A 56,807-nucleotide genomic window follows, 5' to 3' on the forward strand; every position below is an offset into this window, starting at 1 on the left:
CAATGTCAACTGGTGGCTCTAATTGTATCGAGTGGGAGTTTCCTGGGGGCCTCGGATTGGAGAGGGTATAACTCCAAGATCCATATTGCAATCTTGACCAAACTTGGGTGCTGGCTGGAGAACAGCCTGCTAAACACTCCCTGTGAATATGGGCTCTCTAAGTGCAACAGGGGCCATTCCAACACCCACAAACCACAAACCGGTTCGGCAACAGGAAATGTTCATTACGGTTCGTTTGTTCGGGTTTGTCGGTGGCACTGAACCACAAACCGCAGGTTCGCTAATTTTTTTTGGTTCGAGCCCATACCTAGACATAGTAGAGAGTCACTCAACTAGCTCAGCATGGGCCATGAAACTACTGGTCCATCTTTAGTAACAGCACTAGGAATAGCCCTTTTCATTTTTAAAAGATTTTGTATGCTGTCATGATCACCATTTTTCAGTCCACCTCACTTTTGTTGCTGTTGTTGATGATTCCTTTGTCCTTTTCTAGCACTTACTACCATTTAAGTGTAATTGATTTGCACATATAATATTGAAAGATGTGTATGTTTTTATGGGGAAGATTTGGTGCAAGAAAATGGTGTAAAAATCAAGAATCATGGGTTTGTTTTTCACAAGGACAGTGTTGTTTAGTGGTTACAGTGTCAGACTAGGATCTGAGAGACTCAGGTTTGCACCTCCCACTCTGCCATGGAAACTTGCTATGTAACCTTGGGCCAATCACCCACTTTCACCCTAACCTACTGCAAAGGGTTGTTATAAAGATAAACTAGAGGTGAGGAGAATGATATAAGGGGTTCTCACTGGGGGAAAAGACAAAGTATAAATGAAATAAACAAATTAATAAGATAAACAGAATCAAAATGGGAATATTCAAAAAAGAACTTGATAAATCAGGCAGGAGTTAATAGACTCAGATCTTAAATCAACAAGTCTATGTTGCAGGATAAGACAAATTAGATCTAGAAAAAGATTTCTAAACCATAGAAGCAATAAACCATTAACAATTATATATTGATTTTTACTAGATAAAAACAAACAAAAAGTGCCATTATGGAACATACTACTGTCCTTACATGGCAAAATGTTAAGAGAATGGGGAGTTCTCTCTGTTACATTATCACCAGACTGGAGATGTCATAGTACTATAGGATATTAATCTGTACATTATATGGAATACAGTTTTTTAATTGTGGCCCAGTAATTACTAACAAACAAGTAGATCTCATCAGCAGAAGGTGACAGCTTACACTATGGATGATTGCATTTGTACAATATTTCTGCCCTGGATGATTTTCATAAATATTTCATTACAAAAAGTACAGGATTGCAAATGAAGATCTCACTCGTTACAAATGTATAGGTTATTTTTTGCAAGGGCTATATTTCTGTATGATTGCAGCAGGAATAAAAAACCCCAAAACGAACTAATGAGTATGAACAAAATACAACGTGGTGGAACTGTCTCTGGCAGAAATGTCTCAAAATATGACAATAACACCTCGGTCCTGATTGAAATGTTTTTATATTCTGTGCCTCTGTAAATTGCAGAATAATTTTAAAAAATGGCTATGGGTGAATAATTTATTTATAGTACATTTTTGGCACAATATGTCTATAAATTGTCTTAAACATTTAATTATTAAAATACACTCAGGAATATCAGCATTCTGTGCAAAATCAGAAATCTTGAGTGCAAGAAGAGGTATTGTTTAATATTGGATGTACAAAATGGTAAAAAAGAATACCTACAATATTTCCTTACTGTACGATAACATCCTCAAGTTAAACAACAACATACATGAGAACCAAATATTTGTATTCAGAGCACCATTGCAGCATGTCCAAATTAGATCAGCAAGATGATGAGGCACATAATAAACTTATGCATTAATTAATTAAAATGCTAGGGAAAAAGGCAACTCTATTCACCATACAGAAATAGTAGATCTTTCCATGAAGTTAGTTCTCTGTACTAATTCTGAAACATGTAACGAAAACTGCTGGCATATATTGTAAGAAACAGTTTAAATTTTTAAAAAGAAATTTAGGATTAAACGTGTATTTAAAATATATAATTAATGCAATTTAAGAACCTTTAATCTAAACATGAGTTTGTGTGCAAGTACATAAATTAAAACTCAGCAACTTTGTATGTTAATATATCAAAGTACTTCAAATTTATGTAACATGAAAAAAATGGTTAGAGCACCTTTGTTCACTTTATTGTAGGAAACGCCCCCACAAAATAAAGTTGTTATATTACCAAGACAATGTTACAGTAACAAGTGCACCTTTTAATGATTTTTTCAGCAAAACTGTAAATACACAAACTTTGAAGGATTTAACACAAAATGAAATATATTTGAAGAAAGATTCACAACCCGTTCCAATCCCCACATTGTGGCTTGGATCCAAAAATCCTGCTACTAGTGCGAGGAGGAAGGTCACCAGTTCCCATCTCCATCTACCGACTCCCTCCTTCAAAAGCTAGTTTGGAGGGACTCTTGAGCCAATTTTAGGGCATGTGAGAGGGTGGCAGATATGGAAAAAACCCTATCTAGTGATCTTATCCAAATGTTTATCTGGAGATCAAACAAAACATCCAGGCTTTTAAAGAGTTGGGTCAGGGTTCCCTAAACCCAACTTGAGTTCTTCACAGCCACACAGCAGCTGTGGGGAATGGCTGTTAAAAAATAAATGAGATTTCAAATAGCATCAGAATGCCCCAATGGGGCAAGGAAGGGCTCCTTCCTCCCCTCTCAAGCAGTTTTTGCCACTCGATGTGGAGTATTCTGGGCACATAGAGCAGTAAAAACAGGGAGATACCCTCCTCTCATGCTTTTTAACAAAGGGAAATGGCTTGGGGCAGGGGGAAGCAGGAGGCCTTCCTTCTGCATGTGGCTGTGGGGAACTCGAGTTGGTCTGGGGAACCTGGATCCAACTCTTTAAAAAGCCTGTACACTTAGTCTGACTTTGTTACTACATGTGCTTTATGAGATTTCTTTAAGGTACAGTGGCTGGGATCCAGACTTGCACTGTAATTTTTGACATCTTCCTTTGAACAACAGTACATCAGTTTCAACAGTGGTTGCAATGTGGTAGTACCAAGCTGCCTTGAGCACATGGAACTAGTTGTGTGATTTTGGGGGAGGATCCATTTTAAATGTTAAGCTAGGCGGATTTAAATAAATAGGAACAGGTTATTAAATATTCCTTCTATGACAAAGCAAACTAAAATTTCATTTATCCTGGACTGCTATTACATCAGAACATAGTAATCAAATTTCAGCACTTTTCCACTTTATTTATATACAAAAAATACATCTCATTTAAAACAATGAACAAAAACATTCACTGGACAATTTTAAAGTGTTTTTAAGTGAAAGATACTGCAGGTATAGTATAAATTAGTAACTTATTTTAAATGGGCAATTGCTTGTAGAGAGCTTCTTAAATTATGGCTGAATTTAAGACCAGTCCCAACATTGCCTCTTTAATTAACAAATTCGATGTAATCTCATAATCTGATCCAAGGCTTAGAATGTGTAAAATTTACAGACTAATTCGATAGTTGATGAACTATATGTAATATTGATGAAATAAAATATTGTAGCCCCAGACAGACATCGAAATAAGATGCTGGTTGGGGCCCAAAGTGCTGTTCGGGGTGCTCCCAATGGCAAATGGGGGAGTTTTGGGTTTCCCTTTCATCATTGTCTCATGCCTCCTGAAAAGCCTGCCTGGTACAATGTACAAGGAGCTAGATCTGGAAGGGGGTGGACTCTTTTTTCAAGTATACATATAAATGCTTTGAAGAGTACGCATAGGACTCTCTGGTTCCAAGCTGGGACACACTGAAATTTACCTAACTGTATTAATGATAATTTTCAGAATATTGTCAAATCCTTCTAGAATATAGAACCAAGGGCTTTTTAAACAGCAGTATTTTTCAGATTTTTTATATAATAAAAACACTGGGAAACACATAACTTGCCTAAAAGCAAACCGAGGGTGAGGAGGACAGAAAGATGAATGCAAAGTTGAAAAGTAAAGTCTGAAAATATTACTGTTAAGAAATAGTATGATCAAGACTCATTTTGTGCACTAGTTAGTCTTGTTCCATGATTTCAAACTTGGACTCGTGCAACACAATAAAGTTTTGGTTTGTTACTCTGAAAAAAAACCCCACTGTGATTACAGGGTTGTATTAATCATCCTTTTCTACAATCACTTCACCATGAAGCACTTTTCTTCTCTGACGCAGCATGTGGAAGTACAATTGTGGAAACACTGTCAATGAAGAAAAATAAGGGACTATGTTAAAATATACCAAGCATTACAGTATAACAGGTAGGCATCCCTGGTCCCCCAGTGGGGGTGGGGAATCCCCTATTTCCACCCATCCCCCACCTCCACTCACATGGTGGATGGGGGGAAGGAATGGGAACAGGCCTCCTAGGCATGCTCCACGGACAGTGTGACAACTTCACTCCCAGGAGTGATGTCATTGCGCCACCCCAAGAACACTCCCATGCTTTGTAGTGGGCCAATTTGGAACCCAAACGGGCCAAATCAGGCCTATTTTGGGTCTAAATTGGCATGCTGCGAAGCATGCACACGCTCCCGCACCTGCGCAATGACATCACCAGAAATGACATTAACACGTAGGCTCAGGAGCGTGTAGGCATTTTGCATGTGCACAAGGTGCAAAGAGAAGGTGAATGCTAGGTCCCCCCCTCCTACCTGGAGGGTAGGGACCTCGCAAACTTACTAAAGGGTGGAACTAAGTCTACTGAGAAGGACAAAGATTTGGGGCCCTGGTCATTTTGGAGGGCTGGAGAGGCAAGCAGGGCACTGCTGGTATGCAGATAAACATACAGAAGCAATTTGCCAGTACTCTTACCCTCCCATCTTGATTTTTCTTCTTTTCCTACCACTGCTTCATGAACATTCACACTGAAGGAAGAGTGACTGAGCTGAGTTTTCCTTAGCCTGAGCTATCTTTAAACGAGCTTGTATGGTAATTACTGCTGCTTCAGGTAATGTCTCAAGCTAAATAACAGCAAGTCATGTCATTTGTTTTCATATGAGATTGGGGTTGGGTCTGGGTGTTAGGCCTGGCAATCAGTGGGAAACTGGAGCAGGGCATGGGGGTAGCCACCAGCAGCAGTGTGATGTCACTTCCGGGGAAAATCCAGTGATATCAAGCCTCTCTAGGAATTGCCAAAAATTCTACTGTAAAACCATAGTTTTTGGTGATTCCCAGAGAGCACTACTGCTTAGAGAGGCAGGTAATAGGAGCTGGGTGTGGGGGAATCTCTCACCCCAACTGGGGGACTTGAAACCATATTGAGTGCTCTGAGAAACAGCCCCAAGGGAATCTTTGTAAAGAGGAGTTCACGTGACTCTGAGCCAGTGCCCGATCTAGGGTCGCCCGCGCCCGGGGCAACCCTAGGCTGATCACCTCACGCGCGCAGCGCGTGCGTACGCTCCCCATGCTGCATTATGACGTTACTTAGGTGATGTCATCATGCAGGGCGGAACAGCGGAGGCAGCGTGCAGGGCTGGGAAGCCGCCCGTGCCATTCGCCTGCCCGCAGGCAAATGGCACGGGTGGCCTTGCAGCCCCCGTGCTTTCACCTGCCCCACAGGACAGGGGGTGGCCAGCTTGCTGTGCACCCCCTGCCCTGCAGGGCAGGCAAAAGGCAGCGTGGCCACCCGCGCCATTCGCCTGCCCCACAGGACAGAGGGCGGCTGGCTGCCCCCTGTCCTGCAAGGCAGGCGAATGGCGTGGGCGGCCCCGCAGCCCCCCACGCTGCCTTTTGCCTGCCCTGCAGGACAGGGGGTGTGTGGCAAGCCGGCCGCCCCCCGTCCTGCGGGGCAGGCAAAAGCAGCGCGGGGGGCTGAGAAGCTGCCCACACCCTCTGGCAGCTGCTACTGGCGCCCCCTCCCTGGTGGTACCGGGGGCAGACTACCCCCCCTGCCCCCTCAATCCAGCCCTGCTCTGAGCAGAAGGATAAGATGGCTAGAGTGAACCCATCTGAAAAAAATTAGATTTGTTTTAGATTATTATGCAATACTATTTGGCAAAATTATTCTTTGTGAACAAGCTGGAGTGAGAGCATTATCATCTTGATAACTGTTTAATGATTAAGTATGCCATTCTCAGCTTCTTGGAAGTAGTAGAGAATACAAATTGTGGTTCTTGCTATTACTAATAAACAAAATCTTACTACTTATTAAGATAGACAACACACAACTGAAAACAATATGTTTATATATGTATCTGCTGATTCGTACTTGGTACATAAGAAGCCATGACGATTAGCAGGAAGTAGTAATAGTCGAAAGAGACGTTATACTTGTTGGGAAGCCTCACTGAAAACATGCCCGATCTCTTCACATAAGGTAAGGCAGCATAAATAGTTAGAAGCTCACCAACAACTCCCACAGGATATAAAATGATGAAAAAATTGTACCTGGAAGAAACAAATAAATAGTTACATAGCTCCAAGAATTTTCTCTGAACAGCTCACTTTTCTGCTTCGGTTATTAAACAGCACACCAACAACACTTAGCTTTTACAGCGCAATCCTACACAAAGTTATATCCTTCTAAAGGTGTAACACTGCTTTGGATTGCACTGTCAGCAAGCAATTCACATAAATGACTGCAATGATTCTCACAGCAAACAGTATCACTATAGGCCAGTATTACTACAGTTAATACCATAGTGGCTGGGCCCCACACTAATCATGAAAGCAGTAAATCCAGGTCTCGTACTGGATATGATGTTGAGTTTGAGGGAATCTCCTAGCATATAGAAAAAATAGCACTATAAACTAACCAAGAACTCTACCCCCAGACTCACTCTGATGAGGCCTGAATATAGTCCAGGAGAACAGAAAGCTGACAGCCGTTGAATCAGGTAAAATAAAAAGCCAGAGAAGCCTGCTCAAGCTTCTGAGAGCTATCAGAATAGTAGAGCGGGGGATTTTAGGGGTTCAAAGGGGAAGGATTTCCAGTTGTTTCCCCAACATCACCATTTCTTGGTCCACAATTTATCATCCCATGCAGTTGGATGGTTGAAAAGGTGGCTTGCTTAAGATTATTTAGTATATTCTTGGTTTGGATGAGGTAAATTTTGAACTAGTGATTTCCCAGATCGCTATTAAATGCTACGCTAAATTTCTTATGAAGCAGGGAAAAAACAATGAAAGATACTGGTCTTGGCATATTTCAACTGCTTTGGGGAAATATATTGGTCATGAAGAGTTTTCATACAAGGTAAAGCACGCAATTGCAGACATTCATGAGAAATTAATCTCTTCAACTCATACTGGGAAAGGCAGTGAGAGTTCCCTTTCAGAGTCAGAAAGAAATGCGAATTCCATGACCAAAACAGGCGAGATTTAAAAATGGAAGTCACAGAACATGAAACCCTCATAGGGTCTGGGACAGCACACAGGTCAACAAGAATGCAGTAGATGGGATGCAAGAAGAAATGGAATAGATTAATGGCATATAAGGAGGAACCAAGAAAAGAACTCCACAATATGGTTTAGACACAATGGCAAAAAATCAATGCAAGAGCTGCACTTCTAAACTGAAGCAAAGCAATACATATTCCCATCAAACAAAGGCAGCCAAAGCTTTCCTGGCAACAAATACAGGCGATGATATCCAAACCTATTACACACAATCTGACATACTTTTATGCATCTGACAAAATGGGTGAAAGCTTACGCAAGATTAAAATTTTATGGACTGCAAGACTGTTTATTTTTGCGGCAACACACTAAAACTAGCTACTCCTCTGGAATACATTTATGACCACAAGGAGTATAAAAAGCACTTAAGGGGAAAGTACCACATTCATTCCTACATATCTTGAAATCTCATTTAAGAGAAATACAGAACAGAGACACAGCCTAGGATATTATAGGCTAATTTGTTTCATCATGTTTTCACAACCCATAAATCTCATATTGGAAAAGCGTTCTTGTTTTTTTCAACACAAAGACATGTATTCTTTTAATGATGATTTATGTGTTATTAGCTGTATTTCTATCCCATCCTTTCTCCTAAAGGAGGTCAGAAAGGCTTTGCAGTATTTAATCATCCCAGAATACAGATTAGGCTAACAGAGTGATCTTCACAGCATAGAGTGGACTTGAATTTCTGATGTTCAGTTCGAACACCCTAGACACTGCATCCGGGTCCAAAAATGAGAAGGGAGAAGAATGGCTCAACTTTTGGGGGCTTCGAAGCCAAGAGGTGCAAATTTTAGGTTACAAATCTAGTATCATGATATAGTCTATTTCATAACAATAACATAGTAACATTCGATTTATATACCGCCCTTCCGGACAACTTAATGCCCACTCAGAGTGGTTTACCAAGTATATTACCCCATAACAATCACCCTGTGAGGTGGGTAGGGTTAAGAGAGCTCCAAGAGAGCTGTGACTGACCCAAGGTCACCCAGATGGCTTCAAGCAGAGGAGTGGGGAATCAAACCTGGTTCTCCAGACTAAGAGTTCTGTTGCTCTTAACCACTACACAAAACTGCCTTCTTTCAGAAATAAAAGGTTCCCCCTCCCATTGTCTGTATGGGATAGGATAGTATGGGAGTGGTAGCCCATGTTACAGATTTGTATAGGTCCCAGAGAAGTGCTTTTAGGCCTTCTAGTGATTATATAATCTTAATTTACACAGTAATACTTAATCTACAAGCATACAACACTTCAGTGACATAGAATGGTTAATTTTTTTGTTTTACTCTTTAATCTAGCCAAACCTGAACAATATTCTGTATGCTCAGAATATTGTATTTGAATAATGTCTTATAAATATTAGCTACAAGGAATCAATGGAGGAATCAAATGTAGAGGAATCAAAACTACATTTAAAAAAACCTGTAAACTAGACCTCATCTGCCATCCTATGCAGAATTCCTCCAGTTGAAGCCCATTGATTTCAATGAACCAACTCTGCATAGGACTGCATTGTAATGGATCTAAAATGTTCTTTGTTTGAAGACACCAAACTGGGTTATAAACCACACACAGCTGTCATAGCTTTTCACCGCCATGCTAATTCTGCATGCATGAAATCAGCATGCACAGATCAATGAGAAACTAAACTGCAAAACATTCTCCACCTGGCCCATTTTATGAAGTATGGCAAGTGGTTGAGCATATTGAATGTGTAGAAGGAATATCGAGTGATCTCTGTCACAGTCCATACGACCAGAAAAAGAATAACACTCTCCTCATTCTGGATCTGCAAAAGTATAAGGAAGCAACATTTTCTGCATCTTTAGTTGCATAAAAAGTTGCAACAGATTCTCTCAAGACAATGTCCAAAAACCAGTATTTTGGAATGCATCCAACATTTAACATCATAGTGAAAAACTCCCTGCTGAAGGGGAAAAGCAAGTAGCAAATTCACATACTCCCAGCAACCATTTCAATTAGCATCTCAAATAGTTCATATTCTGCCTAATTGCAGTGGTACCATTTAAGTAACTGGCACAACTTTCTGTAGGGCGACTACTTATGTTTGCATATCTTCTCCACTTTCACACAAGACTTCTAATTGGCCACATTTCCATTCTGTCTTCTTCTAAATTGCACATTAGGATTTTGTTGGCTTTTCCTTTTTTCACACAGGTTTAGTTTTTGGTACATTTAGGCTGCGATTCTAAGTCCACTTACCTGAGAGCAATTCCCATATAATAAAATGGGACTTACTGATAGTTATCCTTTCTACCATTGCTTATGCTTGATACAAATGGTACCAACGCTTGTCTACTAGAAAGTACATGTTCAGTAGTGCTTGTTCCCAGGAAAAGGCACATAAAATTGCACCCATAGATGTGAACCAGGGCAGACCTCTCAATGAAGTACATATTGTGCTACAAAGAATGGGGAAATACAGTACACTTATCTGCAATGTGTTATATGTCTGAGTCATTAAACTGCCTCATCAGGTAGCATATATTTACCCACATCAAGACATCAGGTCGTCCCAAACAACAGATGTAATAAGCAACAGCAAATTAATTTCCAACTCTGTGAAGAAGGTGAGTGGGTATCTACTTATTACCTTCTGAGAAGAGGAATTACAGACAAGTAATTTTCTTTTCATTAAAATGGAAAGAATTTTGAAATAGACTTCCATGCCTGAAGACTAATAAAAGCTCCAGGGATTCTGTGAAATAAAATAGAGTGATACAGATTTTCGTTACAAGTACAGAAAAGGAGACTGTAATTGCTTCTTAACAAAGTGCAGCAGTGACAAAAGCTCAAAGATCACGTTTTCAGACACGCCAAGCATTTTCAAGTATCACATGAAGTCAGGGAGGAGCCCCAGGTGTTTATCACTGCTGCAATCAAGACCATTAGGCTGTTTTTCATTTGTTTTGTGGACAGGCATTTTACACAAGGCTGTCAATTCCTAGTCTCTTGTTAGCCACCTAAAATTCTCAAGGAAGGTTAACGTATATGTCTGTGAGGGAGATAATTTTTGAAACCCATGAGTGTTAGAGGCTGCATGTTTATACAAAACTTCCATCTCCAACATGGCATATGGATGAGCATTTGAGATTCTCTGTAACATCTAATTCATAGCCGGTAATAAAGAAGTGCCATTATATGGGGGTCCGCACTAAGCAAAATAGAATTGTTGGGTCATGGCTCATTTGTTTAAAGAAAAATCAGATTTATTTATATGATACCTAGTGAGGTACAGTGGCTAAAGCGATGGACTAGAATCTAGGACATCCAGGTTTGATTCCGTGTTCTGCCATGGAAACTTGCGTAAGCCAGAGCCAAACTTCAAGTGATGCCTGACACTAGTTGGATACTTGTCAGCTTCCCTCAAGTTTTGATGGGAAATGTAGGCAGCTTGGCGGAAAGTTGGACAAGTGACAGTTGAAAAGTCCATTGGACAGCAGTCAGAAAGCCAAGCTGCAAGACCAGGACACCTACATTTCCCATCAAAACTTGAGGGAAGCTGACAAGTGTCCCAACTAGTGTCAGGCGTCACTTGTAGTTTGGCTCCCAGTCTCACACACAGTTAGCCTAACCTGGGTGACCTTGGGCCGGTTACACATTCACAGCCATAATTTACCTCACAGGAAGAGGATTTGCCATTAAGATTACCAGGATGTGAGAATAAAATGAGGAGAGGAGGTAAGCCATGTTGGTCCACACTGGGGAGAAAGACAGGGTATAAATGAAGTAAAATAAAAAAAAAATATGGAACATTTTTACCCAGTTCTCCTTTACCATGCTGTTCAAGGTAGCTATCCTGTAAAATTCTATTTATTATGTTTCTGTCCTACCTTCCATCATGGAATCCAGAGCAACTTTCACTGGGTTCCCATAAGGTCTCCCATTAAGGCCTAGCTTCGACAAGGCCGTGACATCATGTATTTACTTACTGTACTGTATTTATATTCCGGCCTCCCCCACAATGTAACAATGATTCGGCTGATAATAATTCCATCCTCAATCCAGTTACTTGGATCTTTGTAAACAAAGCCCACATCTTATAGTATTGGACTAGGACAGGGGTCACCAATGAGGTACCCATGGGTGCCATAGCATCCACTGAATTTCTGCTGCCCAGGAAAGTGGAAAGGGCCAGGTGGGGTTCTTCCCTAGCGAGGCTTCTGATTGGCCAGTGGAGATCCAATTGGCTGTGGAGAATAAAATAACTTTAAGCGGCAGCTGCTATCATAGTGTTAGTGTTTTATTCTCTCTCACTCCTCTTTTCCAGTGTATTTTTTAAATTACCCCTCGTCTCCCCTGTACTTGGGCTTCCTCTGTGTGGTCAGCTTCCTCTTGTAGCAGCCATTTTGAGGTTGGCTCCGCTTCCTACAGCAGCCTTTTCTTGGCTGCACCTACCACCCCGTGTATGAATGGTTCCCACAGGTTCAAAATGATTGGGTATCCCTGGATAGCCCAGGTGAGCCTGATCTCATCAGATCTCAAAAGGCAAGCAGGGTTGGCCTTGGTTAGTAATTGGATGGGAGACCTCCAACGAAGACCAGGGTTGCAGAGGGAGGCAATGCCAAACCACCTCTGAACGTCTCTCATCATGAAAGCCCTGCTAGGGGTTGCCATTGTCAGCTATGATTTGAGGGCCCTCTTCACCACCATCCCTGGACTAGGATTTGGGAGATCCAGATTTAAATCCCAATTCCACCACAAACCTTGCTTGGTTTCAGTTGCGTGGCCATTGGTTTGTAGGAGCAAGATACTTTCGGTTCAAAATGAATGCAGTTAATGTGGGATAAGTTCAATGTTTGCCACTAATGTGGGTTGTAATCACAGACAAGATGTCCACGGTTATCGGTGGTAGCAGCAATGCCACAACTTGCCAATTGTAGCAACTAAGTTCACTGAAAACAGTGTCCACGGCAAGGGCAATGTCCACAGCGACGAGCTAAACCGGTCTCCTTCACTTTCACTCGTTTCAACCCACTTTCTTCTTCAGGCCGTTAGTTATCCAAATCTTTTCCCGCAATTTAAACCTCCAATATGAAAAGAGCAGTGATACAATGGGACCACCGATAACCGAGGACATCTTGTCTGTGATTACAACCCGCATTAGCGGCAAACATTGAACTTATCCCGCATTAACTGAATTCATTTTGAACCGAAATTTACACTGGATGTTGGTTCCGTATTCTACTAGTCTGTAATTTGGGCATTATGGTTCTGTAAGTTTGGTACTTTATGATACATATTTATTGGAATAACACTGTATAAATAGTGTGTGTTTGTGACTTCCTTGAGCCTGCGTGCTCCTTTAGTTCAGAGCATCTTAGGAAGTGGTTCCCTGTTGTTGTCGGTTGGAGCAAGATACTTGCCTGGGTCAGTTATTCTCTCTTAGCCTAACCTACCTCCACATGTTGTTACTGTGAGGATAAATGGAGGAGAGGAAAGCAGTGTTGTAAGACACTTTGGGTCCCCATTGGGGAGAGAAGCAAGGTATAAATATCTAAATCGATGTGCTTAACAGTTGATTACTCCAGCACAACTCAAAATATGGCACAATAGCAGCTAGCCCAAACACTTCTCTTATCAGCACAAACATCTGTGGGCTACACAGATGACTACAATCCAATGCAATTAATTTGGACAAGAAGTTCATCTGAATAACTGAGTTATGAATGAGGCTACATGCTTTTATTGCTTCTATATTTTTAATTATTAAGTGTGATTAGTACAGAAAATTATTCAACTATATTTATGATTACTAATTATTTTTGGTCCCTATTAAGGAAATGCTTGACTTTGGTGATTTTCAACTTTATATTTTGTGTGCACAATGTGTAATGACTTCAGAATATTTAGCACATTAACACTTTTAAGCAACGTAACACAAATGCCATGTATACACACCAGCACACAATAACAGCCAACTGCACAGCCAAACAAACAAAACAAGTGCAGAGGGAAATGCTTCTCATTTTCAATTTAAACTTAAAAGGTAAGCTTACATGTTAAAATGATTTTGCCATGGTGTAGTGGCTATTGTCGGACTAGGATCTCGAAGACCCAAGTTTGAATCCCTACTCTGCCACAGAAGTGTGCTGGTGAACTTGAGCTGCTCTTATTCTCTTATCCTAACCTACTTCACAAGGTCTTTGTGAGAATAAAATGGGGGAGAATGATGTAAGCCATTTTGGGTGCCCATTGGAAATAATGGCAAGTTATAAATGAAGTAAATAAAGAATGTAAATGAATTATGTGGCTCAGAGTTGATTCCTAAATTACACTGTACCAGAAGAATAATATATTCTTTTCCCACACTTTTTGCGTACCATATGAACCACAAGTTGTGCATTTCATCAACATTTCCACTTTGTGTAAAAGAAAAGTCTCTTGTTACCTGTTACTGCTGTATATTCTCCATCTGCATCTTTGTAAATCTCTCTAATACACAGGTGAAGAAGTCTGAACAACCTCTTCTCTGAGAGTAATATTTAAATCACAAATGAATCTCTGTGACACTACAGTGACTAGATTTTCCCCTTTAATGAAAATGGTGATTTTGACCAAGAAAAAAGCTGCAGGTTCTACTTCTATCACAACCCAGTGTTCATAAACACCTCTTTATAGTTTAAATTTTTTATTATTGTGATCACTAAACAATACAGTAGAGTCTTAATGTAACAATCAAGAACATACAGTAAACAAATGTAACATTTTAGAGAAGGAATCAATATAGCCAGTAAACCAGTTTAAGCGGTATCCCCTATTTTAGTTAAGAAGAGATTCCATACTGATTCAAGTTGAGATATACTTGCTCCTTTTTTAAAATAAGTTAATTTAATCATAAGGTAGATCCCTAATTTTTTTTCAATCCAGTCTTGAATACTTGGATTTGAATCTCTTCTCCAGAACCTGGCAGCAATCAAATGCAAAGCTACAGGTTACAGCCTTTGGGGAATACACCTCCAGTTATTTAATAAGAGAACATCCAGTGTAATTGGAATATCAGTGTGAGACCTATTTTTATTTTCCCACAGTATTATGCCAAAAAGTAGTTACACATGAGTACCTCCCTCACATCTCATAGCTGTAAGTGAACAAGGATATAACTAATTTTTTTACCGGGGCCTAAAATATTTTTACAAGGCTTTCGCAATGGACAAAGGAAAAATCCTAGTTGCTCCTGCCTCCGAACACTCCTCTTCCACAGGATTTGCTTTTCAGCCCATACTAAGAAGCCCAGAAAAATAATAATTACGTATGTATTTTGATATTTAAAACTTATGCATGGTGGGTGAATGCACATGAAGAAGTGGCGTGGGCTGAGGAGGTCATAGCATGAAGACTTTTTCCTGCAAGTCACTGTGCAGTGAAGTAGTCATAAGAACAGGCCTTAGGACTGATTCGCCAAAGTGAGATTTATACGGAAAGAATAACATTCCGCTTCATCTGCATGTCGCAGTCTCGCCATACAGAACAGAGTTCACAATCTTGGTAAGCCTGTGGGCACTTCTGAACTTCTCAGAACAGGGAGTGGGAAACAATGGAAAATGACTGCCCTGGGAGCTGGGGCCAATCATGGAAGTTTGGAAGGCTGTAAGGTAGAAGCAGCTGTTTTCGAAAGGGTACTCCCTGCAGACATGAAGATGATGCCTCATAGGTTCTTCTCAAGCATCTATTGCTCTAATGACATGGAGAGAAGTCAGGACTGACTTTTTAGTTTGGGGCAGAGATACTTTAGAGAAGAAGAAAATGGGCACTAGGAAACCATTAGTAAGCACCGTGCAGGGAATCTGACATAGAACCTATTCCTGATTCGGTCCTTTTTTCTCTATGACTGCTATGTTATGCAATATGAATGTAAAACCTAAATCTATATAGGCTACGGTGGTGTTTGGGAAAAACAACAACCACTTCCAATAAATGCAAACAGAATGTCAGCCACATTCATCGGTTTAGCATATTGTGTGTGTGTGTGGGGGGGGGGGGGAAACGACCTGTCCTTTTATTCAAGCATGCTACAAAGACAGAACACAGAAGACAATAAGATATACAAGACAGTCCAAGAATACTGACCAGTGAGCAAGAATGAAGGAGTAAGGCAGTTTCCTTTTATTCCACATAAGCCAGTAGGCTTCTGCCACCTGCTGGTGAGACAGTTTAATGGCTCAGCTCTTAAAAGAAACAAGTAGGAACACTGATCTAAAGCTTGCATATAATCAGGCAGTAAACATCAAAAACTTCCAAATGATGATTTTGCTAGGAGATAAATTATATGAGATATTGTATGGCATTTGCTGAAAAGTGCTGTGAAACACCTAGCAAAGTTAAGTACTTGTAGATTTCCAACAGGAGATAAACAGGTTGTGAATTAATGTTCCTGAATTAATTAAAATTCAATAGGACCATTTTTTTTTACTTTTAACTTAACTCCTGCAAACACTAGAATTCTGCAGATATTAGTGCATCAAGTCAAATCAGCAACTGATGGGAATTGCTTCTGAAGAAACATAAAGAGAATGCATAGTTATATTACTTCCAATGCCCAGTAGCTAGAAGCTCAGGGATACCCCAAGTATGGCATTGCCTTCTGACCAATCTTCATCCAACAACCTGTGACCGGTCTGATGGTCTATGGATTTTTCTGTTATTCCTGTTCAGGAACTTGGTTATACTCATGCCCTACATTTCTGATCTGTTATCTAGCTGTTGTTCCTTGAAACAGTTTTCCCCTAAGTTCATACATAGAATTTGGGAGGAATTTTTAAAAGTCCTGAATATATTCACTGTGTTGGACTCCCTGTAGTCCAACACAGTGCATATATAAATAAATTAACAACTTTAGTTAAGATTACGCAAAAGTTTAGTATTCAGGAGTATCTCACAAGCCTTTTAATATATATATTTTAAATCTGTTACTCGAGCTATCTTCCTGAAGACTGCTAGACTGTCATTATGGCTCAATACATGCCAAAATTAGCATCTCTCATCAATACAACCAAATGCAAAAATTGATTTTATTACCCACAAGGAATTCTGTTTCTACATTTCTTTCTGTAGGAAGATCAAAGATTAAAATTACTTGAATGCTTATTTAGGCCTAGAGGTTTCTAAGTAGGGTATGCACTGAGAAAATTTTCATTATAACTCTGGATCTAGGCTTCAAGGTGGAAATTTTTCTGTGATTGCTTATTTCAAAGTATTACTGGTTTGGATTCAAAGCTCTGTGCATTTTTGGGGTTCTGGAGGTCCAGGACCATTATTTTCAATGGGGAACGTATACAAGAGAGGCAGCTGATCTTAAAGATAATGGCACCAAATTTGCAGTCCTCCCTTTAATCTGGACACCCCCTCAGTTTCAAGCAGATTGAACAAAGGAGATCAATTTTACAGACCACCCCCCCAGTAGTTCTCTCAACTAATTCCTAAAATGGCCATCAAGCAGCAGCCAGCAGGAGAGCTCCAGCCAGCCACCAGTATTTAAAGCCATATCTGCACTCATTTCATTACCTTACTCTCACAGTGACTGACAATTCTGTTTTACTTTTCCACTGAAAACGGCATTTGCCATTTTTCGTTGTTATAATTTATTTGCTTTCTTTCATAAAGTGAGGAAGGCTTCTGTTGCAGCTCCTTTCATTTTTCCCTATGGGGAACTTTTGGGGGGGAGGGGTGCTGGAGTCACTGTTTTTCAACTACATGACACCAAAATTGCAGCAGAGCTTCTTCTGCCTGTCTACCAAAGAACTTTCAATTTTCAAGCAAATTGGACAAAGGGGGTCAATTTTACAGACTGCAACATTAGGTCCCTCTCTGCACAGCCACACTGTTCTCTCTACTGGTTCATAAAATGGTTGTCAAGCAGCAGTCATTGGGAGAGCTCCAGATGGCCACTAGCATAAAAAACCCTGTTGTATTAATTTCATTTTTCTACTTTTACAGTGACTGACAATGTTATTTTTCTACCTTTCTGCTGAAAACTCTGCATTTGCCATCCTTCCCTGTTGTGATCTTCCATTTGTTTTCTTTCACACAGTGGGGGAGGCCACCTTTGCAGACACTCCCCCTGCATCAGTTTGCCATTATTCTTTATGGGGGACTATGTGGGAGAGGAGTTGCTGTTTTTCAGTCAAATGTTATCAAAATTGCAGCAGAGCTTCTTATGTCTGTCCACCAAAGAACCCCCAAGTTTCAAGCAAATTGGACAAAAGGTTTAAATTCTATGGGGTCCTGAAGCCATCGTAATTGCACATCCATTATTCCCTATGGAGGACACGGGGGGAGTGCGGTTTTTCTTTTAACCAAATATCACCAAAATTTCAGTTGTGCTTCTTCTGCCTATCCAGCAAAAAGACGCCAAGTTTCAAGCAAATTGGACAAAGGGTTAGGATGCTATAGGCCCTGAAACAAGCCTGACTTTCTACTTTTAGAGAAGGAAAAAACTCTCTTTCCACCCCACAAAAGACAGGGGAAGGAGGATGGCTGCCCTCTACAGCTTGGGATCACCTAGGAGTGCTCTGTGCTCCTCCTTTGCAAAAGTCTGATTGGAAGGGAGAAACTCCTTTGTCCAGGAAATCTGCTGAATCAAAAAAAAAGATATGCTCATGCTGCATGGCTGGTAAGCATTGGAACTTGGGGGGAAATATGTATTTTCAGGGATGGTGTTCCATTATTCCCAGGCATAGACTCATAGGGTTGGAAGGGACCTCTAGGGTCATCTAGTCCAACCCCCTGCACAATGCAGGAAATTCAGAAATACCTCCCCCCCCCCACCGCCCAGTGACCCTTATTCCATGCCCCAAAGATATCGAAAAGATGTATTGGATTTGTGTTGCTGTTCTGGAAAATCATGGTAATGATTCAAAACAGCGTTTTCCATGTATATTCTTGTCTCGAGAATTCTGTTATGCACACCCCTAGTTTCTAGATCAAACAGTTCTCTCAAACTGGCTTCCATATTACACTTTTACATTTTAATAGCCCAAGAAGAGGCTTCTGTTCAAGTAAAAACTGACTTGCCCAAATCATTTTTTAACGTGCCCCAGTAGCTTTTGTTACCAAAGTGTGGTCTAGTCTATGAAAACTTAAGTTAGAATAGAAATGTGTTGATCTTTACAGCACTGTAAGATTTCTGTTTATTTATGGATTACTTTATTAACAATTGCCTGTTACAGTGGCATAGCACTTGCTACTTGCACTTAAAAAAAAAAGGAATTAATACCAACTAGGAAAACAGCTGTGTAAAATATAATTCACTTAAGTCTTTTCTACTTAGCCCGTTCAACATGTGCTAATTTTAAATTCTCTCTGGAACAGGAGTGGCTGACAGCTGGGTGAATAGGTTGAAGAAGAGATGTGTCAGCCTTTGATCTTGCTTACCAGGCACGGCAAACCAGGCAACAAGCCAAGGTAGCTCAGATATCACCCTCCAATGGCTTTAAGTCCTCGTCTCCCACGCATGAGGCAGACACAACCGAAGGACTTGGAAGTTCTGCCTGCAGCTCTGTTCATAGTCCTTGGGAATTTCTACTGACCTGTGAATGGGCTTATGATGATTTTTAAAAGACCGTGACTCACCACCAAATGTGCTTTACTACCAATATCAAGCATGTCTTTCTTTACACAGTGGAGACAAAGATTTTGTCCCTGACACTTACCTGCTTTATACTATGCGTAATGAACCACACCATGAAGATTCTGGAACTCACTTGGACCCCAGTCACAAGCACAGAGGTGTGTACTAATCCTTAAAAAGAGAAATAGGTCACCTTTGTCCCACGGGGCAGGACTGGGTTAGTTAATTGAGAAACTGAAACAAAGACTCACCAACTGCACAGTGGACTATCTGTAAATTTTAAAAGAAACACAGAGAATTACACATTGATTTATTTAAATGTGTTTTATAGCAATATAAAGAAAAGCATCTCTGATATTAAATTTTCATCTTGGGCCTTGTTGCTTTCAAAAGATTTTCTTAGGGGCAGCAAAAATCAAAGCGACAAACAGCTATTTTTCTCTTAAAGCTGTATGAAGATAAATAAGCATGAATGAAATAAATCCCCTCATTTTTTATACAAAAATCTCTACCTTATGACAGAATCTATATGGGAAAATCCAGGACACAAATAGCATAATAAACATGGGCAAAAATTGTGATTTAGAATTATGACTCATGACAACAAAACAGCATCAGAAGCACCTCACACAGCCTTCGGGACTTTGTGTGCGTGTTTAATGCCCTCAAGTTGCAACTGACTGATGGCAACCCCTGCTGGGGTTTGCAAGGCCAGAGACGTTCAGAGGTGGTTTGCTGATTTCTCATTGCAGCAAATAACTAAGAGCCAAATCTTTTCTCCACTGAAACTAAACAGCACTCATGAACCAGACCCCTGGTCCCTCAAGGTCAGGGCTGTCTAGTGGTTCTCCAAGGTCTCGGACAGAATTCTTTCACATCATCTACTACCCGATCCTTTTAACTGGAGATGCTGGGGATTGAACCTGGGACCTTCTGCATGCCAAGCAGATGCTCTACCACTGAACCACAGCACTTCCCATAAACAAAATTTCCGCTAGCTGTTTTGGGGACATAACTTATTTATTCCAGTAATAGTTGAGTTGTAAAATGTTTTGTCATTCATACAATTGTTCTAAAATGAATAAAAACTGTGTATTGTTACATGTAAGGAGTCAAGAAATCATCCAAATTAATGGAAGCTCAATCCAGACAAAACTGAGGCACTTTTGGTCAATGGAGGAACTGCACAATGACTGAGGAGTCAGCCTATCTTGGAGGGGTTGCAGGTTTGTAACTTGAGGGTGCTGTTAGATCCTGGCCTACTGCTGGAGGCTCAGCTCTCCTCCAACACATTGCACCTTTTATCACCTCTGGCTGCTTTACACGCTACTGTGGTTCTTTGAAAAGAATGATCTGGATGCAGGGATCCATGCTCTGATCACATTCAATTACTATAATGCATTCTGTGCCTTTGAAAATGGTTTGAAAATGTCAATTGGTCAAAATTGGCTACTGTCAGGGGTTGGTTACAGAGATCATATCACCCTGTGCTGAAGGATCTGCACTGGCTACCCTCCTGTTTCTAGGCACAATTCAAAATGCTGGTTCTTACCTTTATGACTTTAAATGGCTTAGAATCAGGGTGCTTGAAAGACCATCTCCTTCCATACCATCCAGACCACTAGTTAAGATCTGCCTTTCAAGCCCTGCTGTCTGTGCTTCTGCCGTCAGAGGCAAAGTGGGTGGAGACTAGACACAAGGCATTGTCTTGGGAATGCCCTTCCACTTGAGGCACTCCTACTTTACTTTCTTTTAGGTGCTCGGCTAAAACACATCTTTATACTCAGGCTTTTAATTAGGGGTTTTATTTTATCAGCTTTTCAATGGTCTTTTCCCATTTTATGGACAGTTTGTATGCTACTTGTGTCCAATGGCTTTTTAATAGCTTTTTATACTTTGTTTTTTTCATTGTAAGTCACCTTGAGCAGGACTCTGAAGAGTCAGCATAGAATATTCTAAATAAATACATAAATAAAATCTTCTTCAACCATGATACTAGAACCAAGCAGCCACTCAACTTATCACGTTGTCTAATGGAAGGGGCCACAACTATGGAAATGAAGTTAGATCACCAGCAGAAACATGTAGTCCAGATGCTGACCACTGTAAAGCTGGCCACCAAACAAAAAATAATGCTGTGCATATCCTTGTCTTGGCATATCAGAGCACTTGCATAGTGGATACCTTACAATACACATTTTTTGTAAATCATGTCTATAAAAATATTTATGCAAAGACATGACTTCTCTTGTAGATCCTGGCAGTTTACGATTTTTAAAAAATGGCATTTTAAGTGAGGAAGTGAGTGTTTTAAAGTTTTTATATCTAGATCCCAAAATATATAACAACACATCTTAAAAACAAGAACAAAGATGTTAAAATCGGCATGGATCAGTCTATGGTTTGGCACTATAAAAACAAGCCATGTTCAGTAATTCCCTCTCTATTCTTCTCTCTCTATTCATATTAAGAATCGCTCCTGAATAAACCAAGCTCATTCTCTTCAGCTGAAACATTATCTTAAGAGAAAAATCTGGTAATGTATATCATCTTAACAACAGAGTAAGATGTTTACATTTCTTAGCCATTGGTTAAACTATTTACCTAGACAAAAATGGTATGTCGCTTAGAAACTTACCTCAAGCAAAGCAAAAGTCTGGAAAAATTTAAGTGTCTTTTGAATGCTTTTGTATATGCCTTTGTGTGTTCCATTCTCTAAGTAAAAACGCGCCATGGCAATGGCCAACACCAGCCACCTGGAAGCAGGGAAGAAAATGCATATCCTCAAAGAAGAGCACACATGTCAATATATATTCAGCTAATTATTTAAAACAAATACTTTGTGCCAGGGGTGATCCAGGTCTAACAATTCTCAAAAGGGAGAAAACTTACATTTACTGCATGTAATAGAACTTGTATTAAACTGAACTATTAATGTACCCATTTATATAAAGAAAGGCTATACTATGCGAATGGATGGACTCATCTACAGAGGACTTTGTGATAGGAACATATCCCACATTAAAGAGTTGTTTCAAAAGATAACTAGCAATACCACTTCATACATAAATAATCAAAGAAGCATCTTTTCTCCATTCCTGCTCACTGATCAAGTCACTTCTTGGGAAGGGCTTCATTTGAAGTTGTAGGCTAAAGCCCTCCCCTTGGCAGCAGAACCAATATTCTTACAATGTCTCTTCAAGATCTTCCTCTCTAAGAAGTAACTCATTTTCTTGCAATCGAACTTATAATTAGATCCCTAACCAGTGACTTTAGCCAGGATTTGATGGGAACTGAACTTGTTCTTGCCTGGTTTATCTAGAAAGACAGCTTGTGAAAATCAGTCATTGCAACTGTCAGAATGTATATCTGCAAATGTATTGTACATCATGTTCAACTTTAGTCGTTCAGTCATATTAGCACATGCACCTCTCTCTTCTCCCATCATTCCCTGAAACAGGCACAGCAAACAGAGATAATGTAGGAAATATCCTGTGAGCTGCAATAAGGAAACTTTGTGAGCGTCTAGTCAGTCTATCCTATAGGCTTGCCGTTGTTATTTATTTTAAATATTCATCTCATTATCATAAAAGATATTATTGGACGGCCTGACATCTCATTTTTAACGGGCACCTAGAAAAATGCACCATGATAGTCTAGTTCTTTCTCCATCCATAGGCCAATCATCTTCAAATACCAGTAAATACTTTGGAAGGAACTGGTCAAGTGTTTTGAACTGTTTTCCATTCCCTGGAATGCTGAACTGACATGCTAATGTGCCAAGCAGGAGAAATTCCATTCTTCCTGGTAATTCAAATCAATGCTCATTAGCATAAAGAAACGGAAGCATAAGAAACGGTTCATTAGCATGAACTTCTCTGATTGGCCTTTCTCTATCCTTGCCTCTGCCAATTGCTCTCTGGCTTGTAAGATACTGATTGGCTCATATCATCAGTAGATTTTTTTAAAAAAAATCTTGAATGAGAGAGAGAGAGAGAATTAATCAGAACAACACCAACTTTATGTGTGTGTTTGGGATGGTAACAGTATGTTTTGTGAGTTTCTGAATATAACAAGTAAATGGGTAGAGAATTCCAATTTAGGTGGTTACTAAAATCCCTGGTTGGCCTCAGAGGATGAGGATACTGTATATGAGTGGGAAATGTATGAGGTCGATGTGATAGCTACTAAATAACACATCATTCCACAAAAACAAAGTAACTGTATTGACTTTTTTCATCTCCCGGTGGTACCAATAAAGAAGAAAATTCAGGTATCTCCTGCAAAAACACTAAGAAAGGATAACTCCTCAAACTGAACTAGAACATGCAAGAATTCAATAAACACACCCCAAATATTTTTTCACAAATGTAAGACCAAAACATTTTGATGCTTCACATCAATGGTTCTCAAAGGCACTTCCAACCATTGCCAGTGAACACAGGAAAGACAGCCACATAGTCCCACTTGATGTCAAACTAGACATTGCATTTCCTTCCATGTTCACTTTTAAAAGCCCCACCCCAAATGCAGCTGCTGGCAGTATTTTTTCAAGGAAGAGAGAGGGGATCTTTAAGCATTTCCTTGCTGAAAAAACACATCACCACTAAATTACTTTTATACCAGGAAGATGAAAGTATGAGGAGCCATGTTTCCCCCCAACAGCTTAGGGGTGGGTTTTTTCTTTCTTTCTAGTGTGACAATGGCATTGGAGAGGACAAAGTTAAAGAGCCCATCTCCCCAGAGCCATTCTCCCCATAGAAAAAGCAGCTCCAGTGGATCTGGACTTTTAAAAATGAACACAGAAGGACCACACTGGGTTTGAGTACAGCAGCATCTTAAGAGCCCAACAAGATATAAGGTTTAAAGCTCCTTTTTCAGGGTATACGCTTTCGAAAGTCAAAGCTCCTACCTAAAACAGGACCAACTTATGCTTGGGAGTGTCCAGGGAAAACGTACAAATCTTTTTCTTGGACATGTTCCCCTAACCCTGCTTGTGCGTTACAATACTATGTTGGGAATACTGAAAAGTGTCCCCTGGAGGAAATTCGCACAGATCTTCTGCACAAAAAGCACAGGAATCTGCGTTTGAACCCATGTGCAGAAAACCGCAGGTGTACACACGTTTACATCTCCGTGTATTCGAGAAAACGCATCGGAGAGCGCTCCACGTCCGAGAGCGGCGCAATGTCAGAGCGTGCGTTTCACCCCGCCTGGCCGTCCCCGGAGGCAGGCAGGCCTCTCACTCGGGATACCTTGGCCAGCCTCCCGTCTAGCGGGGCAGCAGGTGCTCAACGGCAACGCCGCTCGCCTCGAAGGACGCTCGTCCAGTAAACGGGAGGGAGCCCGCCGGCGGCGCAGGGAGCGCGCGAGTGCCTTGGGCGGCCACGGCAGTAAATTATGCCGAGGGAAGCAGTCTGCCCCCGTCCCCCCCGTCCGGCATTCCGGCTCGGGCTATACTTAACCTCTCCGGCGGGCTGGAGGGATGACGCGCGGGCTTTGCTGGAAGGCTTGCACCGTATTAGGCAATGCAGCCCAGCGCCGCGCGTCGCTCCCCTCCCCAAGACCAGGTGCAGCCCGGCCGGGCTAGCGGGGCGCGCGTGGGAAAGGCGTCCCCGTGTCTGCCCCGAGGCTGGGGCTGGGGCAGGAAGGCGGGCAACCGGGCAGGCTGCCCGGAGGAGGCGCGCCCGAGGCACTCACCCCGCGGTCATGGCGATGTTGTAGAAGATTAGCCAGGCGGTGGTCACCGCGCCGCGCCGCCGGTGTGCCTTCTTGCCACTCTCCTTCTCTTCCACCGAGCCGTTGCCGGCTCCGTCCTCCTCGCTGGACGCCATGGGCTCCCTCGCCGGCTCGAGGCGGAGATAGACGGGGGCGCGCGGGGGGACGGAAAAGGAGGAGGAGGAGGAGGGCGCCGCGCCGACAGCTGGAGCCGACTCCGGCGCTCGCCCCATCTGTCTTCGGCGAGCCGGAGGGCGGCCGCTCCCAGGCAGCTGCTCATATGCTGCGCCGGTCCGGCCCGCCCCCCTCTCGGGGGCGGCTCGAGGCGTTTCGCCACCCCAAGCGCCCTTCTGCGAGGCGGGCCCTCTGCAGCCCGGTTTGGAGGCCAGCCGGGGGTCAGCGGCGCAAGTCGCAAGGCGGGCTGCAGAAGTCCCCCCGGCGGGAGCCCAGCCCGGCAGCTGGCGTGCAGAGAACCGGCCGAGCCCGCTGGGAATAGGGCACGTTGCAGAAGCAGCCCTCCGTGGAGGAGCCCAGCCAGCGGACCGGCATGGGCCGCCAGGCACGCCTTCTCCCCTGGCGAACGGGCGCCCCAAGTGGCCGCCTGGGTCACTTGGGCAGCCCAACCTTCCTGGATGCGACCCGAGAGAGCTCTGCCTCTCGAAAGCTCGTTCCCCGGAGAGGTGCTACTGGACCCGAACCTTGCGCTTGACCAACGCCGCTACCCGCCTGAAATCATTTTCTCTCTGTGGCTCTGGCAGCTCTTCTAGGCTCCAGACATTACACAAGAAGCATGCCAATAAAGCAGTGGTACTGGCCAGCTGTCTCACAGAGAGCCACATCCACCATAAGGAAGAAAAGTCACACTGATTCATGGTGACCCCCCAAACAATTCATGGTGACCCTCCTTCACAATTACCAGCAACCAAAAGAGCCACATGATGAATGTATGCCCTCTAGGCCACCTCACCAAACACACACACGCCAATATAAGACGTAATTAATATTGTATGTAAGGAGGTGGAAAGTGCTTTCAAGTCACAGCAGACTTATGGCGGCCCCTGGTGGGGTTTTCATGGCAAGAGACTAACAGAAGTGGTGTGCCATTGTCTACCTCTGCAACCCTGGTCTTCACGGGAAGTGACCTTGCTTCGTTTCTGAGATCAGGCTCCCCTGGACTATCCAAGTCAGGGTGCTATTGTATGTACGTAGCGATGATGTTTTAACTCCTGGAGTGCTTCTGAGCATATAGGGCTATCTCTTCCCCCTACTGTTGAGCCTTTGTGCTACTGGAATGAGGGGAATGCCTTTCTGACTTCCTACTCCCTTCAGCAGGAGGTACAGCAGGTTGGGCGAGAGACTTCCTGGCCATGGAGGTAGGGGAGCAAAATCACCACCACTCGCTGATGGACGGCTCGCTCTCTTCTTGGCTATCTGTTGTGGTGGCTTTACTCTCTCCCCTCCACAGTCTGCTTGCCACCCTTCCAGCAGTTGCCCTGGTGCTGGAATGTGAACCAAGAGGCTGCAGAGAAGGTTGTAGGAAAAGACAGCCCCTTCACTTCTGCTCCTGGAACGAGATCCACAGGTTCCCTGTTGTTCAGTCCCTCAAGAAGGTGCTCCTTTAAGATGAGGACCACGTGCCAGCCGGAAACTTGGAACACTTTGGGGGAGGGCCACAGGCAGCATGTCAAAGAGCCACAAGTGGTTCCTGGGCCACTAGATAACTATCACTGCCACAATGTATGGAAACACACACTTGTATGCATTAGAGAGCCAGTATGGTGTAGTACCTAAGAGCACTGGACTAGGAAAATCTGGCAGACCGAAGTTCAAATCTCCATTCTGCTGTGGAAGTTTGCTGGGTGACCTTGGATCTGTCACCCGCTCTCAGGGTTGTTGAGAGGATAAATGGAGAGCAGGAGAGCAGTATAAGCAACTTAGGGGTCCCCACTGCGGGGAAAGATACTGTATAAATGTACTGAACAAATTTCTGAGCAGGAGATGGAACCATATGGAGCAAAATGGAACCTCCAAGCTCAGAGGCTCTCTCTCTGTTTGGCAGGCCACTGTTGGAAACAGAAGGCCAGAGTAGGTGGATTCAGCTGGATTCCTGTTCTTCTGCTTTGTTTTGCCCACATGTGCTCACTCGGAGACACCCACATGTAAGTCACAGAATCATAGCTGGAAAGAGCCTTATAGGCCATCTAGTCCAACTCTTTACTGAGTGCAGGAAATCTCAACTAGAGGATTCCTGACATTTGACTGTCAAGCCTCTGCTTGCAAACTTCCAGCAAGGAAGAGCCACACCCCAGGGAGTCGGTTTCATTCTCAATGTGCTTTTACCATTAGGAAGACTCCCCCAACTGAAACCTATCCTCTTGCAACACGTGCCCATTACATCTAGTCTTGCCCTCCGGAGCAGCAGAGAGCAAGTCCTTGCCCTCTTCTTTGGGACAGCCCTTCAGGATCCCCTCAGTGTTCTCTTGTCCAGTCTAAACATACACCGTTCATTCAACAGCTCCGAGTAGGGCTTGTTTTCAGCACCTCTGTTGCTCTCCTCTCAAACTGTTTCACTTTGTCTACATCTTTCTTGTGCAGTGCCAGAACTGGACTCAGTGTTTCATGGGCTCTGACTAGTGCAAAACAGAGTGGAACTCTTACTTCTTGTGACTTGGAGACTATGCTTCTATTAGCCTTTTTTGCAATTATGCCACACTGCTGACTCATGCTCAGCTTGTGACTGACCGCAGTCCCGATATTCTATCACACGTAGTACAACCAAACTGGGTATCCTTCATACTGTGCGTGTGTGTTTGATTATTTTTACATCTGTTGAATTTCATTTTCTTTAGTTTCAGCCCAGCTTTCCAGCCTATGAAATGTGTTTACATTTGTGTGGACTACACACAAAACTCATCATGGGGCTAACTGGGAGGCCAAAATGATGTGAGGGGTGTGACCCCCTCTGGCAGCCTCACATCATGGAGATCCAGCTGGAAAAAAAGAGGTGCCAGCATTCTCCTTTGCCCATCGCACCCCACCTGAGTCAGCAAGGCAAAGGCGGATGCAGCCATACACTACACTGCTCTTCAACTGACAAAGGATGGAGCTGTGTGCCATGGTTCCTGTGCTCTTCTTCGCTGACTTGGATGTAATGGCTCCAGCGGACAACAAAACGTTGCTGGGTCTCACAACGCTGCTGCAGGCCTTTTTCATGTCATATCAATGGGAAGGTGCCCATTTTTTAAGTCTCACCACATTGCTGCCTTTCCCCCTGCCTCAGCCTCCTGCAGCTGCCGTTTCCTCTTACCCCACAGGAAAAATGCACCCTTTATATCTCCACAATAAATAATAATAATAATAATAATAACATTCGATTTATATACCGCCCTTCAGGACAACTTAATGCCCACTCAGAGCGGTTTACAAAGTGTTATTATTACCCCACAACAATCACCCTGTGAGGTGGGTGGGGCTAAGAGAGCTCAAGAGAACTGTGACTCGCCCAAGGTCACCCAGCTGGCTTTGTGGAGGAGTGAGGAATCAAACCCGGCTCTCCAGATTAGAGTCCCGTGCTCTTAACCACTACACCAAACTGGTGCTAGAGCCAGTTTGGATGCTAGAGCCTTTAAAAAAAAGCTGAGAATTCAGAGGAGCTAGTAGATTGTGGCAATGTAACTTTATTGTGCTAAAAGCAATGGAGCATTTGCTTTTTTTTTTAAGCCTGAAAAAGCCCTCTGGTGGTGTGGGGGAGGTGCTGAGGCATCGAAAGTGTGAAGAAAAGTGCCTTGAGGGCGCTTCATTGCCCTAGCCTCTGCAGTTGCCTCTGTATTTGCAGCTGCAGCAACAACATGAACTACACAGACACTCATCGCCACGGGCATAAGGACAGTAGCATTACCATGTTGAAGGTCCAGGCACCCATCTAGATATTCAGCCTCTGAAAGCTTTGTGGGTACAAGCACTGCTACTAATAATGTGCTTATGTATCGCTCTTCTAGACAGATTCGCGCCCAGAGCGGAGAAAAAAAGTTAGTGGTATTATTATCCCCAAAATAGAGCAGGGGAACTGGGGCTGAGACGAGGGGCTTACTGAAGGCCACCTGCTGCTTGTTGCAATGGTGGGATTCGTGCTCGCTTCGGCAGCACATATACCAAAATAGGAACGATACAGAGATTAGCAGCAGTGGGATTCGAACCAGAAGAGTACTGGATTCGGAACCCAACCACTATTATCCAGCCCCAAGGGAAGGTGTTCTCTTAGAAGCTGAGTGGGAAGGAGAGGCTTGTGGCACTTTTTACAGGCACCAGTTTTGGCATCTCTTCCAGAAACGCATACTTCGCTTCGCAGCCTAACGTCTGCCTCATGCTCCGCCAACACTCCGCCTCCTTACTCTTTAGACAGTCTCTGACCAGGTGACTTCTCCGGAGAGGACTTAGACGTCTACAACGCGCCTGAAGGGGCTTTTATTTTTCTTATTAAAACGCGGCGAGTAAAAACCTCTTGCAATTGTGTGAAATACCGACAGTCACGGAAATTTAAATAAGATAGTTTTTTTTAAAAAAAAAATCCTTCTCTTCAGTTTGAACCCGCAGCCCGCCATCAGGCAGCGGAATAGATTTCTCCCTCTTTGCCCGTCGTGCACTGCGAGGCCGGCTCCTGAGGAGAACGAAGCGAGGGAGGGGAGAGCGCGCGACGGGCGGAGCCGGAGCCGCCGAGGGGCCTTGCGCCGTCACTGCGCCGAGTCGTTTGTTGCTGTTTGTTTCCCCCAGAGGGTCCCGGAGGGGGACGGCGAAGCCTCGCTCCTTCCCCGCCTCAGAGATGCCGCTCTTCACCAGCAACCCCTTCGACCAGGATGTGGGTGAGTGTCCGGCTGGCTCAGGCAGAGTCCTTCCCTCCAGGCCCCACCCGGTGCGTCTCCCCTTTCCCTTCCAGTCAGCCCGTTCATCGGGGGGTAGAGAGTGGCTGCCTCTCCCCCCCCCCTCCTTGGGCTCCCTTTCCTCCCTCCACGAACACACGCCCGGGACGGGAATGTGCCTTTGTCCCGTCGCTCCTATTTCCATATGTCCGCCTGGACGGCACTGGGGGTGGGGTGGGTGGCTTTTTTCCCTTTGTCGTCTTGGATGAGCTTATAGCCTTTATAAAAACAAGCTGCTCTGAGAACTCTTTCCCTTTTTACTTTCAGTTTTTTTGTGTATTAACTGATAGACAAAAAATGACAAGCTTATTAACAAACCGTTCCTGATGCCATTTATGTTTGCAGTTTCAATAGGATACTTGCGATCTCTCATCTTTTCCTCCATGTCTGTTGTTCCTTGTCTATCCTTATCCAGCGGCCTTTCTCTTAGGGTTGCTTCAGAATTCCTGTCTGGAAGGTGGTACCATGAAGTGAACATACAGTTTTGATGAATGGTTTCTGTCTATAACAGGTTGCCGTGCTTTTATTGTAAACTGATTTTATGGGCTTAAAGGTGGTATACCTATTTATTTTTATAATCTCTGCATTTTGTGTGGAACTATAATTTATTTAGAGTATTGATTATAGCACAGTTTGGAGCTGCCAGCCATTCATTGACTCCCAACTGTGATTTTTTTAAAAAAAAATTAATACGTAGCAAAAAGGTATGTCTACGAACATGTGAGTGCTCTTGTAAGGACTGTGATATACTTAGTCACACACTGCTTGGTTTCCTCAAGATTGTCTTTTTTCCCTATGGCAATCTGTTAGAATCTTCTTTTAGCTCAATGGGAGCTAATGTAAAAGATTAGAGCCATTATTAAGTACTATGAGTGTGGTTAGTGATATTTAGATTCTGGAAGGAACTATATTGGGTGTGAGGGGGCTTAGGGTGTTGTATTCTGCTGAGAACAGGCTATAGCAGGAAAGTTTTTTTTGTTAGGTATAAGTTGGACTTTGTTCTGCCCATTACTGACTGTCTTCAGTGCTTATGTACAGAGAGTCATCAGTGATTCATACAAACAATTGGATGTTTGTCACCTGTTAATGTATTAACTATTTGGATAGAAACCATAGCAAAGTATTAATGTAAAATAGCTATTGTGTAAAATAACCAGGTATGAAGACATCCAGGGAAAACAGTTCCTTCAGAAAGAGCTGTAGTGAAGAAATTAGAAAATAAGTATTTTGTTTTGTCAGACTGATGTGTGTAGTTCAGTAGTCTGTCCCTGGGGGCCTGTTCTGATGTTTTCCCACTAAGATTTCCTTGCAAGAAGATTGGGAGTAAGACTCAGACTCCTACAAGGCTGTCCTATCCCTTCTATCTCTTTCCCCCAAAAAAGATTACTCTGCCAGTGTCTTCTTGGGGCCCTTTCAAATAACTGGGATTTCTAGGTTCAAGTGTTTTCCCTTCTGTAAAGGGAAGCCCATGGACAGGTGCCAGTCTCAAAATCTGGATGGGTAGGCTTGATGGAATAAAGGCAAAGCAGGTCCTAGACAAATGCTCTTGGGCAGCTGAGAAGCAGGGTATGTCATTGTTCATTGGAGGAACAAACATTACTTGATGACATTCTAATGTGCCTTTTCTTGTGTCTGCCGAGTGTAATTGGAAGCCTTAAATGAAACTCTAAATGTTCCTGGTCAAACTGGGCTATAGTTTTTCCAGGTAGAATCTGCTGGGGGAGAAAAGGAAGGAAAGCTGAAGATAAGGTGATAGATAAATGTAGCTTGAATGTTGGAATAAAAGGGAGAGGATAATGGGGCTTTCAGGGAAGAGAGAGAGGAAATAACGGGGAGGGGAAATGAGATGCCCCATGCAAGTCCTTATGTGTTCCCTGCTTATAGTTCTCTAAACTGGAAGTCTTCAACATAATTGTGACACCATGCCTACCCCTTAAGATGCTGAATTATAATGAAGCTGATGATTAATAACAGCAATAATTTGGAGTTAATATTAGTAGTGTGACATTATATAATAGTATAAATTAATATATTTTCTTACTAAGAGTACCAATATGTAAACAATATAGCAGTATGTAACACATTCCATTTTTGCTTCTTTTGTTGTTCCATTCTATTTTGGAGTCTGTCAAGCATTTCAGGTTCTATGGTAGCAGCAGCTGTGCTCTGTGACATTACTCTTGGGTCCCTAATTGTTCCTTATGTCTATCTTTATGTATAACATTTACTTCAGCAAATATTTATTTTGTTACAAGTAACAAGCCATGCTAGCACTTGACTTATTGCCACTAATTTATACGTTAATGTACTGCTGATGCCCTAGGCAAAACAGGGTGATGGTGGCGGTCTCCTAGGTGAATTGTACTGGACTCAGAGCATGCTTAAAAGTCCTAATTCACAGCAGAATCATTGTATTGAAGATTACTTTTGTCTGGAAACTCTTCAGAATATCTGAGGGGTGGTGGTGGTGGTGGTGGTGGTGGTGGTGGTGGTGGAGAGTGCCCTAAAGTCATAGCTGACTTATGACAACCCCCTGGTGGGGTTTTCATGGCAAGAAACTAACAGAGGTGGTTTGCCATAGCCTGCTTGTGCAACCCTGGACTTCGTTGGAGGTCTCCCATACAATTACTAACCAAGGCCGACCCTACTTAGCTTCTGAGAACTGACAAGATTTTACTTGCTTCATTTATACCCTGTCTTCCCAATGGAAACTCAAAGCAGCTTGTTTTATTTTCCTCGCCTTAATTTTATTCTCACAACAACCCTGTGAGATATGTTAGGCTGAGAGTGTGTGACTGGCCCAAGGTGAACCAGAAAGCTTCCATTGCACAGTGGGGATTCCAACCTGGGTCTCTCAGATCCTGGTCCAACACTCTTAACCACTACACCACACTGACTCTTGCCTAGTATCTCTGATAAAGAGTCGAGAAGCAGCATAAGGTGCCTTATATTATTAGCGCTTTATAGTACAAGTATATTGTGTGTGAAATACCGTGCTGAAATTAAGTAAAGATTTGGCACGCTTGTGAAAAATTATTTAGATGAGAGAATATGTGCAGCCGTTCTATTACTGTTGTGCTGATTTGCTGTTACTCTTGTAGAGCAGCATGTCCAGTGCTATCTGATCTGCCTTGCAAGCTTTGAACACTGATGAGAATAGGGAAACTCTCTTTATTCCCCCACAAATATTGTTGTTTCAGCATTACTCCAGGACGTGTATCAAAAATCCACACTATGGGGCCATGTATAGAGCAGAGATGGGATTTTTCTACAAAGTATGGGGAAATATCCAAAAATGCGGGGGGGGGGGGGAGAGAACTTTTAAAAACCCCTAAAAACTTAACGGGAGGATTATTCTTGGCTGGCATTTTGAGGAATTCTTAGCAATACCATAAAATGGCAGTGGCCACAGGAAAGGAAAGAGGAGACGTCGCCAAGCCAGACTGGCAGGCAAGTAAGAAAGGAGGCCGTGTGGACGAGCAAGACAGCTAAGAATGGAGGAGCAGGGAGGGAGTGACACACTGCTGCTTGGGTGGTGAGCAAGCCAGGCAGGTGGTTGGGAAGAGGTGGTGTTGGCAAGTGGGCAGGCAACTTTGCAATGGTAGCGGCAGTGAGGGAGGAGGTAGAGTGAGTGAGCAAGTGAGGCGGTGGTGGTAGATGTGCGGGGGAAGGAGGAACAGGAGGAGGAGGTAAAGAGAAAGTCAGGGCCTAGAAAGCAGATGTACTAGGAACTGGGGACCAGCAGAGGGTGGCTTGTTCTCTCTAATAACAAACTTCATGTCTAAAAGCCTGTTGCTAAGATAGTGAAAATAATTCACCCACAGACAAAGCAGGTTTTTCTTATGCAGAAAATATTTTTTAACTTTCAAAAACATATATACCCAGCCACATTAGGACTAAGCATGTTTGTTGCTTTAAAGGTTGAGTACAATTAAGAATTGCAGGGGGTGAAACCTACAGCAAGAACTAATCCTTACAAAATATTTAATTTCCTCTGTAAATGGATATTCAGCAAGCAAATCTTCAATGCTGATTTTGTTACATGGAAATCCTGCTGGTTTTTAGTATGTCTTTAGGCCGGCATAGTTTTAACTGCCAAACAACAATTTTCTCATCATTTGTCTTCAAGTTTAAATGTCCACATTTTGAGATGGTTTTGTTTCTAATGAGGTGTTTTTCTTTTCGTTTTTGACACCTTTTTGTTACCTTCCAGTTTCTTCAGTAGCTTAAGAAAACATCTTTACTGAGATGTCATTGATATGAAACTGTGTGCTAATATAATTGTTTAAATATTAGAATCATAGGGTTGAAAGGGGCCTCACAGACCATCCAGTCCAGTCCAATGCAGGAACAGCCTAAAGCATCCCTGACAAGTATTTGTCCAGCCGCTCCTTGAAGATTGCCAATGAGGAGGAACCTACCACATCCCTAGGCAGCCAATTCCACTACTGAATTACTCTCTACGTGAAGAAGTTTTTCCTTATGTCCAGCTGGTACCTTCCCTCATGTAGTTTAAACCCATTATTGTGAGTCCTATCCTCTGATGCCAACAGGAACAGTTCCCTTCCTCTAAGTGACAGCCTTTTACATACTTAAAGAGAGCAATTATGTCTGCTCTTCTCCAAAGTGAACTTTTCCGGGTCCCTCAGTCTTTCCTCATTGGGCTTGGTCTCCCCTGATCAGCTGGTTGCCCCTGCTCCAGTTTGTCCACATCCTTTTTGAAATGAGGCCTCCAGAACTTCACACAGTACTCCAGGTGGGGCCTGACCAAAACAGTATATAGTGGGAAGATGACATTCTGTGAATTGGATGTTATGCCTTTATTAATACACCCCAAGATTGCATTCACCTTTTTTTTTGCTGACTACTCATATTTCCCCTGTCAACCTGTATCCCAAGATCTTGTTCATACACACTGCTACCCAGAAGTATAGCCCTCATCCAGTATGCATGCTTTGCATTTTTGTTGTCTACATCGAGAACCTGTCATTTATCCATGTTAAATCACATCTTATTCAAATCTGCCCACTTTTCCAGTGTGTTCAGGTCTTGTTGAATTCTATCCCTGTCTTCAAGGGTGTTTGCTGCTCCTCCCAGGTTGGTGTCATCGGCAGATTTAATGAGTAATCCCTCCACACCCTCATCCAGATCATTTATAAATATTTTGAAAAGCACTGGGCCCAGGACCGAGCCCTGTGGCACTGCACTGGAAATCTCCCTCCAACCAGATGTGATGCCATTGACAACTACTCTTTGGGTGCAGTTATCCAGCCACTTCCCTATCCATCTAAACATCCTAGAGTCCGGTCCACAGTCCACCAGTTTACCCATCAGAACGTCATGAAGAACATTGTCAAAATCTTTACTGAAATTCAGATAAACAACATTGACCGTATTCCCACAATCCAGTAAGCCTGACACTTGATAATAGAAGGAGATGAGGTTGGTCTGGCAGGACCTGTTGGGGACAAATCTATGCTGATGTACCCGTATCACCATGTTGTCCGTCAGATGCTTTTAATATCTGATTGAGTATCTTCCTTCGGACAGAGGTCAGGCTGACTGGCCTGTACGTCTCAAGATGGTCATTTTCCCCTTTCTTGAAGATTGGGATGGCATTTTCCCTCCGCCAGTCTTCCGGCACATCACCTGTCCTCCAAGAGGCCTGGATATTAGTACCTCCCCATTCAGTCCTGAATTTCAGGACTGAGGGGGGAGGTACTTGGTTCAGTGTTATCAACTCTCTCTGTTACTGCACCTGACAGTAGAGCCTTTGAACCCCAAGTTTTCTCACAAGCCGGAAACCTCCTCAGTTTCCCTTGTTAGATAAACTTAGGAAATGGAACACAGGAGGCTTGTAGCAGTTAACCACACAGGTAAGTATGTGGGGTAACTGCGCTCTATTTTTATTGAGCCTGGGCTCAAACAAATTCAGTTTGCCCAAATCAAAATGTAGGGGAAATTTTCTACAGAACAGCCTTTCTTTGCCCAAAATAACCATTGCATGGCAGAATGCCATGTCAGTTATGTGAGGGAAATTGAGAAGCTCAACATCACCATTAGATCTTAAATTGCCAACTTCTGCTTTTTCATATAATTAAGCATGGTTATAACAGGCTGGTGTCTCCCCCCCCCCCCAAATTTTGAGATTTGATAAAGCAGCATGTTACTGTTCTGCGAGTGTGAAGATGTCTATTGCAGAGAATTTGGTATGACATGCATATAATAAAGTAGATTGCTGTTGCTGGCCTGCATCAGTGGCTGCAGTAGAAAGTGTTGACTTGAGCTGATGTGCAAATCTCTTGAGTAATGAGACCCTGCTGTTAAACATAGTCACCTGCCTTAAAACTGGAAGTTTGTTTGTCACTTTGTTTCACCCTGCTTTTTGACACAACTTTCTGTTAAGCCTGCATAGGTGAGGTCTGAAAATGCTTTAATGTGCCTAATTAAAAGTAGACTATATCTGTTAAAATCTGAGTGCATTGGTTTCTGTGCTGTTTAAATAGTGGTTTTTTTAAAAAACAAAACAGAACTGTGTATTAATGTTTGTTTTTGTTTGTTTAAGAGAAAGCAACCAGTGAGATGAATACTGCAGAAGACTGGGGACTGATCTTAGATATTTGTGATAAAGTTGGACAGTCACGAACCGGGTACGTGTAAATGTATGATTTTATTTTGAAGGGGGAAAAGTAGAATTATCCTTGCAAGTTTGTTTTGTAGAAATTCAGTATCGAAGTACACAGGGCAGTTACAGAGGAGGACTAGAAAAGTTAACACCAAGTAGCATACATAGTATCCATTTTGTTAGAGATACTTGAAATCTGAAGTGCACTTGAGATACTCTTATGTTTAATGTAGAATCTTCCATTGTTGAATATTGCAATAGGCATTTAATATTGTATTCTGTTTTTACTACAGATTTCATGTACTATATTTTTTAAATGTTATAGATAAGACACTTCAGTCTTTACTTCTATTAGAAGTGTAACTTGATACTATTTAAATTTTCTTGTCTTCTGGGATATAGAGCTGTGCATTTGCGGCTGTGTTCTGTTGTAGTTTATGGAAGTTATGGAGAAAGCTAATCCAAATTACCTTGCAACAACAGAACAGGCTAGCTGAAATTTCTCAATCATTACTATAGATACAGGTGGTATTTTAATACAGTTTTATGTCATAAGTTTTCATAGTGATTTTTTGTAGCTTGATTACTAAAGTAGATTAAAATATAAAGGAGTCTATGAATAAGTCCTCTTAAAATTATTCAGTTAGGTATTTTGTTAGTGTAGTTCAGCACATCAGTCAACATTTTTATAGAGTGTGCTCAAGATTCAACTACTTTTGTATCAGCCCAGTAGCTCAAACTGTAATATTCAAACTGATTAATTCAGATTGGTTAAAAAATTCTTTAATTTACACAGTTCTGGTTACAAAACACTAGTTTTGTACTATTGTAATAACTATAGGCTTGTATCATTTAATTGATGAATTTTCAGTCAAAGAACAATATACAGTATATTAGAACAATACAGACTAGTAATATGAGAAATTTGTTGATGTAAATTCTAGCCTTTCCAGTGTTAATAGATAATGATAATACTTTAAAATATTTCAGTTCTCTTGGAAGTGCTTCTTTACATTTTTATTGGACGTTCTTACATTTATTAACTCAAGTATAATGTAAGGAAAATCTCTTGTTCCAAACAGCATTCCTTCCACTTATTTTTATAGAAAACTTAATAGTAATTTCTCCTTCAAACAAGGCAAGTTCACAGTTTTTTGTATAGTGTAAAATGACTGTGCTGTGTGGCAGCAGTTTCTATAATTAGTAGTGCTAAGTATGATGTGGAGGTTTGTAAAACATAGACACAACCAAATATAGATTACCTAAAGCTGCAGTGTAACTTAAACTAGAGATCCCTTCAGTTGCTGGATATCAGTGCTTTGGGTAAAAGTGAAATCAAAGATACAGTAGATTTTTAAAAAGGAGTTTCTTAAAAATAGCAATATAAATGCTAACTGTGGGTATTTTGTCATTTAGTAGTATGCGAAAACAGTGAAAATCCTCACTGGCATGACTGCATGCTCCATATACTACCCCTTTACATATTTTAATGTAACAGTTATGTTTAGCTGCTTTTCTGAACTTAAGGGAACACAGTAGCTATTTGTTACATCTATAAAATGTCCCTTGGTGATAATGTGTCACAACCTGTGCTACAGGAATGTCATCAACAATATCTGTACCATTTAAGCTGTAAGTATTTCCTTGCATCCTTTTTAAAATGCTGAAACTTACATGGTCTGAAATGGCTGAAATGTTGGCATCCAACCCTGCTCTCTGAACTTCTTATTTGTCCTCCTGTTTTATGTTCTTGGTAATACAAAATATTATAAACTTTATTTTTATAGAAGTTGATTCAAGTAATAATAAGTGATGTCATATTTTTTGCCATTTTATAGAGTACAAGTGAAGACCAGTGAGAAACTCTCAGGAAAACTCTCCTCTGGCTTCTGATACATACACACTCCAGCCACCATTCTCTACCCCTGCTTCCTACTGCTGCCCTCCCCTCCCATCTTTCTCCTTCCACAGCCTCCTTCTTTCCCCCACCCTTTCCTCAGTCTGTCCTTTCCACTCTGTCCTCTCCACCAGGTGGAAAGAAGTTGGCAGCAAGAGGAAGAGGGTGTTGAATGCTATGTTGGTGCTCAGTGCCCGCTTCCTTTACCCTTTTCCTTCTTTTCCTCCTGGAAGTACTTCCCACACCAAGACACCCTAGCCCCTCCTTGGTGCTCTGCCTGTCTCTTCCTTGGTATTCTTCCTTCTCACCCATCACTGCTCTGCCCCCCTCCATACTATTCTTTAAGCAGGGATCTACAAATTTTGGTGTGGCTTACTAACCAGCAATTATTTGTGGTTGCCTCTGACCGTCCTTGCTTTCTAAGGAAATACCAACAGTGCCATTCTCCTCGTTCCTCTCTGATGGAGAGAAACAGTGCCTCCACACACACACACCCCTCCACAGGTCTCTGTGGAGAGTTTTCCCTCCATACTAGAACTTTTGTAAAGGCATCAGTAGGCTGTGAATGTGGTACTTGCCAGAGGGGAAGGAAGTATGCATACTGGGGAAGTAGGCAAGTAGATTTATGGAGTAATTACTGAGAAACGAATTACTGTGTGTACAATGTGTGTACAATTACTGTGTGTACAATTTAAATGATAATCTTAAATATTAGATTGTGAAAGAAGATTTTGTCACTTATTCAATAATGGTTACAGAGTTGTTATTAATTTTCTTTTTAAAGGCAATTCTTTTCCTTCTAATGAGCATTGTGGTTTGTGCTAGGGTATTTTAAAAACTATTCATCTTATTTATTTAGGCCTAAGGACTGTCTTCGGGCTATTATGAAGAGAGTGAATCACAAGGATCCTCATGTTGCTATGCAAGCATTGACAGTAGGTGGTTTTTCAAAAGGTCTTAACATTCTAGATTGTATTATCGAATATTTCATTTTCTTTTTTTTTCTTTTTAGCTTCTCGGAGCATGCGTTTCAAACTGTGGTAAAATATTTCATTTAGAAGTATGTTCAAGAGAGTTTGCTAGTGAAGTTAGCAACGTATTAAATAAGGTAATGTATTTAAAATTCTTTTAAAATTCGGTAATACTGGTTTAAATGAAGCATGAAGAAAGAACCATAAAGAAATTGAGAGATGCTTAAATATGTAGTATGCAAGTGTGGATAAAATGATTGTAAAAGTTGACTTGAGAGATAAGGATACCAATCAGGTTTGAAGAAAGAAAAAATGATGTGGGTAGAATGTTCTTCCTTCCCTTTCTTAACTCCTGACCTAGGCTTTTATTGCCTTCAGAAAATACATGGGCTTTAGTGACTTTCCAGAGGAAAGGAGGGCCCAGCTGTGAGCGCAATTCTCTTTCCTGCCTCTCAGCTTTTGAATATTGAGTCTAGATGGCATTTGTAATTCTTAATTTTCATGAAAGCATGTAGGGGAAGAAGCCAATGTTTCTGGTACATGAAATCTAACCTGATTTAGAACCTTTAATATTAAATTTCAGTTGTGTCCAGAAATACAACACATAGGAAGCCTTTTCCAAAAACTGATTTGAATTTGGCTCTCACAAGGCCATGCTTTGGTTGTGTCTGTAAAAATTTTCTGTAAAAAAATTCTGATCATCTTAAGGTGGGGGTGGGAGCATTTGGTTCTGGGAATTTGGTATAAATTAACGTAAACTATGTATGTGTTTCCTGAAAGCTGGAAGCTGAAAATAATACTTTATCCTTGTTTCAGGGTCATCCAAAAGTTTGTGAAAAATTAAAAGCCCTCATGGTGGAATGGACAGATGAATTCAAAAATGACCCTCAACTTAGTCTGATATCTGCTATGATAAAAAATCTGAAGGAGCAAGGTGTTACGTTTCCAGTTATTGGTTCACAGGTAACAAGCTAATATGGCAAAAGCTGTACATAAGCTGGGAACAATGTAATATCCCAAAGTCTTTCATATTGCTAGTTCCCTACTCTGCAGTTTAAATACAGTCATTGTTCATTCTTTCTTGTAGCAGACCCTTGAGAAATGAACAGATAGCTTCAGTGTGCCCAGTAAAGCTTTTGTTCTCTCCCTCCTCCTGCACCATCCAACAGCAGCTCCTTCATTTTGAGTATTCTTGTGGTACCCCAAAACTAAGGAATTGTATGCCAAAGCAGGGAGTGCTGGATTTGATTTATGTAGATGATGATCTGAATGTTTCATAAATCTCACTAATGCAATGTATAGGTGCTGTATGTGGCCTCTCAGATGTTCAGAATGTCAGCCCACCAATGTTTCTGTTCTTCTTTACTCATGAGAGTATCTTAAAAGTAATACAACTAAAGTACTTCCAATCTGTTCAGTTTCCAGTTTCATGTGGTAGTGTCAGTGGCCTGAGTTGCAATGACTCCAATCCAGAAATCTACCAATGATCTACAATGCCAACGAGGAGTCCCAGTTCCCAAACTTTTTTGGTTATTTTGTTCATTTCAGTGCCAAGTACAACCTATATGTAAAAGAATTTGTTTCTGCTTTAAAGATAATGGTAAAGATGTGGTGTTCATATTACATTGTCTTGGATGTAGAAGGACCCTTTCGATCAAGCTGGGTTGGGCTTGATAATATCTGGTCTTTTGGCCACTTTCTGCTGAACTATGATGATTTCTCACACTGAATAAAATTTCTTACAAGTGATATGCCACTACAGAAACAAATGTGCATGTTTTAACCTGGAGGAACTTTAACTGAGAGGTTCAACAGAAGGATGTCTAGATTAATCGTTGTATAACAGGGCTTTGTATCACCTGAGGACATTGAACCTCTGGCATAGGTGGAATTTATTGAGAGCTGATTTTTCAATAGTCTGCTTTTGGAAATTTCATTTACTATTTGAAATCTCTTAAGTCCTGCACTTAAAACTTAATGTATGACAGCAAAATAGATGTGACTATTGTTATTTTTGTTTCAACTATCATTAATAAACTAGCTATCTACAAAATGTTCAAAGAATTTTCAAGCAAATCCTGTATTATCACTTGCACCAAAAATTTCTCATCACTGCTTCTAATGCAGTTTCTTTGTTGTCATCACATACGCACAACAGGTCACTTCAAAAAGCCATTGTTCATTTGCATTACATCTGAATTAGTATTAGAGCCAGTTTTGAATTAGTTAGAATTAGAACCAGTTTGGTGTAGCAGTTAAGAGCGGTGGGTCTGTAATCCGAAGAGCCGGGTTTGATTCCCCACACCTCTGCTTGATGCCAGCTGGGTGACCTTGGGTCAGTCACAGCTTCTAGGAGCTCTCAGCCCCACCCACCTCACAGGGTGTTTTGTTGTGGGGATAATAGTAACATACTTTGTAAACCACTCTTAGTGGGTGTTAAGTTGTTCTGAAGGGCGATATAGAAATTGAACGCTATGCCATTGGATACTGTCTTCTGATGTAAATATTTGCTTACTAGCAAGTTTTCATACCGCTAAACATGCCACAAAAGTTAGTTTTGCGTTGTTTCAGACAGATTTAATCTCTGTGTTCAGCGTTATGCTTGTTTAATAGTTTTTCTGCTATCATTCTGTATTGTATCTGTTTCCTTGAATGTCCTGTATAGTGTTCATTATTGTACTTTGCTCAATGGATGTCCTAGCTGTTGATTATATATATTGTTACTCACACTGTTGTAATCTGCCTTGGATCTCAATGAGGAATAGATAGATAAAAATAGATAAAATAAACAAAATATAGTCAAACTATAAAAACTGACAGCATATAAAACTAGCAGCTCTTAAAATCCATGAAAACCAGGGTTAAAACAATGATTCAACTTAACAGTTTTCTGGAATAAGTCTTCAGATGGTGCTGGAAGACTTGTAGAAGGAGGTGTAAATAGAGTGAGAGGGGAGCTACATAGCAGAGGAATTGCTGCTAAGAAGGCCTCCATGTGTATTTCCATTGTAAACTGCGTTCTAGATCTTTGTGTGAGCTGACATGCTGAGATCTAAAAATCCATACAAAAGTGCAGTGGCTGTGACTTTTTTGTTTGTAACAGCATGCATTACAGTATAATGCTTATAAAGATGAATCCAGATAGGTAGCTTTCTAACCGGCTTGTTTCTTATTTAATGGTTTGCACTGAATTTTGTATTAACTTCCTTTATATGTCCTTTGACTAGGCTGCAGAACAAGCAAAGGCAAGCCCAGCTCTGGTAGCCAAAGATCCTGGAATAGTTGCAAACAAAAAAGAGGAAGAAGATCTCGCTAAAGGTAGGTTGTTAGCCAAAGTACTTAAATGATAAAGGCTCACAACTTGAACTTGTCGAATTCTGTAATTAAAAAAAATCTGATTCTGCAATTGGATTAGATCACATAGATTTGGACACCTGTTAAACAGGTTTTTATGCTTTGTACAGGTTGTTTTGGTACTTTTTTAAAGCTGCTTGTATAAGAAAATGGAAAGAGAGGACCGTGGGAGCGAAACACGTCACAGTTGAAAGATCTGTTCTCCTAGTTACACTTGTTGAGCAGGACTTTACTTTCTTCACCCCAAGCAGTATTTCTCTGCCCCCCCCCCACACACACACATGGTTGTAGACACCATGAGATAAACAGTTGCTGAAATGTACACATTTTAAGAGGAGTGATTTCATGTAGAGGACTGGTGTTCAGAATGATTGGCAGAGAAGCATTTGTGTGCACCTAAATTAGGGGTCTAGATGGTGGGCACTGTAGTTTTGTGTAGTGGTTAGTTTGAGACAAGGATCTGGGAACCCAGGTGTGAATCCCCATTCTGCCATGGAAGCTTGCAGGATGATCTCGAGCCAGCCACACTCTCAGAGAAACTTACCTCACAGGGTTGTTGTGAGGATAAAATTGGTATGAGAATGATGCAAGACACTTTGTATCCCCATTGGGGTTAAAGGCAGGGTATAAATGAAGTAAATAATAAATCAGTAGATTAAGAACAGAGAGAGAATAGCACAGTCCAGTTAGTCATGTTTATAGTGAATGAATCCTCATCCCACATCAGCTCTTTGTCACTCTATTTTCTGTCTTTAGCAAAAAGTTGCAGCCTATCTTCATGATTCCCTCTGCAATTGTACTTATTAAACTTCACTTTAAAAACTAGAAGCTTCTCCAGCTGTTCTTAGAGCAGCTGAAATTCAGAAAGGCAAAACCTTTTACATTTTATTTTCAAAACTGAATTGTGTTCTCTTTGGCAGCTATTGAATTGTCGTTGAAAGAACAAAGACAACAGCAACCTCCACTTTCTGGTCTTTATCCAAGCACCTCAAGTCTCCTGACAAATCATAAACATGAAGGCCGGAAAGTTCGTGCTATTTATGACTTTGAAGCTGCTGAAGATAATGAACTAACGTTTAAAGCAGGAGAACTTATCACTGTACTTGATGACAGGTAACTGTTGCAAAGGAGGACTTTGACGAAAGCAGATAAAATGCTGATGCTGCAGTTCTGTGCCCAGGTTATATAGTTGTTAGTTGCATTTGCTACAGCGAGATTTCTATACTGTGCAAAGTTACAGCTTAAACCTCATAGTGCTGCTTGTCTTTGTCACTTTTATTTCACTTTGAGTTGATCAGAATTCAGTTCCATATTAAGATTCACTTTAACAGTGGAATTGTATGCTTCTATTCTCCTTTTGGAACCTTGATACTTCTGTTGGAAGAAAACTGAGAACTTGCAAATTCTTTTAAAAGTATATATATTTAATACATAGTTTTTTCTTTTTTGTTGAGGGGCTGGAAAGCAGTTTTAGGATGAGTGCATTGAAGCATCATTGATCTGTTCCCTAATTATACTTGGACTCTGAGCTTAATTTGCAGACTCTGTCTGCTGCCATTTTCCACCGTTGGATGACGACCTTTTTTTGGTTTGCTTGGCATTCCTAGTGATCCCCGTTTTTATCTTTTGTATCTATTTTAAATTCTGCTTTTAAATTGCTTTAGTGATTTCTGTGTCGGTTTTAATGGCTTTTAAGGTGATATTTTAATTTGTATGTTTAAAATTTGTTAGGGCGTTGGTGGTCCTGTGAAGGCAGAATGGCAAGATAAAAATCTTGTTCATAGATAAAAATAAAAATGTTCTTAAAAATATTTGGGGGCCACAATCCAAAAATCTCTACTTATCATACCCAAGGATTTTTGCATTTCCAATGGACTTCTTTCAAACAGTTGTCCATTGTATTGTTTTTGAAAAACGTTTTATGTTTCTAAAGGTCTGTTTCTAAAGGGGAAGGAATTTTTTCTTTGAAGATCCTGAACCCCTGCTGGGATCACAAAGCTAAGATGTTCTGTTATCTGGGTTGTGAACCTGCAATTAACTTTCTACTCTGAATGTGTCCTCTGATGTCTAACTCTGAATATCTTAAAGAAACTGTAGAAATTCAGAGGATATACTTGTCTGAGGTACCTGCTCGAATGATTGTGAATACTGTTAACATCGATCCTTTGTGATGGATACTAGAAGTTGAATTTGCTTGAGATTTTTAGCATTTTAGTCTTTCACGTCTTAACCAGAACCACACAGTTGTGTAGTAGTTCTACTGTTTTCTTATCTATAGTGATCCAAATTGGTGGAAAGGTGAAACTCATCAAGGGATTGGATTATTTCCTTCTAATTTTGTAACTGCTGATCTTACTGCTGAACCAGAAATGAGTGAGTAATATAATATTCATGTAGAAAAAAATACACTGGCTTATGTTGCAGCAAAGCAAAAACCATCTAGCCCAGGACACCTGATCTTGGTGTTATGGTTTTGCATCTGGCTTTACGTCTATAAGTCACTTTCAGGGTGGATTTGATTTAAATAGAATTGATTTAAATCATGGTTTAAATCACGATTTAAATCACTAGTCAGTAAGACTAGATTTAAATCATAGTTTTCTACATAAAGACTCATTCTTTTCTACATAAAAACTCGTCATACTTAGCTTCTTGTGCAGATCTATTCTACTTCCAACAATCTTCTATTCATTGAAATTTTTGAAACTTAGCACTTAAGAGGTAAGGGGTTGGTTCTGTGTTCAAAGATTTGCAAAGGAACAATGGGACTAAGGTCTTTCTCAACTGTGTATGTTTATTTTACAACCTTTTTGCTGTGAAGAAGAAACGTGTGATCTCTGCAGACACAAATTCACAGTTTTGAGAACTGTAAAACTAAGCATCTGTGATAATATCTTCTAGACAGAAAAATTGCCCAATAATCTTACAGAAACCTCTGAAAGAGAATGACATTGTGAATGGATTAAAGGAATTTGTTTAACAAAAAATTTAAACATTGCATAAATATACAACTTCATGCCACATAATTAAAAACCAATTCTTATTTCATGATGATAACCTTTGGGCTATAATGTCTCTTAAATAGAAAACTATCTTTAGATATATTTTTCCTCAAAAACATTTTATTAAAAAAATCCAATTTAAATTTTAAAAATCTGATTTTTTTTTGATTAAAAAAAAAGATTATTGATTTTTATTCACCCTGGTCACTTTGCAAACAGATGTAATGGTTATTTCTTTTAAGTTATTGATCTAGTTAATGTTTGAAGGATCTTTCTTCAGTTGAAGTGGGTGATGTGAAAGAACCTAATTCAGTTGGAGGGTAAAGAGATTCCTGTGAGAGCAAATGAAAAGGCATCAAAGCAAGAATGAAATTGTGATCTCACTAGGAGAAAAATGAACTATGTTATAGTGGAAGGCAAATTCTGTATGTGTATCCTGTACCAATGCTATACATATAAAGGGGGAAGTAGGATGTTTAATAAGCAGTACTGCACCTCTTGGATTATATTATAGGTAAGATTTAGGGCAAGTGTTGCGTTTACATCCTGATCCTCTTGCTGTAGGAAAAAGTAACAAATAATGGAAATCCAGCTCTTCTTTGAATGTGTAGAAATCTCTTTGATCCCATTTTCTCCCTTGCACAGTTATGTATCAGAGTTAATATAGGGTATCTGTACTTCATCCATTCACATCTTCCTGCAGTGTGAGTTGTGGGGGAGTAGCAAGTACAGTCCTGAAGTGGTACTGCTAGACCCAGAAATGCTTAGTACGTAGTCAAGGACTGCTAGAGCAAAGCAGGATCCATCTGCTTTCTCAGAACCATCCTGTTTTCAACCCTGGCCAAGCAGATGCTTATCAGAAGAACAGAAGAAAGGTGTTAACAGCCCACCCCCTAGTAATTCTGTGAGCCCTTTTAAAACACTTGTAAGCCAACATCACATGAAGTAGCAGCATTATACTTGCTAGACCTGCTGATTTCATTACTATTGTTTTCAAACTTGCTAGATGGGTAATAACTAGATGCTCAGAAGCATTTAAAATACACAGTCGGCAGCTGCTTTGCCCTTCTATTTTCCTCAGATGCAGATGCATTTTATTTAAAACCTGTCTTATTCAGAGTTGTCAGACTGAACAAAGACTTGTTACAGGCATCTTTTGAATGTTTCAATAAATTTCCAAAGTAGTTCCTAAAAATGTTTTAAAACTAAGCCAAGTTTTAATTAATGAAATGCTTTTGTCATTTTATCCCCTATATTTATTGTAATAATAAGCTCAATAAATGTTTGAATAAAAGATAAGCTGGGCTAGTAGACTGTATTGGATGAAAAATATGACTGGCTAAGCACATGAAGATGACAACTCCTTAATTTTAATTTTACTTTCCTCCTCTACTTTATGCCTATTATTAAATACATATTGAGTTAATATGAATGGAATGAACTGCTGAAATGGAAGTTTTAAACACTCATACATAAATTGCTAGATTAACTCTTCAAATTTTGGGGAAGATTCCAACTCTGAACAGGTAATTAGATAATTCATTGGAGACGAAATGCTTAGGTTAAACATACCTTATAGTATTTTTATTATAAAGTGTTATCTTGCTGTTTAGTGTTTCCTAAACATATTTTTACAGTGAAAACGGAGAAGAAAACGGTACAATTTAGTGATGAAGTTCAAGTTGAAACTATTGAACCGGAGCCTGAACCTGTTTATATTGATGAAGTACGTACAAAGTCTCAGACATCCTCTAGCTCCTTAAAACCTTCTAGTTTGCACACTGGAGATACTCTTATGAACTGTTGCAAATACTAAGGAGGTGTAGCTTTAAAACAGTGCTTTCTCAGAAACTTGCTAGATTTTAGAAAACATGTTTTGAGTTCTTGCTTCACAGATATAAAACTGAAATTGGAAGCCATTAGTTCTTTTAATGTAGCCTTTTCCTTAAGCAACAATCTCCTTCATTGAACCCAACCTGTATGTCTTGTTTGAGAGATGCTCCTTAAAATAAAAAAGTCTCTCTTAAGAAGACAGTGAACAAGGATACTTCTTTTGCTGTTTTCACATTGTTCATCCTCTTGAAGCACTGTTTCAGATTAATTCAGATCGGCACTGATGTTTCTAGACTTTAGTTTCATTTTTTATAACATTCTAGTAGGCTGGATTTTAGTATGCTCAACTACCTGCTTTGTGGCATATGTAATTTTAAAGGAATAAATTTTCAGGATATTACTTAATACATGAATTTAATATTTCTTAAGAGGGCATGTGACTATGTATTTGTAATATTTTTATGAAATTTTCTTTAACAATCTGTTCTGCTTTAATTGAACCATGCTATTATACACATCAGATTATTCTGCAGCTCTTTTTATGTATTTATAATTTTGATTATTCATTCTGTGATTTATAAATATTGTCTGCTGAACCACTAGGTGGTAGAGGTGCTAGTATAACCAGTGTTAGAGAAGAGCATACAACTTTAAAGACTGGAGAACAGCAAAAGCTTACACAATGATTGGAAACATTTGCAGTTATTTTTGTGTACCTTGTAAATGAAAATTTACTATTTTTGTCAGATAATACATCTGCCTTTCTTGGAAAGGAAAGTACTTCTGTTGTTGCATGTTAATAAGAGCAGCAATGTTTAATCAATTTAAAATGTGTCTCCAGATAATCAGACCATAGGTTTTTATAAAGGTTGTTTTTAACCACTGTTTCACAGGTAGTAATTTTCTAAGATGATGCTTGTTGCTTTCTCCTTCAAAAATTTTTATACCCCTAAGCAATTTTATGCAGATTTGTTTGGTTTTTAATTAATCAGGTCATTAAAATTTCAGCCACTATTAGTGACTTTTCATTTACTGTATATGACAATCTGGTTGTAAATTATACACTGGTATTGTCAGATCTACTATACTAGTTACATTAATGATGGCGGTGCTCTTACCATAGAGCAATACATATTCTGCATATGGGATAAGATTTTTATTGGGATTGTAATATGATAGCTGTGGCTAGAATCCAAAAACAATATAACTAGTTCTGCCTGCCCAACAGGGCTTTGGTTTTATTTCTTAAACAATTCTGGCAAGCCACACTTGAAGCAAAAGGGATGTTTAAAAGTCAGCTTCAGATGGATTGTGTACCGTGTAAAGATAAACCACCACTGAGCATGCTCATGGCATTTGGCACTCCTGGAGTAATTCCCAACATGCACAACAAATTCCTCATAGCCTGGGATCCTAATAAAGAGTGTCTGTCATTCTAGGACAAAATGGACCAGCTGTTGCAGATGCTTCAGAGTGCTGATCCAACTGATGATCAGCCAGATCTCCCAGAGCTGATCCATCTTGAAGGTAAACTTCCAAATGTCTTCTCGTTCACTATTCTCCAATAGCTGCAAGTAGAGAGCAGGGGAGCAGTCCCAAAAGCCCCATCACTGAAGTCTGTAACAGTCTTCTCTCAAAATCCACAATCAAACTTTGCTTGAAAATCTGTAAATATTTAGTCTCTTTTTATTGAATTGCTTTTCTTAAATTTTAAAAATAATCTTCATAACTTGCAATGCTAGCTTTTATTGTAGAAATAGTTGAAATTAACAGTAGTTAATCTAAATTTTTATTTCTAGCAATGTGCCATCAAATGGGACCCCTCATTGATGAAAAGCTGGAAGACATAGATAGGTAAGGGTTAGACATTCATAGGGAAAGGTCTGATGTCTTAAATTATTTATGATTGGCGTGCACAAACACTTTAAAAAGAGAATTCATGGACATATTATCAGAGCTGTTGGTTGTTATTATTAATCATAATATCTTATGGAACTCTTTCCGACGACTGATCAGACAGTTGACTGTTCTGCACATGTAAATCTGTGGATATCTTATATACTAATAGCCAAGTGGCCTTGGTCTCTGGATATTTAAATCTGGAGTTTGGAGCTATGAACGGACGAAACAGATCTTCCTATACACCCGAATAATGCCCCAGCTTTGCAGAAAAGTCTAAAAAAAAATACCTGGGGTCATTTTAAAAAGCACCCAAAATGATAAAAGGATTGCATGTAGAGTTCATCAGAGGCCCTCAGTGGCTTTTGCTAGGCAACCATAACAGTTCAGCTAGTATTCTAGGCTTGGTTTCTGTCAATAAAAGGCAGAGGCAGGGGACAGAATCTTTTCCAGGGTTATTTTAGCCTTTGACAACTTGATACCACATGACTTGCATGACTCACCTCGGCCATTGCATGACTCACCCAAGTCCCCATTGTGGAGAAAGTTGGTATATTAATGAAGTAAATTAATAAATGTAGATGAAGAGGGGGGCAGATGATAGATAAGTTGTTTAGTAAAATAAAAAAAGAGTCCAGTAGCACCTTTAAGACTAACCAACTTTACTGTAGCATAAGCTTTCGAGAATCACAGTTCTCTTCGTCAGATGCATGGAGGGTAAGAAGAAACTGGTCAGATATAGAGGGGGAGGGGGAGGGGGAGTAGACAGTAGCTTCTGATAATGAAATCAGTTACTTCTGATCAATGTTCCCTCTAAGCTTTGCAGTGTTGTGAGCTAAAAATCTACTTTGTGAGCCGAAACAACAACTTTCATTAAAGTTTTGTGTGCACTTCCTTTTAAAAAAAAATTACAATTTAACAATAAAAGCCATTAGGTGAAAGGGCCACAAAAATCAGAGTATACTTCTGTATAAAAATGGATATGTCCATGCTGATTACAAAGGGATAGTTTTTTAGTCTGTTGCTGGAAAATAAAGCAGACATGCAATGGCACCTTAAAGACTAGCGTGTTTATTTCAAGATGAGCTTTTGTGTGTCAGTGCTTACTTCTCCAGCCTCCTTCTGCGCCAAGGCCAAGTTAAATGACACCTTCACCATGGTGGTGGCTGAGGCGCTACTTCCTCTCCTCCACTCTCTGGGGCTGAGGGGATCCTAGCGATTTCAGGCTGCACAGGTCAGGCCAGACCCGATCACTCAGCTCTGCTCTGTTCCCCAGCTAGAGAGCCAGCAGTGGCTGGAGGCGCTCTCTGGCACCACCCTGGGGGCCAAACCAGCCACAGTCAGGAAGGGAGGAGAGAAGTGGGATGAGGCTCCATCCCTGCTCCATCCCTATAGGGCCCACCTGCTGATGCTGGCTGAGTGGGAGGGTGGGGCTGCCTGAGAGTTAGTATCTGTGAGCTACATCTGAGAAGCTGTGAGCAGAGGAGTCAGAATCTGTGAGCGATTGCTCACGTGCTCACATTAGCGGGAACACTGCTTCTGATAATGAGATAACCATTCATAGTCCCTATTCAATCCAAGCCTGACTGAGTCAAATTTACGTAGGAATTCCAATTTAGCAGCTTCCTGTTGGATTCTGTTTTTGAAAGGTTTCCGTTGAACTCCAATGACCTTTAAGTCCTTGATGGAATGTCCTGATAGATTGAAGTGTTCTCCCACTGGTTTCTGGATGTTGCCATTTTTAATGTCAGATTTATGTCCATTTATTCTTTTGTGCAGAGGTTGGCTGGTTTGTCCACTGTACAGAGCAGATAGATGTTGTTGGCACATGAGGGCATATATCATGTTGGAGGATGAGCAGCTGTAAGAGCCAGAGATAGTGTAGTTGACGCCATTGGTTCCTGTAATTGTATTTTCTGGGTCGATATGAGGGCAGATCTGGCATCTGGGTCTGTTTCAGGGTCTGGTCCCTGTGCTGGTGACTCTGCTAGCTGATTCATGGTTGTAGGTGAGAAGTCGTTTAAGGTTGGGGGGCTGTCTGTAGGCAAGGAGGGGTCTTCCACCCAGGGCTTGTGAGAGTGAGGCATCATTTTCCAGGATGGGTTGTAGGTCACTGATGATACAGTGGATGGGTTTGAGCTGGGAACTGTAGGTGACAACCAGTGGTGTTCTGTTGTTAGTTCCTTTAGGTTTGTCCTGGAGCAGGCTGTTTCTGGGTACTAGTCTGGCCCTGTCGATTTGTTTCCTCACTTCATTAGGTGGGTACTGTAGCCCCAAAAATGCTTGTTGTAAATCTCTTAGTGGGAGTCCCGATCAAGAGCACTGGAGCAGATATGATTGTAATGTAAGGCTTGGCTGTAGACAGACAATCAACTGAGTGGTATGTTTAGGGTGGTAGCTGGAGGCATGTAGATAACAAGTATTGGTCGGTGGGTTTCTGGAATAAGGTGGTATTTATATGACCAGTTTCTTCTTACCCTCCATGCATCTGACGAAGAGAACTGTGATTCTTGAAAGCTTATGCTACAGTAAAGTTGGTTAGTCTTAAAGGTGCTACTGGACGCTTTTCTATTTTACTAGTTCAGACTAACACGGCTAACTCCTCTGGAAGTTAGTGGATTTGACGGAGATAAGGACATAGGGGAAAGTGAACATACGGAGGCTGCCAGGAGGAGGGAAGGAAAAGGGAAAACTGTGGGGAAGAGAAGGGAAAAGTGAAATACCACCTACAGTCCTTGCAGTTTCCCCACCACATATCTCAGCCTGGCTCAACCAGCACCATACTATCATGCCATGAGGAGAGGCCACCAGGGGGAGAAGGGAAAACTGAAGAAAGGGGGCAGGTGAGTGGGAAGCAAGGAAAACGGGGAAAGGCTATGGGGGGGGGCGCAGAAGGAAAAAAGGGAATGATAGTATAGGGGAAAATGAAATGTTCTCCACAAATCCTTGCAAGTCCTCTACTTGTCTAGTAGTAACTTCTCAAAAGGAGTACAATTTTTTAAAAGGTCATTAAATTTTGCCATATGATAAAATGATGTTTTTATGTCCTTCCTAGCAGCTGCTGGGATGTCTAGTAATTCAAAATAGATTCCAGAGCCCTTTTAGCAGTGTAAATTTCCCAGGCTTGGTTGCCTGGCATAAAATGCAAAGTGTCTCTCTACAGCACTTTGTATTCTGTAAGTGCTTGAAAAATAGGATGGCAGGTCTCTGACAGTTCTTGTCAGGCAGTGACCTCCCCTTTCTCCCCCTCCTAGAACATTTTTACTTGATTTTTACCCTTCCTTCATTTGCAGGAAACTTTTTTTTGTTATGAAAGTATTTTCTATGATTCAGAGAGCCAGCAGATGAAAATTGTATACTTGCATTAATTGGAAGGATATTTATTTACATCAAAATGTTTAATTCAGGAAACATTCAGAACTCTCAGAGCTCAATGTCAAAGTGATGGAGGCACTCTCATTATATACCAAGTTAATGAATGAGGATCCAATGTATTCTATGTATTCAAAACTACAAAATCAACAGTATTATATGGCACAGTCGGGTGTTTCTGGTTCTCAGGTATGTATTTTGGATATTTTAGAGGTCTGTGATACATATTGTGCTGATACATTTTATTGGTAAAGTCTTACAGTCTCTCTACACATTATGAAATGCCTAGGGATGCTCAGGTGAACCTCATTTCATATGTTCCCCCTCCAACTTTCCGTGTACTCGCTAGCACAGTCACACTTCAGCTTGCTCCATGTGAATACATTCCGGTGTTCTATATCAGCTCCTCCTCAACTGCTAAAACTATCCCAGTTCCCTCCACATCCCTTCATTGAAATGCAGATCTTGACACTTTCTCACACCTTAAAGGACTGCAAATTGGCAAGTCAAATTGTTTTTGTTCTTGCAGCAAAAACAGAACTGAATTGGTGCTTTGCCCTCCAGAATCACTTGCAGATGGAGTCACACAAAGGGAGCACCTGTGAAAGCAGCATTTGCATGCTCAGAGCAAGAACAGCCTACATGTGAATTGAGGACTGTACATACAACCCTGTGCTTGAGCCTCCTTAGGTACTTAGTAATGGATAGAGAGACTCTCAGTAAGGCATGTTTTTGTGCAGTAGTGACTGACAACTCCTGGCCCGTAAGCAGAATACTGTAGTACTCATAGACTACAATCCCTTTGAACACTAATTTCCAAAGTCTTTTCTGTTTCACTTACTTCACACTGTTCTGTTGTTACTGTTTCTTTATTCAGGGATGCAGAGTTTATTGGGGAGGACAGTTATATTCCCAAGTGGTAGCGTGGACATCCTAATTAGATTGTACTGTTATTACACGCTAAGAAGTGTTACAAAGTATCAGTCAACCTGTCTTCTAATAGTGCTTACTTACTGAATTTAGAAAGCCCTAGATGTTTTCAAGTAATGCTGTTTCCATGGATAAATGTGGAATAAAGTAATGAACTTACCAGTTGACAAGGAAATTGAGTATTTCTCTGTTTATCTCTGTCTTTTGGATGTTGTTTTTAGGTCTATCCAGGACAACCTCAGAGTAATGCATATCTGGTGGCAGGGAATGCACAAATGGGTCATGTTCAAGGCTATAGTCTTCCTTCAGAACAACTTCCATCTCTCAATCAAGGCACAGTTCCTCCACCGGCAAGCTCAGGATTACCTAGCCAGCCCGTTCAGACATCTTACACAAAGTAATTGTGGAAATTAAAATAACTGAAATTTGATCTTGACTCAATACATTTGACATATTCATTTTCATAGCAACTGCAATATGCTCCTCTTATAGAATGCAAGGCTTGGCAGTTGTATGACCTCCAATTTGAACTGTTACTTGAGCTTGAGTGCATAGTATGAGAAGCATTTTATGGCATATCTAAGACTTCTTTGTAAATGGTGTCATTAAATATGAGCTTTCTCAGAGGGGCCAGCCCAATAAGACCTTGGCAGCAAGGACATCTGTGGCTTTTATGTTTTGATTTTTTTGTTTGTATTGTAGTTGCTTTATCTTTTGGTAGGTGCTCTGAGCATGGTTTTTCATAGAAAGGCAGTATAAAAATGATCTAATTTAAAAAAAAAACATTTCTAGAGAAGAGTTTGTCACATATGGTTGCATGTGGCTAGATCACAAGTTCCCACATGTTGAAAAACCCTAGAAAAGCATTGCACATTAAAGAGGTGTCACCTTGAATCTACTGCCATCATAGAAATATGCATGATGTTCCTTCGGTGAAGTAGCTGAAAGCATTGTGCTGCTGCCAAGAACATGTAGTAGTTGTGGTACTAAAATCAGCTGGTGGATCTTGTTGTGTGGTTGGACAAACCTTCTGATAAGCCCATCCAGGTTTTCTCTTAAATAGATGGCATTTCATACTTGAAAAAGAAAAGGTGGGTGGCAGAAAAGAGAAGCAGTGGCAGCACAGAAAATGCAGAGAAGCAGAAACCATAAAGATCTTTGAGAACTAGTTTATTGAGGGTGGAAACACTGAATCTTTTTGATGAGCAACAAAACTGGTTTTCCTACAGGAATGGCTTAAGAAGTCTTACATGCTGCAGTATCTGCTTTGTTGTCTCAGAAAAGTCAGTTGACTTTGATCCTTCTTCCACTCACAGAAGAGATGATCCAGTTGCCTCCCACTTGCTGCAGCTCCCCCTTTCACATCCCATAGCATTGCTGATGTTCCTTTGCCTCGCCAGAGCGGTTTAGGGGAAGGATTGTGGGAGGAGGCAGTGAACGCCTGGTTGTATAAGCAGAGTTCTGTTCATATTGCTGCCATCCATTTGAATCTTATCACCCTGGGCTATATTTGTATAGTTTTGTGTTTTGAGGCTTTCTCTATCCGTAAATTTGAAAACATGGGTTTGTCTCTCCCCCCCCTCCCCCGCACCCCCCATGGGAGATTCTGATCCATTTTCTCTTAACTCTTCTTATACATTTTTGTCTACGTTTTCAGTTTATACATTTTTCTTTTCCATTTTACTTCTAGCACGATGGTCGGTTCTGTTCCAGGAAGCACATATTCTAGCCAAGCTTCAGTATACAGCCCACCGCCAGTGGCTGCCGCTGATGCTGCTGCTTACCAGAATTCCGGAACTATGTCCCAGGTGCCAAACTATAACTTAGTCTCCTCAGCCCTGCCTCAACCACCAGGCAGCCAACCACCACCATCACAGCAACAGCCTCCATCATCACAACAAACTAATTATTCTCAGAAGGCACTACTATAGGATATAGGACTTTGGATTCCTAATCTGCTCTAAACTCTGCTGAAGGCAGTTTACAATGTTATAAGTTTATTCCTTTAATATCTTAAACATGGGTTATCCTCAGCTTAATAGGAATCTTTCTTGGTGAACAAGTTTAATGATTCTATTTGCACTGACTTTTTAGAATTTTTTTTTAAATTTGCAAAGGAATTAAACTACTTAGGGCATTTAATTCCTTTTAAAATGCCTAAACATTGGTACAAGGTTATTTATGTCAGCTGAAACTGGCTAGTTTGTGAAGACTCAACTTGGCAAACTGTTGTGGCATATATGTTATGTACATATAGTGTGTTTGTGTTAGTGGCTGTTTTGAATTACTATGGTGATCATGTGAATATATAACAGTGTTAAGTAATTTCATTATTGTTTTATTAATCATGAACAGATGGACCATGTTCGTGGATTTTATAAGGATGTCTGTTCAAAGTGTAGGCAAGGGTTCTAACCTGCGTATCATAAATACACTTACAGGCTATGGATATGCTCATGAAACTGAACTGCCTAGTTTTCATTGATTACATTGAATGCAATTGCGTCCTGCCTTCTGTAGCCTTTGGTGCTACTAGATGACGTTATCTACCAAAGTAAGGGGTCTAGAACTTCAAACGCTCTGCATTCAAAGAAAATTCTGTTTTTATGAATAATGGTGATTTTCAAAATAACTTGCAAGCTGCTAAACAAATGGGACCATGAAGCACATCTGATCCGTTCATTTTATTGTTTAAATAATGTAACTGACATTTCCATGCTTTTTTTTTTTGTTTTGGTGTGTGTGTCACCTGAATGCTGAACTGTATGCTGTGTAGATCGGTGGAGATCACACCAAAGACATGCGACACTTTGGCTGTGAGTGAATAGCATTTTTAAACTGGAACAAAAAATAAGAGTTACACTACATGTATTAAAGTTTTGTTGTTAAGGACTGGCCATAATTGTCAGATTGGCTGTGTGTTTTTCATTAAATATCTTGTGGCCTTCTTATTTGGCTCTATGTACTCCCACATATGGCTTCTGTACCTGTGCAGAACATAGGGAACCTTCCAGAGCTCTTACTAGGGAAGTTGTATCTTGTGCCTTTCCCCTTGAGAATGAATTCTGATGAACATTGCATATCTTGGTTTCTGGTTAAATCCCTAGTATACCCAGTAAACTAGTACCTCTAGTAAACACATGAATTTAGATGGTTTCTGGTTGTCCCTAGTATACCCAGTCACAGGACCTCTGGTAGA

General features: G+C 40.9%; 2 protein-coding genes across 3 annotated transcripts; one reads left to right on the forward strand and one right to left on the reverse strand.

Annotated features, from left to right (window-relative positions):
- Positions 1-1,509: 1,509 nt before the first annotated feature.
- Positions 1,510-25,061, reverse strand: HACD1 (3-hydroxyacyl-CoA dehydratase 1). 2 transcript variants are annotated; one of them, XM_054991392.1, is made up of 7 exons: positions 24,792-25,061; positions 21,730-21,847; positions 19,343-19,361; positions 19,174-19,256; positions 9,169-9,290; positions 6,306-6,484; positions 1,510-4,296 (listed from the first exon to the last, which is right to left on the reverse strand). In XM_054991392.1, the coding sequence occupies exons 1-7, from the start codon at positions 25,040-25,042 to the stop codon at positions 4,214-4,216; spliced, it is 855 nt and encodes a 284-aa protein (XP_054847367.1). In that variant the 5' UTR covers positions 25,043-25,061; the 3' UTR covers positions 1,510-4,213. The 2 variants fall into 2 exon arrangements, with proteins under 2 accessions (XP_054847367.1, XP_054847366.1); XM_054991391.1 differs by having other exon boundaries at positions 19,174-19,262.
- A 4,438-nt stretch (positions 25,062-29,499) lies between these two features.
- STAM (signal transducing adaptor molecule) lies at positions 29,500-56,557 on the forward strand. The gene is made up of 14 exons (XM_054992134.1): positions 29,500-29,668; positions 36,291-36,375; positions 39,107-39,182; positions 39,260-39,355; positions 40,035-40,181; positions 42,446-42,536; positions 43,493-43,685; positions 44,851-44,945; positions 47,212-47,300; positions 48,847-48,934; positions 49,207-49,261; positions 52,714-52,867; positions 53,830-54,005; positions 55,299-56,557. The coding sequence occupies exons 1-14, from the start codon at positions 29,629-29,631 to the stop codon at positions 55,537-55,539; spliced, it is 1,626 nt and encodes a 541-aa protein (XP_054848109.1). The 5' UTR covers positions 29,500-29,628; the 3' UTR covers positions 55,540-56,557.
- Positions 56,558-56,807: the final 250 nt, after the last annotated feature.

The sequence above is a fragment of the Eublepharis macularius genome, chromosome 11 (genome assembly GCF_028583425.1).
Source record: "Eublepharis macularius isolate TG4126 chromosome 11, MPM_Emac_v1.0, whole genome shotgun sequence".
NCBI lineage: Eukaryota > Metazoa > Chordata > Lepidosauria > Squamata > Eublepharidae > Eublepharis > Eublepharis macularius.

Bases quoted from the DNA above. Each gene is read 5' to 3' on its own strand.
- STAM (XM_054992134.1), top strand. From the start codon at position 29,629: ATGCCGCTCTTCACCAGCAACCCCTTCGACCAGGATGTGG. The intron at 42,537-43,492 runs GTAGGTTGTTAG...TCTCTTTGGCAG, and splicing joins GGAAGAAGATCTCGCTAAAG to CTATTGAATTGTCGTTGAAA. The intron at 48,935-49,206 runs GTAAACTTCCAA...TTTTATTTCTAG, and splicing joins AGAGCTGATCCATCTTGAAG to CAATGTGCCATCAAATGGGA.
- HACD1 (XM_054991391.1), bottom strand. From the start codon at position 25,042: ATGGGGCGAGCGCCGGAGTCGGCTCCAGCTGTCGGCGCGGCGCCCTCC. The intron at 6,485-9,168 runs GTGGAGAATGTT...TGTTTCTTCCAG, and splicing joins TACTTCATAAAATGGGCCAG to GTACAATTTTTTCATCATTT. The intron at 4,297-6,305 runs GTACGAATCAGC...CTTCATTGACAG, and splicing joins CATGGCTTCTTATGTACCAA to TGTTTCCACAATTGTACTTC.